A 72089-nucleotide genomic window follows, 5' to 3' on the forward strand; every position below is an offset into this window, starting at 1 on the left:
TTATTCAAGGCTTTAAGCAAATCAGTACTTGACATTGTTTTAAATTTTAATCTAACAGTTGCACCCTTGATCCTCATGTGAGCAATATTATCAGGTTGATCTGCAAATAAGCAAAATGCTGATCACAGGGTTCCCATGATAGATTTCCTCATAGATGCTATTGGTTCCAGCATCAATTACAAAAGTTTGGTTTTCAGATGACCTAGGATAAGAACAAATTAAGGCAAATTATAAGTCAGAAAAATTAACAACTGCACAATATAAGCCATTAAATATGAATTATTTTCTAGAAAGCATGTTTTTAAAAAATATTTTTAGTTGTAGATGGACACAATGCCTTTATTTATTTACCTTTATGTGATGCTGAGGATCAAACCCAGTGCCTGACACATGCTAGATGAGCACTCTCTCACCGAGCCACAACCCCAGTCCTAAGAGAAATTATTATAACCATGAAACTGTGCAGAAATTGCTTTTAAATCTCAGAGCAAGAAGCATTACATCTTTTGGAGACATAAGTGAAGGTGATATGGAAATATGTGCCTTGAGACTTGAAAGATAAAGAAAAGTCAAAAAGAAAGAGCACATTCTGGATAGCAGCAATAGGATATCTAATTATAGCAAGAGAAGTATGTGAATGTGTACTATTACAGTAAAAATAACACCCCTGAATCTGCTATGCATTGTCCAAGGCAGCGGGTAGTAGAGTAGTTGTTTTGCTAGAATTAGAGGTAGGACAGACTACAATTCATCATGAAAACAATACCGCTTCGATTAAGATTCTTGGATTTTGTTGTCATGGAAAATGTAAAGAACATTATAATAAAGGATAAGAAACATTTTTTATGGCATTTCAAATAGCCCTACAGGAGATCAAAGGATAGGTATAAAGTTGAAAAGACAGGAGACAAAGAGACAATGCAGGAAGAGGAAAAAAACAACAACAACAAAACCTCCTTGTGTGGGGTAATTGCAACTGAAATGCAAATCATTTATTATTATGCCATGTATAATAAAATGTAAATGGTTTTCTTTATTCATTATTCTCTAATAAGAGAGAGAACATAGGTAAGCGATGAAATTTTCATTAATATTTTCAATACATAATGTACATAAATACTGTCATACTAATATATAATGTTCTCTACATTTTCCATTTTCAACTCCTATCTTTCTGATTAACTTTCTTCATATTTTCATGATTCATTCCCCAAGTCTTATCAAGGAGGTCACCTTGGGGCATCTACTTACACAGTATTAGTGTGTCCTAAGGTATTTGGTTTCTTGCCATCAAATCTCCATAAAACCTATTAGAGTAAGGCAGATGTCTTTTTACTTGAAATTATTTCAAAATTTTAGCAAGTTAGAATGTGAAAAAAATTACATAGCTAAATGTCTATTGTAGAATAATAAAATGGGAAGAAGAAATGATAATACAAACATAGGATATATGAATAGAGGTCCTACTTCTGTAAGTATTTTTATATTTATCAATATTTGGTATGCAACATTATTTTTGGTATGCAACCTTTATAGATCATAAATATTAGCTAAGGTAAACAGGTTATCAATTTGAAATATAATTATTTAAAACTTTGATACTTATCATTTTGGGTCAATTATCTGCTTAACATTTCTAATGACCTCCTACATTCATTTTGCTCTATGAATCCATAATTTACAGTTGTTTTCAAGTTTTCTATTTATTATTACACTTTTTTTCCTTTTGACTGATATTGAGGAAGTTAACTCAGAAACCAACCCTTTCTTAAAATAAATTATTCAGTTAGTGTTTGCCCTTGGGGGATCACGTTTTTTAATGCATGGTAAGCGCAGCTTCCTATCTCCAACCTAACTCAGACAACTGCAACCTTGAGAAACTAACAGGGTCAGTCACTTTTTTTTTTCTCTAAGTATGGTTGGTTTGGTGGTTACCCTGGCTTTTCTTCTCTGAATAACACCATGTACAGCACCATGAATTGATCCCTTTTATCATTTAGGAGAAAAATGGAAGCGAAAATTATGTAGGAATATGACAATATGTGATATGATTTAGCTTTTTAATACCTACTTATCATTGTACTGGTACTAAGAAAAATTAAACTTCATTGATATCTACATTGATCTCACAGATCCTGCATGGAAAAAGAGGACATGGCAGGGCAGAATTTGGTAATTCCTATGTATCTGTCATACTAATATAATATCCAATTCACAATGAACATGTTAAACATATTTCTTCCTTAGCAAAGTGTTAATATTGAAATTTTAAAATCTGAACTATTTTAGAATCTGCCATGTATATTTGGTTTTAAAAGTGAATGCTGAGACAAATTAAAGATATCCAAGGGTTTACCCTTATAAGGAAATTTCTGTTATCAGAACCTTTAGAGACATCAATAGATTCTTTCCATAGTTCTGTACCATTAGGTCATCTTATCTAACCTTTGTGGCATCTAGGCAAAGTCTTATGTAATCACGTTAGCTTTTTCTTTGGTCATGTTTCAAATCATTGACCCCAGGAAAACAACACAACTCAATCTCTCTTAGCTCTAGACAGAGTCTTCTATTTCCTATGAAGGAGAGAATTTGCTCCATCATAAATCCAAGAGCAGAGCAAAGGCTACTTTAATGACTGGTTTACACACATAAGGAAAGAAAAATAAATATTTTCGGGACATACTAGAATATTGGCTCTTTTGAAAATTAAGGTCAAACAAACAAAACATAAATGTATTATTTTAACCTTTGTGAGGTACATATGTTATATATCTTAATGCCAACAATTCCAGAACATACTACTTTGCAAAATCAAGAAATTATATAAATTGGACACAATTCTCTGTTCTCCAGGCTCTGTTTGTCTACCATATTTCTACTTTCAGTTTCTCTGAATTTTAGTTATGTAGATACTGAATACACATGGTATGTTTTGTCTTTTTAATGGATTTTTTAACAGTATAATATATTTAAATTTTATCTGGGTTTAGACACAGTACCACTATTTCCTGAGATTCATAGGTAAGCAAAGTCCCAGGAACATAAGTTATAGAAGATATACGTATATGACAAACAGCCTATCTATAAATCCATATCGGATACTTAGTTTTTATCTAACACTTCACTACTGAGACTAAGGTCATATGTGTGCAAGTTTCTCTTCAAAACCTATGATCACCCACACTGGCTTCCCTAAAACCTCTTCCTTTCCATCACTACTTCTTCCTCTTGCTCTTTTTCTACCTTCATAGTTCTCCTCAGCTCCTTCACACCCTTTGATATGTTGCCTTTCAAGGTCATACTAGTTCTTTCACTCTGTGCCCCTGACCACATTTATAATTCCCTCTTCAGCTTCCAGGTTCTTCCAGTCACCATTCTTTTGGCTCAACTGAGAGCATTTAAGAGACTCAGGAGCCTCTAGAGGCAACTACTTGAGTTTGAGGAAAAAAAAAAATAGCCTAACTAGAAATAAAATAAATATGTTATCCACTAGAGGGCAAAAGATGTCTCTCTCCTCAGCCTAATATTCAGCCTCCATAAGATACAACCTTTATGCAAACAGAAAATAAATATTAAAAGTCTTTTTCAAAAATATTAGTTCAAAGTATTACTGCATATTGAGTAAGTCATTTCAACTTGTTACATTTTTTTTATCAAAAACACAGTTTGGATGAAATATTATGCGATTCAGAAGACCCTTAGTACTGTAGGCAATTTTATTCACTATTTAATCTCACTGATGCTCTGCTAAGTCCTCCTATATCCAGGTTGTGGAAAATATTTTCTTATTATTTAATTAATTTATTTATTTAATTTGTATATTATTTACATGATTGAGTGACAAATCTTTCTATTATAGATTAACCAATCTAATGACTAGACATCCTCATTCTGTAACTCTGTTGTAAAATTAAAAAGTTTATTATAAATATTGAAATATTATGAAAAAGGAAATTAGTTACTAGTAATCTATTGTTCAAAATTTAAATTGATTAAATGAATTTTTTAAGGGCTGGAGATATAGCTCAGTGTCTCAACATTTGCTTAATATGCATGAGGACCTGGGTTCCATCCTAGATAACAAATACATATAAATATGAGAGTTTTGTTCTGTTTTGTTTTCTACTCATACAACTAAGTGCATATATAAGGCACATATTTAGAGAACTCTAATCCTATTATGTATACTTTTTCATCCTCCAAGAATATAGTAACCTTACTTACTACTTACCCTCATTTTCCACATGTATTTGTGTAATGGCTGACAGTGGAGTTGAGTATTCTTTGATAAAATGACTGTAATAACATGAAAGAAGTATAAGCTTTAACATCACTCTTCCATATTATGTATGTAATTAACTTCCAGTGTTGGTCTTGTCGATAACTACTATAAATATTATGTACACCTTAATTATTTGTCTCTACATAATTTATCAATTTTATTGTAAAATAAATGGCAAAATGCACTTTAATTTTTTCTCATTTACTACAATTTTTGAAATTTTGATTTTCCCATAATACTTGTATAATTTCAGGGGATATATGTGATAGTACAATACATATATATAATGTGTAATGATAATGCCTGTATCACCTAAGGCATTTATCAATTCTTCATGATGAGAACTTTCCAAAACCTTACATCTAGCTATTTTAAAATATACAATAAATAAGATAATTTTTTTTTTCAGATTTTTGCTATATTTTCCAAATATCTAATCCTTGTAAATTACAGAAATTTATGGGAATCTAATAGTGAATGGCAAAGAAGCTCTTTGGAGCAATTAGAATTCAAATAGACCTGACAGTCACCAATGTGGATTTGAATCTTGTTTACAAAACCTCACTACCATAATAGCCTTTCTTATTGGTCATGGTTAGTCTGCTAATCATCTTTTTATTTTCTTCTTTTACCTGTTGTCTTAACTTTTCTATTGACACTGTCATTATCCCTTACTGTAAATGGAGAAATCATTTAGCCAAGGGTTGGACTTTGCAGAATATTCATTTCTCTGCTTGTGGAATGGAGAATTAGCATATTTGGTTTTAAACTTTGAATAAAATCAGATGTTCTGTTGCTACTAAGAAGAAAGTAACCAAAAAGTATTCTTTGAAAGATGAAGTAATGATGTGGTTGAAAATGCTTGCTTTCAAATTATGTTAAGAAGATGTGATATTCATTAATTCTTTGATTATTTAAAGAAATATAATTCTATATGCTTATAGATCTGTTTATAATTATAAACTCAGGGCAGCCTACAAATACAAGTGGTACAAATTAGTAGGTACTCATTAAAAACGTGCAATTTGTATTCCTTGATATGTGTGCAACATACATTTTTGTTCTATTCTTTCTGTCAGGCAGCTGTGGTATGAAGACACATGTCCTCTCAGGGAGTTTTCCTGAGAACACCTATATTAGTGGTGTAAACAGGAAACACTTCCTGCCTTTCCTTGTTATAACATTTCCCACACAATTTCTCTTTCTTGCTCACAATCTAACTTTCAATGCAGAATGAAAGGGTGTTTGGGATAGAGGTTGTGCTACATTGTTTTTCTGCATATTCAGCACTTTCCTGTGGTACATGCTAGTCCCTTCTCAATATTCTTTCAGAGAATGACTGGTATTTTCTTATGTGTTGAATAAAAAAGATCTTCATTTAATTGACCCTATCCTCAAAAGTCCCATCAAAAGTCCCTATTCTTCTGTAGACAAAAATAAAATTCACATACTTGTGATGGTATTGACATGCAAGAATTCCAACTTATAGGTATCTTTGCTCCATTTCAGGTAATTCTGTCACTGTGAGTGAGTCATTTGAGACAGAAAGAGAGAATCATACCTGATGAAGATGTAAGAAAGATAGAAACAACTAAATGGGAATAGGTTTACTTTGGGCAAAGTTTTGGCTGGTCTTCATTGGAGTCCTCCAATAAAACGAACATTTGGTAGGGTTGGGAAAGAAAACTCTGAATCCAGTAGGTGTGAATGAGCCAGATATGTGCTTTGGCCTCTGTCTCTGAAAATGTAGTGGGTCACTCTGAACAGGAAAAGGAATATTAAAGCAGTAGTCCTACAGCTATTGGGAAGTTGTCATGTAAATACACATATGCCTGGTGTCTGAAAGGACTTTCAATAATGAAGGCAAATCTCTTTAAAAGTTCATGTAGTTTAATAAACCTACTATGTGTGCATGGAAAATATATATGTAAGTCTATTTATTACATATACATTGCTTATATTTACATATATGTATTTTGTGTCATATATAAATATATATGTGACACTGTAAAGGTAAAATTTCTAAGCTGATTCTAAGCCGCAGAGCCAGAGTTAAAATGTAAAGGACCGGACATTGTGAAGTCTCTAACTGCAGGGCTTGGGTTAAAGAGTAAAAGATTAAGTATTGTTACAATTCTTTTGCTACCCCCGGAACCTGTAATCTTGGTAACTGTTAGGACAATACCCGAGCTGCCCAGTAAATATTCTCACTGACTCCTCTGGTTGTCTAATAACGTGGGGTTCTGTGAAGTGGCACGTAGGCACCTTGGGCCCCAGAACCAGAACCAATCAGTTTGAATGTGCACCCCACTTAGAAGTAACCAATCATCCCTGTCCAATCTGTTCCCGCCAGTAAATGTACTAACCAGGTCTCAGAGTTGTTGTTCAATTTTCCCGCGCCTCATGATGATTTGTTCTGATGTATGCAAACCCCCCCCCCCCCCCCCCCGCCCTCTCCAAAAAGTGTACTTAAGCTCTGCCTGGCCTCTGCTCGGGGCTCTGGCCTGCTCTATCTTCCTGAGTGAGCCTGGAGCCTCAGCATGCTGAATCAATAAAACCCCTTCTGCCAATTGCATGGAGCCGGTCTCTTGTGGTCTCTCCCTCTGACGTTTCGCTGGACCCTTACAACACAATGTGAGAAAATGTAGAGAACACACTATGTGTAATCATTTCTTTATTCCAAATCTTAAATATCATCATCATAAGCCAGCTGGTATAGGGGTAAACATGTATTTTTTTATCCTCTAAATCTGGAATGATAATAGACACAAATGTAAACAAATATTTGAGTTATAAATTCATTCAATATATGACACTAATGGAAAGAACTTTCTAGCATTCTTCCATCTCTTTTGTACAATTCAGAGGAACAACTCAGATCCTTGTTTCTGTAAGTGAACTGAAAGAAGTTTGAATATGATTTTTTGCTCTTTATATCTACTACTACTTTGGGTTCATGTTAGGAGCTTGCAAATATTTATTATATAAAAAATTTTAAAAGAAGATATGGAAGTATTTAGAATATATAATAGAAATACTTTCACTCACTTTTTTACTTGACAATTTAAGCACAAACTAATAATTTGCATTTCTATGCTTCAACATTATATGCCTTAAAGAGAATGAATTGCAAACCCTTTGTGAAGAAATATGGAAGTGCTAGAAACCACAATTAGAGGCATCCTAGTCTGGGATTAAAACATTGTCACCCAAAGAGAAGGAAATCATTAGGCAAAATGACAAAATTGTTTCTAAATTAAGAATCTAATTGAACTAAAAGGAAACAGTTTTCTCAGTGCTACATAGATAGTTGTACTAGAAATATGTGCGTAAGTCCTCAATCTTTGTGCTTATAATCATCAAGACATTTCCTGAGTTTAAAATTAGTTTTCAAAAATAAAGAACATGGACATTGCAGTAGTAAACTATACACAGTTGCCTAAGGAAGTCCTCAGAATTCCATGTGTTGGGTATATGTGTTCCTGCTGTGTCTTATACAAGTGATAGCTAAAGCTTTCTGACACTTCAATGTACAGTTTTCTTTGGTACTTTGAGTTTATTAAGTGATAGTTTTAAAAATAATTCTTCTCATTAAGGATTAGACACTTGAGAATGATGGGAACACAAAGTTGAGGGAATAATTCTCTAAAATGGGCTCACTGTGCTGATCCCCAACACGTTTTATTTTCCAAGAAGCAATTGACTTTCAGCCCTGCCTGGCCTAGGTGGACAGGATATGTCACATTCCTTAGCAAATAACCTGTTAACTGCAGGAAAAATGCAGACTCAAGATAATGTTAATGGGAGGAACCCAAGAGACAATTGTCTTAAGATCCTGAAAGTCTGGAAGAATACAATAGTTCTTCCTAAATGTAAAATCTATAAGAATGTGTAGTTAAGAATCCAATTAGAAGCTGAGCACAATGGTGCACACCTAAAATCCCAGGGACTCAGGAGGCAGAGGCAGGAGGATCATGAGTTCAAATCCAGGCTCCACAGCTTAGCAAGGCCCTAAGTAACTCAGTGAGACCCTGCCTGTAAATAAAATCAAAATAGGCCTAGGGATATGGGCTCAGTGGTCAAGTGCACTGAGTTGAGTACCAGGTTCTAAAACAACAACAAAATCCAATCAGAACTAGTCAGCATGGGCCAAGGTGACCTAGAGTTGCCATGACAGTCAGTACTTCAAAGTCTGATGTCATCCTGCTCCCAGTCAAAATCCCAAGGTGGACCTGGGCAGGACTTGCCAGAAACTTCTCTGGAATCCCCAATGAAACTGGAGTGCAAGAGAGACATGTTGTCCTTCTACTCTCTGAGAGGAACAATTCTCTCCTTTGAGAGTGTCCCCTTTCCCTTTTGCTATATCCCTTCAGTAAACTCATTCCTGTTACTCTTAGTGTCATGTCTGAAATTATTCTGAACTGATAAAAAGACTCAGGGTTTGAAGGGGGTCTTCACATTGCCTCAGTGTCTCAGAAGATCCCAGCTCTGTTAACATTATGACTTCATAATATTGTAAGGTTGTGGAAAGCTGTATATGAATTACAGGTTTGTTTGAGCCAACCTAAGGCTGGGAAGCTGCTTTTCTGGGAACTCCTGCATAAAACCTAAATCCCTGATCATGCTGGTTCTCTGCCTTAGCTGATTCAAACAACAGCTCCCCAGAAGTGGGCAGACTTGTCGTGACCTGCTAAGCATAAAACAACCTGTTTACCACAGGATCCCCTGCTACACTGAATATCTTATACCTACTGAACCCCTTTTGTCTGTACTGCTACATCTAAAGCAAGCTCAGGCTATTTCTTTGTTAGAGTTGTAAGGGTCCAGCGAAACGTCGGAGGGAGAGACCACAAGAGACTGGCTCCATGCAATTGGCAGAAGGGGTTTTATTGATTCAGCATGCTGAGGCTCCAGGCTCACTCAGGAAGATAGAGCAGCCCAGAGCCCCGAGCAGAGGTCAGGCAGAGCTTAAGTACACTTTTTAGAGAGGGCGGGGGCGGGCTTTGCATACATCAGAACAAATCATCATGAGGCGCGGGAAAATTGAACAACAACTCTGAGACCTGGTTAGTACATTTACTGGCGGGAACAGATTGCACGGGGGTGATTGGTTACTTTTAAGCGGGGTGAACATTTAAACTGATTGGTTCTGGGGCCCGAGGTGCCTACGTGCCACTTCACAGAACCCCAAGTTATTAGACAACCAGAGGAGTCAGTGAGAATATTTACTGGGCAGCTCGGGTATTGTCCTAACAGCTACCAAGATTACAGGTTCCGGGGGTAGCAGAGGAATTGTAACAATACTTAATCTTTTACTCTTTAACCCAAGCCCTGCAGTTAGAATCTTCACAATGTTCGGTCCTTTACACTTTAACTCTGGCTCTGTGGCTTAGAATCAGCTTAGAAATTTTACCTTTACATTCCCCACTCCTTTTTCTGACTACTTTTAATCTTAAAAGTACTGAATCATAATTATTGAAGGGTCTCATATTACATGAATTGTTTCGCGTTCCCTGGAATCATTTTTAGTATGGCCTCCATTTTAGATCCCACTTGATATTAGACCGAATTTAACTACACTGATTACCTAACTTTAAATCTGGCTTTGTTTCCCCCCCCTCTAATTTGGGAACTCCTTACTGCTGTAAGGAAGGGGGGGCGAAGATGATCTTTCTGGCTTTTTTTAGGCTGAAAAGGGATGGTGTGGGGCAAGGAGTTTGGAGTCCCCCTCTAAAAAAATCGGGTCTATCGAGTGGTCCATGATAAAAGTCCAATTGAGAAGTAACAGACTGGAGGGCCATTTGAATGATGGGTGGTCTATAAGAGAAACAAGAATTCATTAGTACTGGAACCAGATTGATGCAGCAATAAATCCCATAGCACAGGAATATGCCAATGAGTATGATGGCAAAGACAAAGACTAACAATGTTTTTCATCAGGCAGTTCCAAGAACCAGGAGCTAAGATATTGTTTCCATGACAAAGTTGCTGAATACATGGCTTCTGTCTGAGCATGTAAATCTTTAAGGATATTTGTCATACAACATTTAACTTTTAGGGTTACAGATGTCCTTTCCCTTAAGATATAGTCTGTCTAATAATTTTAATAATTTAATGTCATTTGGTCTTGTAAAATCCTTTTACTAGTATGACCTCTGTGCCTAATAGAGAAACCTTTAATTCTGTTACTAGGGCTGGATAACCATACTAGCAAACATTAAGCCTACCTGCGTTGGTTAAAGGCCTTGAACTAAAAAACTACTCTGGCAGTTTCTTTTGATGGTTATCAGGCATTTTTACCTAAGAATCTCTTTTGTAGCCTCTAGTTTATTTATTTATGGAAGTTACAGTTAACTATTACTATCATTTAAAATGCCCAGGAACAGCTATGCTTTGGCTTTAACTGTCTTTGCTAAGTGTTTAAGATGAAGCAAGTCAAACTGACCTTTGTTTCCATCTATTGTTAACAGTTAGCTGAGTTTCCCTGGGAGTCCTCGGGGAACTTACAGCAGCTTCCCAGTTATGCTAGTGCCATTTGCACTAGGATGGGTCCAGGCCTCGCTTGACCATATGGCTTCCCTTGGAAGCATCAGGGATGTCTCCCCTTTTCTGATGACCCTCCTCTTCACAGCAAATGCACCGATTGGCTTTCTGTCTTCCACTGGTCTCATTAATCTCCCTGTTCAGGAGGTTATGTGGCCTAGAGTTGCAGAGCCCTTTGGAGAAGTCCCCCTATTCCCTGATTTAGACTGACTCAGAGGGCAAGAGCCAAATTTTTAATTTTAAAACTTGATCTTAAACATCCAGCAAATAAGTTCTAACAGCCTTATATTAAAAGTACTGGGCTTTAATGTCTATCTCTCTATCCTGTAGGTGGTAACTCCTTATCTTAAGTCGAACCAGGTTGTAAGTTCTTAAAGCAGTATCTCCTTAAAACATTAACAGGCAATCCTTAGACCATCTAAGAGCAAACTACAAAACAAAACTAACTAGGGTAGAAACATATTTAGTTTATATATTAGCTACCTAGAATTTTGGCAGAGCTATACATTATAATCCCCTGTTTGAGATCCTGGCAGTCATGACAAAAACCAACTTCTGGACACAACTTTAAATGTACTGAAATCTGGCCTACTTTTTTTATACTAACTTTTACATGTAGCGAGATGGGACATAGAGCCTTATCTCAAGTAAGGCTGGGCTCTTTATAAATCTCAAGTACTATAGTTCTAAAGCTGATCTTTGCTTTTTAGACATCATTTTACAAAGTTTACATAAACTGCTGTTCAAGTTTACATGAACATTAGCTAACACAACATAATATCACACCTAAAGCATGAATTAAAGAAAGGCTGAAAGTTTCTAACCTTTTATGGAAAAGTAGCAAAGTATTTTTGTGTTTTGCAATAAAACCTTTACACAGATTAGGCCCGCATTAACTTAAAAATACACTTAAGTTGTATCTCAGTGTAAAAAGGTAACATAGAACTGTACATATCTCATTGATAACAAGCCCAGTTATAGAATACAAATGATATAAATAAATCTCTAACATGTCTCTTTTTTTAAGCCTAAAATTACCATACAACTTTAGGACACCAGTTTGATACAATGTTCTTTTGAAGCTTCTACCTTACAGACTTGTATACCTGGAAGATATGAACATATTAAAAATATCATAATTACATTGATGATTTTATATTAACCAAGTTTGGCTTTTAAAGAAATGTCATAGCACAATTTTTTAAAATAGCAGCACTTGTTTAACCAGCTGTTTAATTTTTTTTAAATTACTTGCTCAAAAACTTACACACATAACCAACTTACACAAACCTTTTTTATCACTTACTTAAACCCTCTTAATTACCTAATCACATGGACTTTCTTATCTAGAAACACATTTTTCCTCTATTAAATCCATATCTAGAACCTTCTAGTTTCTCTCTTTTTTATCTGTTAACCTCCTTCTGTTTACATTTTGAAACAATACTTGTAAATTTTTGAATTTAAGCAGATTATTTTATAGACATTAACATTTTATCTGTTTACCCAATTTAAATTGAACCGTTTGAATCACGGAAATTGAAGACATTTGGATCTAATTTTTTTTTTTTTTTTTTTTATGAGCGCTCCTCATCTGTCAATTGTCATATCACTGCAGGATATATGAACATATACACATACAGACATATAACACATAACTCAAGTTGTTTAAAAACTTCACAGTTGACCAAAAATAGAACTGATCAGGACAAAACAGTGTATAAGGTAGGAGCATAGTCCAATCTTTTATGCCGGTCTCCAAGCTTAATTTCGTTAAGGTCTCTTTGATGGTTCTATTTATCCTTTCTACCTGTCCTGAACTCTGGGGTCTATAGGCACAATGTAACTTCCAATTAATCCCCTGGGTCCTGGCCAGTCCCTGACTTACCTGGGCCACAAACGCCGGTCCGTTATCGGACTTCATTACCTTAGGCAGTCCAAATCTTGGAAAGATGTCCTCCAGAATCTTTTTGACCACCGTCTGGGTTATTTCTTTTTTTTGTGGAGAAGGCTTCGCAGAGTTCTGTATCTGTGTCCCCAGACGATAAGCTGCCTGAATGTTCCTGTGAAGCCAAGTCTCTGTCTTGGAGGAAGCTGCTCCCATCTGTAAACCATAGGACCTCAGGGTAGGGCAGTGGCTGATCCTTTAAGTCTCAGCGTACACTAATCTCTTCTGCCAGTATGTGTTGACAATCATGAGCGACAGGTCCTGATGATTCTTCCGGCAACAGTGTAGCCGGGTTAAGTGGAGCAGGGGGTCCCAGCGTTATTCTGTCTTTGTCAAGCAAAAGGCTCTGGTAATGGGTCATTCTGGAGTTTGATAGCCACCTGTCTGGAGGCTGACGGATGATGCTCTCCAGGGCATGGGGGGGCTATGATAGTTAGCTTTTGTCCCAACATTAATTTATCAGCATCCTTTATCAGAAGGGCTGCTGCTGCTATAGCCCTTAGGCAATGGGGCCACCCGCTAGCCACTGGATTCAGTTTCTTTGATAAATGTGCTACCAGCCTTTTCCAAGGTCCCAAAGTCTGAGTGAGCACTCCCCGTGCTATTCCTTTCTTTTTCCTCGATGTAGAGTGAAGGGTTTTTCTACATCTGGGAGTGCTAAGGCTGGGGCAGATAGCAGCGCCTTTTTGATATTATCAAAAGCCTGTTGGTGTTCAGGGGTCCATTGGAATTGGACATCCCCCTTTATCAGCCGGTATAAAGGGGCAGCCAGAGACGCAAACCCAGGAATCCATAACCTGCAAAAGCCAGCAGTCCCAAGAAACTCTCTGAGCTGTCTCTTATCAGATGGGGGCGGTATCTGCACAACAGTTCTTTTTCTGGGCTCTGTAAGCCATTGTTTGCCACCCCCAAGAGACTAACCCAAGTAGATTACTTTTTGTTGACAAATTGGGCCTTTTTGGCAGAAGCCCTGTATCCGAGCTGAGCAAGCTCGGATAATAGTGCTTGGGTCCCAGACTCACAGTTTTCCTTGGTGTTGGCTGCCAGCAGCAGATCATCCACATATTGAAGTAAGGTGACTTCGGGGTGTGCAGTTGTGAAGTCGTTGAGGTCCTTGTGGAGAGCTTCATCAAAAAGAGTGGGGGAGTTTTTGAACCCCTGTGGGAGTCTAGTCCAGGTTAGTTGGCCAGATGTTCCTATTTCTGGGTCTATCCATTCGAAAGCAAACAATAACTGACTGTCCTTATGTAGGGGCAAGCAGAAGAAAGCATCTTTTAAGTCCAGCACAGTGTACCATATCCGCTCTAGATTCAGAGTGCTAAGCAAATTATATGGATTAGGCACCGTGGGGTGAATGTCCTGCACTCTGTTGTTGATCTCTCTCAGGTCTTGAATAGGACGATAGTCCCCAGTTCCTGGCTTTCTTACTGGTAACAGGGCGGGTATTTCAGGCCGATTGACAGGGCCTTAGGACCCCAAGAGCCAGGTATTTCTGAATATGGGATCTTATCCTATCCCTAGCTTCTTTGTTTAGAGGATATTGTTTAACACTGATTGGAGAGGCAAAGGCTTTTAATTCTATTACTACTGGAGGTTGTTTTATGGCCAGACCTAACCCAGCAGTTTCTGCCCAGGCATCAGGATAATCTTTTAGTTAGCTTGTTTGATCAGTCCCTGGAGGCGTAAAGAGTTGATATCTATCTTTTACTGACATAGTCAAAGCCGTGACTATGGGAGTTTTTATTGAAGGATTTAGAAATTTCAAATGTTACTCTGAGCTCGGGGAGGGGATCTGAGCCCCGACTTTCCTAGTCATCTTTTGGAGTCAGCATGACAGGCTGGCTTAGCTGCTTCTTTCTGGGGCACTCTTTGGCTCAGTGTCCTTTTTCTTTACAGTAGGCACATTGGTCTGAGGCCAGGGGCAGCTTTTGGCATGGACCCAGATATCCCTTCCTGTCTCCCTGCTTTCTAACTTCTGGCCTATCTGTGGCTGTGACCAGGACCTTAGCCAATGCTTTAGTCTGCCTTTTGTTCCTTTTATCTTTCTTTTGTTTCCTCTCTTCCTCAGTTTCTCTAGCCAAATCTCTTAAGGTCATACCCTGGATAATCTCTCTTACCTTTGCTAAATTAGTTGGCCGCCTAGCGGCCATTTGGAGACCCGCTACAAGAGCCCGGCGATAAGTGGACAGATGCTCCCTACCTTCAAAGGTGTTAGGGTCCCAGTTGGGTCGGTTCAAGAGGAAGCCAGCTTCAATGATATTGGGAAGTTGAGTTGGCCTCCCATCTGGTCCAAGAATATTCTTTCTGGTTTCCAAGAGGATTTTCTCCTGTTCCTCTTTTGTGAAGACAGTCCCTAGAAGCTGTTGACAGTCATCCCAAGTGGGCTGGTGTGAGAACATCAGCGACTCGATTTCTCCCGTTCCTCTGTTGTGAAGACAGTCCCCAGAAGCTGTTGACAGTCATCCCAAGTGGGCTGGTGTGAGAACATCAGCGACTCGATTAAACCTGTAAGTTGGGTGGGGGGAGGGGTTGGAGCTGGAACAAGGAAGGGCTTCACCCATGTGGGAGGAAATTCGCAGAGATCCTGCCAGGATAAGATATATGGCTGTTGATCTGGATGGCCTTGCGGCCCCGGCTGAAAGACAATATCTCTGACTTGGCGGATCAGAGGGAGGTGGAAGGACCCTTCTGGGGGCCATTCAACTCCGAGGGTGGGCCATTCTGAAGCGCAGAGTGTCTGCCAGGTCTGGCGTTTCACTCTAAAGGAAAGATTCTGGGCCCTTGCGTGGACATCCGTCCAATGATCAAGGGTCAGGCACAGAGGCGTGGAATGGCTTTGTCCCATACTGGGAGTTACTTGAACCGAGACAGAGACAAGACAATACAAACAAGACACACTGAGACGCAATCACAGACACACAGTAAAACGTTTAACACAAGTTCAGAAGCAAAAATTAAAGACAGACAGTGAATTCAACCTGAGAACAACAAAAAGAATTGCCGGCAAAACCAGATGGATTGGCAGCAGAATACACCTGACGAGGGCTCCTCCCTCTACCTGATGGGGAGCACTTCCGTCCCCCCCCCCCCCCGAGTCCCCAAGGCATCCCTTGGAGGGTGGCCTGTGGCTCCAAAGACATGTCTGTCACCACAGCCAGGGAAAAGTTACGCTTTCCACTGGCAGCCACACGCTGCCAAACCCAAACCAAGGCTCTGAGAACTTACGCCCTCTGGGAGCTTACGCCCGCCATTGAGCCACCAGAAACCAAACCCCGAGCGATCACGAAAGAAAAGCAAGGAGAAGAAGAAGGAAAAGAGGCGCCTTACTTACTTACCCCCTAAAGCAGTCCATTGGGGTCTCCCTGTCCGGCGATGCACAGTTCCTGGCCAATGCACCAAATGTAAGGGTCCAGAGAAACGTCGGAGGGAGAGACCACAAGAGACCGGCTCCATGCAATTGGTAGAAGGGGTTTTATTGATTCAGCATGCTGAGGCTCCAGGCTCACTCAGGAAGATAGAGCAGCCCAGAGCCCCAAGCAGAGGTCAGGCAGAGCTTAAGTACACTTTTTGGAGAGGGCGGGGGGGGGGGGGCTTTGCATACATCAGAACAAATCATCATGAAGCGCGGGAAAATTGAACAACAACTCTGAGACCCTGGTTAGTACATTTACTGGCGGGAACAGATTGCACGGGGGTGATTGGTTACTTTTAAGCTGGGTGAACATTTAAACTGATTGGTTCTGGGGCCCGAGGTGCCTACGTGCCACTTCACAGAACCCCAAGTTATTAGACAACCAGAGGAGTCAGTGAGAATATTTACTGGGCAGCTCGGGTATTGTCCTAACAGCTACAGGGATTACAGGTTCCAGGGGTAGCAAAGGAATTGTAACAATACTTAATCTTTTACTCTTTAACCCAAGCCCTGCAGTTAGAATCTTCACAATGTCCGGTCCTTTACACTTTAACTCTGGCTCTGTGGCTTAGAATCAGCTTAGAAATTTTACCTTTACAGAGTCAGACCCTTCTGGTCTGTTCTATCAAAAATAAAACAATTGACATTTTATATATCCACCCAAAGAAGGAATGAAAATTAGGACATCTAGGTGAACATTTTTAAAGGGCTAAGAGCAAAAGTGAATAAGGTCACGAACAAAATATTTTCCAAATACTTCTATTTGATAAGAGAAAGAAGGTAGGCATCACTACATTTCTAAAGCCACTGACAAACTAATTTGTTTCCTGCACCTTTCAGGAAAGAAGAGATGCCAGGCCTGGAAAACCAATGGAAAGGCAAATCAGAACTCTAATTAGTAAACTCTATCTTCAAAGAGGTTAAAGCTACAAAACAGAATCATAAATGGCAATATAAATGCATATGGTTTAATTTTATTTTCTCAAATAAATTTTCCTTGAACTGAAATATTTATGTTTCTTACACAGGGAGTGAATTTCATGAAGATAAAATTTGACTTGACAAAGTGATTTGTGAAAAGTTGTTAGGATAGGTAGGAACCTGGGCATATAGCCTCCTCTAATGGGAGCAACAGGAGGAGCTAGGCCTAGATAAAATCACTCCCTTTTTTTTTTCTTTCCAGTTTTAAAAAACACCTGGCAACAAAACAGACAGCATTTAGTGATGATGAACATTACAGTTGCCACACAGGCCAGCAGAAACCCAATCACATCCAAAGAGTAGTACTGGAACCAGGAGAGGTCATGGGCAGCCACCCGGAGGTGTTTAGCTCCTTTATGGCGCATGACAAACTCAATCCAGAAGACAGCTCGGTCCAGAGGCTTCACTGGCTGATCATGCTGAATTCTTGATAACTTCATAGCATTCTCTTTATATCTAAAGGTGAAACATAAAAGGATCAACATTGAAAGTAAGTTAATCTGACTAAGCACATGAAGTCAATGAAAGTTTTTCACAAGTGCCATATAGATGATTTGAAATAATTGTCAGAGACTTGCCCTGCATATGGAATGTTTTTTTTTTTTTTGTCACCATATAATGTCTGGTTTTAGCTTATGGTCTGATGTATAAATGTTTCAAAAGTGCCCATGGAATTTCAAGAAGTTGAGTCAAATTCTTTCCATCAGAGGAAATAGTTATGAACCATTCTGAGTCCAATAAGTAAGAGAGAAGGCATATAATTTGTAAAAGATCACCTTGAAGCTTTTAAAGAGGAATCATATCATGGTGTGCAGTGCTTCCTAACTATTCTCTCTGTTTTTCCTCTTCCTTTTTACCCTCTACTGTATTTTTCACTCAGCAACCAGGATGGGATTATTAAAACATACACATCTGATTATGAAGCTATCCTGCTCAAAATTTTCATGTGACTTCTCATCATAAGTAGAATAAAATCCAAGTCTATTCTTGTACTTGTAGATTCTAATGGGTTAGACACTGGCCATGATTTCTGATATCATTTTTCCTCACTCATTCTGTCTAGGCATATGTATCTTTTTAATTTTATTTTTATTGAATTTTTAATTATATGTAACATTAGGGCACATTATAACATAATCACAAAAGCAAGGAATATAATTTGCTCTAACTCAGCCCCTAGCACTCCCCTCTTCTCATATTCTCCCTCCCCTTGCTTCACTCTCTCTACTCTACTGATCTTTCTGAAATTTATGTATACTTTTTTTAATTAGTGGGTTTTTTTTTTGCAAATAATTGATATTGGGATTCACTGTGATATATCCACAAATGTACACATGAACTTTAGCCAGATTTTTTTCCTGTCTTCTTCCCTTTTCCTGTTCCTTCTTATTCCTCCTCAATCTTCTTTGTTCACTCTATTGATCTTTCCTCTATTTTTATAAAATTTTCTCTTCTTTTTTTAATCCTTTCTCCCCACATGCACCCCATTATTTGGGATTAACTTGCACATATAAGAGAAAACTTTTGACTTTTGACTTTTTGAGCCTGTCTTATTTCACTTGGCATGATAGTCTCCAGTTCTATGTATACACATGCAAGTGTTATAATTTCATATTTTAGGACCAATATTCCATTATGTGTATACACTACAATTTCTTTATCCATTCATCTGTTGAAGGACACCTATATTGGTTTCATAGCTTGGCTAGAGTGAATTGTGCTACTATAATCATCAATGTAGTTGAATTCCTATAGTGTACTGATTTTAGATCTTATGAATATATACTGAGAAGTGGGATACATGAATTATATTGTAGATCCATTCCTAGTTTTTAGTGGTTTTGAGCACATATGTGTTCTCCCTATTCCCCAGTGTCACCAAATGTGTTTTCCCCTTGGCACCTTCATACTTTTAATCTCATCTGGCTTTTCCTTGAGCATCCTTTCATGCAACATCATAAGTCTTGCTTATGATGGCTAAGGTTTTGGATATCATGGCACTCCTCAGAGGTGCTTTTCTTGGTCTTATTAGCATAGTAGCCCTAGGAATTTCTCCTATTATTTTATGTTGTTTTAAATGTATTTCCTAATAATATAAAATACAATACATTTTCTATAATAAGCCCTAATAGTAACAAGAAAAACACCATATCCTAAGTGATCACCAGGAAATATCACAATTAACTAGCATGGATGATGAAGTAAGGACACCAATGTGCCCACTAATTGGATCATGATATAGGATTTGCAGGTTATATGTTCTGCCACTTAGAAGATCCTTAAGAATCCACTAGAAGACTTGAATCTGATAATGAAATACAAACTCAGAAAATAACTGTATACAAAAGGCCACAAAAAACAAAATAGCTTTTTAAATATACAAATAGCAAACTCAGTGAGAAAGAAATCAGAAAAACATTTTTAACAATACTTCAAAGAAAAATCACTAGGAATAAACATAATAAAGTAAGTGTAAGTTTTCTACAATGAAATTTATAGAATATTGAATATTAATACTGGAAAATGGAAAGTCAGGAATCAGCAGAAAGAATACTATTGAAATAGCCATCTGGCTGAAACCAATCTACAGATTTAATAAAATCCCTGTCAAAATACCAATGAAATTATTCACAGAAATAAAATAAAAATGATAAAATTCATATGGAAGCCCAAAAGACCTCAAATACCCAAAGCAATTCTGAACAAAAGAAGAAATACTGGAATTAACACAATTCCAATTTTAAAATAAACTACAGGGTCATAGGAACAAAAATAAGATAGTGTGGGATAAAAAGAGACACAGACCAATGAAATATAATAAAGGTCCAAGAAATAAACCTGTACAGCTATATCCATCTGATTCTTGAGAAAGTTGCCAAAAATACACATTGGAGAAAAGAGAGCCTTTTCTAAATATGGTGCTGAAAAAACTGGATAGCCATATGTAGAAGATTGCAGCTTGATCCCTAACTATGACCCTGTACAAGAATGAACACAAAATGGAATTAAACATTTCAGTTGTAAGTGAAATGAGTAAAAAATCAGAAATACAAAATATTGCATTTTTTCCCTCATATGTGGAATCTGGAAGGGTAAGTGATATAAAAGTAACAAGAAAACTATTAAACAAGAAGAAAGGGATCAGGGGAGAAGGAGGAGAGATTGTTAGAGTAATGAAAAGTCTTTTAGGACATAATGTAAAACTGATATATTCATATTTAAGTCTGATGTTTTAATCTGTATTTTGATTTATACATTATTTTATGTCTCTTTTTCCATTCTTTCTTTACTTCTCTCAGAGTATTTTTGTTATTTATTCTGCTACTATTTTTTTCTTGGAAATGTAGTTTTGAACTTGTGCTTTAAGTGATACCTTCCTTAAGCAATAATACTATCATTAGGAGAAATGAGAGTTGAATTGAAGACAGCCATTCTACCTAGAAACTATATACTCCATATAATTTCCTTTTGCAGTATGGAAAAGGTTAATTACTGAAGTTTTGTTTTATCAAATATCATGAAGAAAATTTTATTGTGCTTCTAAGTTTATCACAAAGTTAAAAAATCAACCATATGGAATGTTAGAAAGACATTTGCAAATCATATATCTGATGAAACTTATATCCATAAAAGATGGAGAAATATTAAAATCAATAATTAAAACATAAATAACCTCATTAAAAATGAGCAAAGGGTTGAGCTGACATTTCTCTCATGAAGGTAAGTGAATGACCAAAAAGCACATAAAATGATGCTCTTTACCTATCATGGAATGCAAGTCAAGACCACAGTGAGCTACAATCCTTTTCACTAGAATGACTACAATAAAAGAAAAGGTGATAATAAATGCTAAAAATGATATGGAATAATTGGAACTCTCTTATATTGTTGTATGCTGCAAAAAGTTTTGCAACTACTTTGGAAAATAGTTTGGCAGGTCTTAATATATATAAAATTATTATATGACCTAACAGTTCTATAACTAGAAATTATATAGAAATTCTATAACTAGAAATTAAATAGAAATTATAACCAGAAGACATGAATACTTATGTTCATACAAATTGTACACATTGTTCATAATAATCAAAATTGGAAACGGAAACCTTTATAAACTGATGAATTGACAAATTACTTTGAATATTTCCAATCACACAATGTTATTCAACAATAAAAAACAATAAAGGCTGATCCTTGGCAAAGCATGATGAAACTAACAACACTAGTGAAAGAAACCTTTGAAAAAGAAAATAATTTTTATTATCTTTTTAAGTAAAGTATTTAGAATAGGATGATCTATAGAGACAAAAAATAAGTGGAGTTTGCCTAGTCTAGAAGGCAATAAGAAATGACTTCAATGCATTGTCACATTTCTTTTGATGTGATAAAATTTCCAAAAATTATAGTATTTAAGAGTTTTATAACTATGAAAACATCAAATGTATTTGAATTTTAATTCACATTTTAAATATATAAATGGTATATTGTGTGTTATACATCATTAAAATCTGTGAAAATATTAATACTTATGAAATAATTTTTGAGTAAAATAATTTACGGTTGCAGAAATTTTAGGTATGGATTTAAGATACTGTCACATCTCTGTAAGTTTATCATTCTTTTCTTGTGTAGATCCTGTCATATTTAAAAATTAAATCCTCATTGCAAATGGTTCTGTATGGCTAACATTTTGTGTATGTGTAGAAATGGTGCAGTAATCATTTATTTATGTAATCTACAACATCAACCCAACTTTGAAATACTTATGATATTTGAAGTTATATATAACTGTGAAATAGTAATGGTTAAACTGGTTGAAAATAGATTTAATATGGGTTGAATCTTTAGATTCTTTCAAAATTACCCTCCTCCACAGTCACATCAATGTTTATAACAGCACAATTCCCAATAGCTAACTGTGGAACCAACCTAGATGCCCTTCAATAGATGAAAGGATAAAACAATGTGTCATATATACACAATGAAATATTACTCTGCAATAAAAGAGAATAAAATCATGACATTTTCAGGTAAATTGATGGAGTTAGAGAAGATAATGCTAAGGGAAGTTTGCCAATCCCCAAAAAACTAAATGCCAAATGTTTTCTTTGATATAAGGGGGCTGATTCATAGTGTGATAGGGAGAGGAAGCAGGGGAGGAATAGAGGAACTCTAGATAGGGCAGAGGTTGGAGGGAAAGGGAGGCGGCATGAGGTTATTCATGATGGTGGAATGTGATGATCATTATTATCCTAAGTACAGGTATGAAGACATGAATTGGTGTGAATACACTATGTATACAACCAGAGATATAAAAAGTTGTGCTCTATATGTGTAATAAGAATTGTAATGAATTCTGCTGTCATAAACAAATAAATTAATTAATTAAAAAATTACCCTCCTCAAAATGGGCTAAAATTTATACTCATTGATGAAAAGACAATTCTTCTATGAATACTACTCAATATCAAAGTTGTGGTACTCACAAAGGGTTGTTAATGACCATCCTCAAGGCCTTGAGAAGATCTGAACTTGAAAGTGTTCTGTATTCCAATCTAATAGCTGCTCCCTTGGCCTTCACATAAGCAATGTTATCAGGTTGATCCGCAAACAAAGGAATTCCCACCATAGGGACACCATGGTAAATCCCCTCATAGACACCATTGGTTCCACCATGAGTTATAAAAGCTTTTGTTTTTGGATGACCTAGGATTGATTTAATGTCAGAAAAATTATTAATTTAAATCTTAGAAAGAACATGAGAAATGTGTATTATAAGACATTGAAGGGATCAGTGTGTATTTTAGGTGAGAAATTATTATAAACAGGAGCCTGCATCAATTATTTTTTTAATATCTCAGAGGAACAAGCACCTTAGTCCACTAGAGGGCTAATCAAAAAGTATATGAAAGAGAAGGTACATAACTTGAGACTTGAATATTGAATACAACACAAATAGGTAGGAAAAATAGAATATTTTGTAGTAAAAGCATCGACATGCACTTATGGAAAATAAGGTCATGAAAGACAAGTTAGCATATTATCACATTAAAAAAAACTGGAGTTGCTAAGTTTACTATGTAGCATGTCCAAAGCAGCACGGAATAGGAGGTGATGGTACTGAATTCAGAGAAAAGAGAGACTACACTCATTATGAAATGTGTTTGAACTTCATAATGAAGATTGTGCATTAATTTCTAGAGAAAATAAAGAGTTACTGTTCATAAAAAAAAAAAAAAAATCCCGGCTGCCATTTTGAAAGGTGTTTGACATACACCTGCAGGAGAAGAAAGAATAAGAAAAAATATACAATAACACAGAGAGACAATCCAGTAACTGAGTGAAAAATTCTTGCAGAGGTAATTGCACCAGAAATAAAGACAACTTGGATTCTGTATATAATGACGGTGTATATTAAAATTGCACCTTTTTGCTTTTTTTTTTTTTCAAACCATCCAGGGCCTGGAAAACAATTAAAAAGAAGTTGAACATTGTGTTTGATTTTTTTTTAAGTAACAAGTATTGAATAAAATGTTTCCTATTGAATTGTAAGCATCCAGATTGATGGTACTCATACTTTTAGTACTTATCTCAGAGTCTTACCAAGAAGGTCATTCTGGGGGATCCAGTTGTATATTAAAGTGTTGGGTCCTAATTTATCTGGCTTTTTGCCTTGATATCTCCAGATGACCTGTTTGGTAAAGAATGTACTTTATTCTATGATTTAAAGATTAATGTTATAGCATGTTTGCATTCTAAAAATTTAAGAAATCATCTAGTTCAGCATTTAACACATAAGGAAACAAGTACAATTTTAAGTAAAGAGAATTATGAAAATACAAACTAAAACTCCATAATTATTTTGTTTTATGCATTTTATCCTAGATTTCATTTTCCAAATTAATATCATTATGTTTATTTCTTGTGAGTGACATAGATTAGACAGGACATGTATTGTATAAGATGCTTATTTCAGTTTGCATTGTTTTTTATACATAAAAGCAAACCAATGCAGTCAGCTACTGTTAGAAATAAACTAATACTAACTAGGAATTACATGTAACTTGGATTTGACTTCAGTTTATTAAATACTACCTATAAGAAACCTTCTACTTGTACTTATGGACCTTAACCCACACTTCTACCAATATTGGTGAATTTGGAAATTCTTTAAGTTTTAAAAGGAAGAGCCCATTTGCGACTTACAAATAATTACATGGATATTGAAATAAAGTTCAAAATTGTGAGGTTGCTAAATGTTTTAAAACTGTATGTTATCATTTAATGATGCAGTACAAATCTTGACAGTAGTCTCATATATACCCAAGATATTTTTATGTTTAGGAACAAAATAAGGAGCTGGCTCCTGAAATTAAAAGCAATCTTCATGAACTGGAGTATAATTTCTAAGTGCTTATCTTCTACATGCAATGGGAGCAGCAAAGTAAATTTAGGTCTACAGAAGAAAAAATAATTGGGCGATTAGGAGAAGCTGATATCAGATAAGAAACTGCAAAGCAGATGGAAAACACTCAAAGACCACAAGAGTGGTTATGTTAGAAATTGTGTATTAAAGCATTTTATGGAGGTGGGAATTTTGAATTTCAGCCCATGCCAGGCTTGCTTCTGCTTAATTCTTCCTTATATTCTCTCTTTTTTCTTTTTAAAAAGTATTAATCTGATGTTTTAGAAGCAAAGTCCTTTGAGGTACATTTATAATGCACAGGGTCCACTTCAAAGGCAGAACTAATCTCTGCACTTTCTCTAATTGTCAGACATTGTCAGGATCCTGTCCACTAGTGCAAACTGTTTTTTCTTTTTCTACAAATACATGTGACTGAGTGGGAATTTGGCCCAATGGTTTGGGTAGCCTTTCTTTTCAAAACTCCAGGAACAGTTTGTTAAATAAATTTATACTTTTTTTAAATGGGGAGGGGAAGTATTTTGGGCTTACAGTTTCAGAAGTTCAGTCCATATTTGGCAGACTCCATTGTTCTGGACCAAAGATGAGCTAAAATATCATGGCAAGAATTCTATTCTTAAATGAGGGTAAGCAAGGAATAAGGAATTGCATGGGGTATCTAAAATCATGATAAAATTCAGCCTTCTTCAATACCTGCTTAGCATTATTGTGGTGGTCCAGTTATGAGTTAACTTTTTATAGCTTTCTGATAACATTGGTAGTGTATACAGTGTCCTCAGGGATCCTGCAAGGAAAAGGAATAAGTAGCAGGGACAAAGGTGATATCTGTGTAAATAAATGTGTGTGATATTCTTACAATTAAATTTCACAATGGACCTGTAAAATATATTTTTTATGATCACAATGTTAATATTAACTTAAATTCAACACTGTCTACTGTTTAGAATTACCACACATTTTTGTTTAAAACATGATTTCTGAGATGAACTAGAGAGATCACAATAGGTTATGTTTCACAAACGATGCTTCAATAAGCAAAACTTTTATAAGGTTTAACAGACTTTTTACATATCTGGCCACTAAGAGGGCACTTTTTCTTACCTTTTGTGGAATCTGTGCAAGGGCAAATGCAATTATATTGGCTTTCTCTTCTGGCATGTTAGAAACCATCGACCCCAGAGAAAATACCACAATACCATTTTCTCCAGAACTCTGTACAAATTCTTCCATTTCCTGTGAATAAAACATTCATTTGCTCCATCAAAATAGATTAAGAGGGAGGGGATACAAGATGTCAGATTAGAGGAAGGCTGCCTTTCTAGTTGTTCCAAGGATCAAAATATAAGCAGTGAGAATACTGCTTCTTAGTGAGGTGGGTGAAAGAAGGATTTCACTAAAATTCAATACTGGACAGTCAGAGTGTCTCAGAGACTCAGAAGCTTGGGTTCATTAAACAAAGAAGATTACATTGAAACCAAACTGTTTGTGGAAGCAGCTAAAGCAGTAGTAATGGTGCTGTCTACCACAGAGAAATGAAAAATGAAGGGAGAAACACAGTGGACATATTTGGTATGAAAAAAACTGAGATCAGAGAAGCAACATGAACTTAGCTGATCCAGAGGCTCCACTGAGCCCTTGTGATTGAAAAGTGCTGTTTATTTACTGCCTGGGGAGAGATGAGGTGGACTCATCTTGAGGTGGCCTTGCTCCAGTCTCTGTTACCAGAACTGGGAAATCTGAGCAAACACTGTTGCAATGCCTACTGTGTGGCCTAGAGTGTACCTAGCTAAATGGGAGTGAAACAGGCATAGATAAGATTTTACCCCAGGGGATTCAAGTCAGAAAAGCAAAGGGGGAGCACAACTTGCATTTTCTTTGAGCTGATGGCTCTTGTGACCAGCTGAAGTGGGTGAGAATGAACAGGAACTTATGGAAACACTCAGGGACTCAGCCTAGGAAAGCTTTGCAGGTGCACAGCAGAATGTGTGGAAGATTAGCTCCCCTGTGAAATGAGTAGAATTCTTGGGAGGCTTTTGAGATTCAGACTCCCTACAGAGATAAGCAACTGCCAGGCCCTAGGTGTGTGTCCATCTAATTTCTTCAGAGTGTACATCAAACAAAGCCCCTGAGGTCTGATTAGACCTAAGTTTCCTGCATCAGAACTCATCTCATAGAACACTGCAGCAACCCCACCCCAGGAGTACATAGATCTGGTCTGTGCACACAAACCTCCAACTGACACTTCTTCCCATTCCAACCTACATCATACTGGTAAGAAGGGAAGCTGAGAATTATTTCAAACATCTTCAGTCTTAGGCCATTTCAAGTGGTAGCTCAGAGAGAAACACAAAAAGTGGAAAGGATAACAAAATTCAACCTTTGCTCTTAGTCTCAGGACATAGCTAAAGAAGAAATGAAATGAAAAACTGTTGAGTATAGTCAGTAACCATCCATTCTGACAATTTTGGCCACCTCAGTAGGTGATTCCTTCATTTATAATTAAGAATATTTTTACTTTTTCTTATTCTTTCTGTGTGTTTGTGTATTCTTCCATTACTGATTGGTTTATGGACATATATACATATACATTTCTTTCTTTTTTTTCAGCCTTAGCATTTTTTTAAATGTAGTTATTTTTTCTTGTGTTGTCTTTTGAGGGTCAGGGTTTTTTGGTCTGTATATATTTGTTTTGTTTTGTATTGTTTTTATTTGTTTCTTTCTTTAACTCTCTTTTATACTCCTGGTTATAACGAAAATTTATTCTCTTTTTCTCTCTCCATTTATTTGTTTCTCCTATTGTCTCCTCCATCCTTATAACTATCACCTGTTCTCTCTTCTTCATTCTCTCTCTTCACTTTTTAAAATTTCAAACTTTTTCCCCCTATCTTCTTATCCCACATTATTTCCTCTTACTGACTGTATTTTTCCATCTTTAAACTAATTGGTTTATAAAACTCTTGATCCCACCATTAATGTTGTTGCAATTATTACTTCTGTGGATGACATAGTTGACACCTGTTTCTTGTTTTAATGTAGATTTAGTTTATATTCATGCACTTCTTTGTTGTTGGCAATTGCTGACCTACTTTTTCTGTTTTTTTTTTTTTTTTTTTGTAGCAATTAACATTTTAGAAGTCATTGTAGAATCCAGGTATTTATTTTAATGCTGTATGTTATTGTATCATTTATTATTTATTTCCCCCTTTTCTGTGAGTAGCTGGAAATCTATAGTGACTCTACAGGTTCACAGAGTAGAAAAGTCCACTGCTGAAATAAGTTCATCCAAAAATAGTTCATCTTGCTAACATGAAAACTAGTGGCATTCAATCACTAACTATACTTTAATACATAGAACAGAAGAGATAAAACTCAAACTAATAATAAGGCCTCAAATAGAAACAGTTGGGGGTGGGGTCATGACTTCACCCTATGGAAATCCACTGCCACAGGAAAAATAGAAAGAATTAATTAAAAGACTGTGAATAGCATATTATAAGGAGTCTTAATCCAGATCATGCTAGAACACTTTGGAAAATAAATACTATGCCTTAAAAAAAGTGTAAGAGGGCTGGAATTGTGACTCAGTGGTAGAGTGCTTGTCTTGTACATGTGAGGAACTGGGTTTGATTTCCAGTGTTACATTAAAAAAACCTAAAATAAATAAGATAAAGGTATTGTGTTCATCTATAACTATTTTTTAAAAAAAAAACATGGATTAGAAATTCCTCCTAACAGATGCATAAAACCCAACACAAGACTGTAAAAATTATGTAAAAATAAGGTTACATAAAATCACTTAAAGTTCCTGATTTACCAACAACTGATGCCAAAAATTTAAATTATAAAAAATTGGCTAAACAACCAAAAAAGTAAACTATAAATTATTATAAAATATAATCAATGAAATGCTATTTTAAGATGATCAATAAATTATAAAAATGATCAATGAGTTCTAAGAGAACACAGAAAAACAATTGAATGAATTTGAAAAATTCAACAAGATAGAAATACTGAAAAAGAACCAAAAAAATCTTGAAAGTCAAAGACAAATTAAATCAAATAAAAGTTCAGTTGACAATAGTACAGTACAGTACTACAATAGACAATACTGAAATCAGAATATCAGATATGAAAGAGTGGCCAGCTTTGAATATTAAGACAGTACTAAAGTAAAGAAAATAATCAACTGCCTAACACAAAAACAAGGATAGAATTTTAAAAGCCTTTAGAGAAAATTGTCAGGTCACATTTAGAGGCAAGCTAATAAGAATCACTTCTCATTTCTTAGCACAAACTCTAAAAGCCTGGAGATAACTTGGAAAAATAAGTTCCAAGTCCTGAAAGAAATTAACGGTAAAGCAAGATTGCTATACCTAGAAAAGCTATCTTTCAAAATCAAGTATGAAATAGAATCCATCCAAGATAAGGAAAAACCAAAATAATTCATAACTAAACCAGAAATTATTTAATGAAAGAATCCATATAGAACAAATAAAAAACAAACTCTGAAATTTACAAATGAACAAATCTTATTGGAAGAATAGCTAAGCAAATGAAAAGTAGGACCAAATTAAACATAAATGAATCAAAATGACAGGAATTAATAAATGTCTCTTTGTAATGACATTGAATGTAAATCATATCAATTCTTCCTTTAAAACATATAGTCTGGAAGAATGTATTATAAAACAAGACACAATAATATGTTGTTCATAAAAAAACACACCTTACAGGTAAAGACAGTCATAGGCTAAAAGCAAAAAGATAAAAATTGATACATTATGCAAATGGAATCAGAAAATAATTGGGATTATCTACTCTTATATCTGACAAACAGACTTCAAACCAAAATTAATCAGAAGAGATAAAGCTGGTCACTTCATACTGGTAAAATTAATAAACCAACAAGAAGATATAACAATTATAAATATTTAAGTCATAAACATGGATCCAACTAATTACATAAGAGACACTAGTCAAATTGAAGCCTCAGATAGACCTGAATAAAATAATACTTGGTAACTTGGTAATTTCAACATAATTCTCTCATCTTTTGATAGGTCATCCAGACCTAGAACCAGTAAGGATTCTTTGGACCTGAAAAATATTATAAGCCAAATGAACTTATAGATATCTATAGAATATTTCATTCAACAGCATCTGAATACACTTTCTTTTCAGCATCTGAAGAAAATCTTCTCCAAAACAGACAATATTTAAGGCCACAGCAACTCTCATCAAATACAAAACAATTGTTATTACTCATTATATTTAACCAGATCATAATTGGATGGAATTAGAAATCAACATGACAGAACCATACAAAAACTATATGAACTTATGGAGATTGGACAATCTCTATTGCATAAAAATGGATTATAGAAGAAATTAAGGGAGAAATTTAAAAATTCTTAGACTCAAGTGAGAATAGTAATACAACCTCTGGGGCAGAATGAAGGAATTTCTAAGAGAAAAGTTTATAGCTGTGAGTGCCTGTATAATAAAATCATAAAGATCTCATATAAAAAAACCTAATTTCTCATTTCAAGGCCCTTCAAAAGAAGAACAAACCAATTCCAAAACCAGTAAAATAGTAACAAGGAAAGATAAATATATAAGAGACAGAAAAACAGGAAAGAAAGAAGTCAAATTATTAGTTTGTAGATGATATGATCCTATACATAGAAGAGCCAAGGCACTCCACCAAAAGACTGATAGTGCTAATAAACAAATTTGACAAAGTACCTGGTTACAAAATCAACATACAAAAATCAATTGCTTTCCCATATACCAACAATCAATCTACAGACAAAAAAATCAAGAGAATTATTTCATTTACAATAGCCTCAAAACAAACAAATAACAACAACAACAAAAATCTAGGAATAAATCTAACAAAAAAGTTAAAAGACCTCTAAAATTAAAGATTGAAATTAGATAAGACAGAAAATAAGATGGAAAGACCCCCTCATGTTCATGGATAGATAGAATTAATATTGTTAAAATCACCAACGATCCAAAGCAATATACAGATTCAATATAATCCTCATGAAAATATCAATGGCATTCTTCACAGAACTAGAAAAGATAATCCTAATATTCATCTGGAAGAATAAAAGACCCTAATAGTCAAAGCAATTCTAAACCCAAAAAGCAATGCTGGAGGCATTACAATATCTAATATTAAATTATACTACAGAGCTATAGTAACAAAAACTATGTGGTACTGACATGAATAAGACATAATGACCAGTAGTATGGAATAGAAAACACAGAGAAAACCACACACATGATGTTGGAGAAAAGATTGCCTTTTAAATAAATGATGCTGGGAATATTGCAGAAAAATGAAACTATACCCTTATCTCTTACCCTGCACAAAAATCAACTCAAAATGGATCCAAAAACTAGAAATTAGAAGCAATACTATATAACCCCTAGGAGAAACTGTAGGGTCAACACTCCAGCATATAGGCACAGGCAATGACTTTCTCAAATAGAACCCCTAAAAGGTCAGGAAATAATTCCAAGAGTAGATAAATAGGAAGGCATCAAATTAAAAAGCTTCTGAACTGCAAAGGAAACAATTAGAATTGTGAAGAGATAACTTATGAAATGAAAGAAAATCTTTGCAAAAACACCTATGCCAAATGATTAATATTTAGAATATATAAATTCCAAAAAATTACACCAAAAAAATTACAACCCAAATAATCAAAGAAAAAATAAATTAAAAATATGCTTCTCAGAAGAATAAATATAAATAGGCAACAAAAATATAGAAACAAAAAATATTCAACATCATTAGAAACAAGGGAAATGAAAACTACACTGAGATTGCATCTTTCACCAGTTAGAATAGTAGTCATTGAGAATACAGAGAATAATAAATGCTGGAGAGGATATGCAGAAAAAAAAATTAATACTATTTGAGAATTGTAAATGAGTACAACCACTATGGAAATCAGCATGGGTATTTTTCAAAGAGTACGCATGTAAATATCATATCACCCAGGTATACCATTTTCAGTATTTATCCTAAAGAATTAAAGTGATACATGCATATATAACAGTGACACATGCATACCCATTTTATAGCAGTACAACTCATAATACACAAACTATGGAACCATCCTAGGTGTCTGCCAGTGGATGACTGAATAAAGACAATGTGGTATATATACACAATGGAGTTTTATTCAGCCAAAATAATAAATAAAATTATGTCATTTTACAAAAATGAATGGAATTAGAGTCCATTACATTAAATAAGTCAAACTTAGAAAGTCATGGATTGTGTATTTTCTCTCATATTTGCAAGCTAGAGAGGAAAAGGGAAAAAATAATGGTGGATCTCATGGAAATCAAAGGGAGAACAGTGGAGAAAAGGACCAATGGGAGGGAGGTGGGAAGGGAAGGGAAATTTCTGGGAAGTTTTATTGGCCTTATTGTATTGTTATATTGTGTACATGTATGAATGCTGAGAGCCATAGCCAAGTAGGAATGACACACGGCAATTTCTTTGTCAGCCTACCCAATGTTGCTTAGAGGAAGGACTCTCCATTGTGAAAATGGGCTTGCCTTGGACCCAGGTCATTTGCAGTGACATTGCATGAATGTTTGAGAAAGGTGACCCTGCTCAAGGACCTGGGCGGATCCAGGTTTAGAGCAGTTCCAGGTTTAGGGTGTGGATCCTGCTGGGAATAGGGCGGTTCCAGGTTTAAGGTGGACCCTGCTGGGAATAGGGCTTATCCTGCTGCCTCAGGCGCCCGCCCGCTCCTTGAGTTCCCATTGAGTTCTCCCGGGATTCAGAGAGTATTTGGGATGCAGAGCCCAGTGGAGGTGTGGAATTTCCCCAGAACGTGCGTGTAGAGTGCCAATGACAGTTCGAGAATAAAGAGTTGCTGTTTGAATCTAGAAGACTATGCAGTGGCTAGGTTATTTTGTGCCCAGTCAGACTGCAGCATATGAATATGTAACATCAAATCTCATCATTATGTACAACTTAAACAAACCAATAAAAATGTAGGAAAAGCAAAGAAATTATTGATGTGTAAACTAAGAAGAGAAAAGCATTTATTATTAGAATTTGGGAGTTATGGATATTTTTAAATTGACCCAGTCACTCACTATCTTTGAAAAGAGATGTGTATTATGACATAGAATGCTCCATTAGGCTTACTTGTAGAAATATGTGTATGTGTGTGTTTGTGTGTGTAAGAAATGACATAGAGCCATTAAATAGATGATGGTAGATCAAGAGATGATATTATAAATTATTGTATGTAGACACTCAATTCATAATTTTATTTATTAATAACGTTAATTTTTTGTGTGTGTGAAACACTATAGCTAGTACTTGGTTATAATTCTTATTGTTATAGTACTTCACTTGAATTTATTCCAGGCAGGTTATCTGGATGTTGTTTTAGTTTGGAATTATTAGTACTTATTTCGGTCCTTGTGAGCCCAGAAGAAAAGTTACCTGTGCATGGGATTTTTGTACATTTTTATGTTTCCTGTCTCTATAGTATTCCATTACTTACTTTACAATTTGTGAGAGTTTCCCATGTTTTCCTCTAAAATAGTTCATAAAAACTGGAGATGTACAATCACTAGCATTCAGAAGATTAATATTATGGTTTGGACTACATAATTGTAAGGATCCTAACAATCCTTTACATGTCCAGAACTATACTGATCCATAATCAGCATTTTCACTGCATTGGAATGATACATATAGTTAAGTAATCATATCTTTGGGTTATTTATATGTCTCATATTTTGCTCTGAAATTTTTTAATGATATTGAAGTTGTATGCAAATGAACTGTGTATCAATGGCTGTAAAGAACCCTTATTTTTCACCACATTATGAACCATGGGAGCTCTTGCACCACAGTGGGATTTCCTCTGGCCCTTTTATAGAATAGGTCAACTTGTTGAGTAGCTCATTCACATATAGTGGACATTGCACTACTCCTAGGAACTTGTGACACATCCAGTTATTTTGTGATCCAAGTAATCCAGAGCAATGTGTAGAGTAATATATTCAATATATTTTCTCCCTGCTCAAAATGTTCTTCATCTTGTGTTGTACAAAGATTTTCTCACTACTACTGTTTTATAAATATATGCTTTTTTAAAACCAATTAATCCCTGACATAGACAGGTCCCAGTCTTTCTGCAACATTATTTTTAAAGGAAAAACAAATTAATCATACCAAAATTTGGAAGATCATCAAACAAATATGTAATGTTTAAGAAGATTGCCAAAATGATCTTTGGTTCATTTAGAGATACTGTTGGTTCAAAATTTGAATTGTTTCAGTGTGGTCTTTTTTCTGTTCATGTAAGTACATGAATAGATACATGCACATATATAATGTAAATGGAAGATTAAAATTCTTTTGTATATCTTTTCTTCTCACAAAAATAATGATATTAATATAGTCAGTATTTTGCCTTTTAGTCTCCAAATAAACTTGTGTTATGACTTAATGTAGTGAAGCATTAAATTGTAAAGTAATTGTACTGGGTAAGGTGGTATACACCTGAAATCCCAGCAGGTCAGGAGGTTGAGACAGGAGGGTCTCAAGTTTAAAGCCAGCCTCAGCTACAGCAAAGCACTAATCAACTCAGTGAGACCCTGTCTCTCAATAAAATGCAAACTAGGGCTGGGGATGTGTCTCAGTAGTTGAGTGCACATGAGTTCAATCCATAGTACAAAAAGAGAGATAAAAATAAATATAATAAGTAAATAAAGTGATTGTGATGGTGTGGTATGTACCAGAATAAGTTTTAAAATTATTACTTAATGTATGACATCACTTAATGTGTTAATTAATTAATGTAAGACACTTTTTCCAATATGTATTCTATAAGTAACTGTCATGAACACAGATTACATTCATTTGATTTTTTGTTTGTATAATTACAATTGGTATACTGTGAAACCCAAGGCTATTTGCATTATTAAGAGTATTGGTACATTTGGCTCTTTGTCATTTTGACAAATTTCTGTATTTAAACAATACAGAAATTGTCTGAGAATCTAATTATTAATGGAAAAGCAAGTAATTTGGGGGAGCATTACTTTATATAATAAAGATCAAGAAGACAGTATTTCTAATATTGGCCTGTATTCTAATCTTGTTTATTATATTAAATAACACCTGCTTCTATTATTCCTTATCATGATCACACTGCTATCTACCTTCTCCTCCTCCTCCTCCTCTCTCTGCTGTCTTTCCCTTTTATTGACAAGGTCTCTTTCTCCTACTGTGAATGGGGAAATCTCTCAAGATCAGAGGTTAATGGCTTAAAACTTACAATAACTCTGTCTCAGTTTTTAGTCATAACTTTCACTAACTTTTTGGTTTTCTGTTTGTATTGTATGGAACTTATCACAAATAACAAAATAATTCTATTAGATTAACATTAATCAGGAACGAGAGGTGGGAGGGAATGGGAGAGAGAAGGGAAATTGCATAGAAATGGAAGGAGACCCTCATGGTTATACAAAATTACATATAAGAGGATGTGAGGGGAAAGGAAAAAAAACAACAAGGGAGAGAAGTGAATTACAGTAGATGGGGTAGAGAGAGAAGATGGGAAGGGAGGGGAGAGGGGATAGTAGAGGATAGGAAAGGTAGCAGAATACAACAGTCACTAGTATGGCAATATGTAAAAACTAGTATGGTAATATGTAAAAACCCATGTGATTCTGCAATCTGTTTATGGGGTAAAACTGGGAGTTCATAACCCACTTGTATCAAATGTATGTATGAAATATGATATGTCAAGAGCTTTGTAATGTTTTGAACAACCTATAATTAAAAAAAAAAAAGAAAATGAGGCTTGAGTAAGATCTCAATGTGTTGGTGCCTTTAACAGGTAGGGAAAAACCACTCTTTAGAGATCACATAGCAATATGGAAAGTAATGTTTTCTTCTAAGCATGGTATTTATTTAAAATGGTTTAAACTCTTCTGTTTCCTCCTATGAAATATTATGCTATTTGCTAACAGAATTATTTTGTAATTATAAACTAAAGGGCTGTGATTGGAAATAAATGACAAGAAAACTTAGATTATCATTATGTGTGCAGTATATATTTCCTATGTTCATTCTGTCGGGAAGCTGTGATGTTGAGACCTGAGTTTTCCAAGGGAGTTTTCCTGAGGTGTCCTCTAAGATTGGCATATGGCAGAAAGCTCTCTCAAGCTAAACATCCTTATCATTGTTTAGGATGTAGTAGTCTGAGATCTCAGGTGAGGTTGTTCAAATGCTGGAGTGAAGACAAGTAAAGGCCACACATTTATATCACGGAGAAAAGCAATTCCTTTAAAGCTAAAAGGTTGTGAAGAGCTTGAACACTTAAAATATAATTTTAGCAATTCCACTTACTCATTTGATTGCCCAAACTCACGCATTTACCTTTAAGCAAATTGATGGAATATCTGTTCTCTAGGTCTTTGGCTGAAAATACAGTGTTGATTTTTCAGAAATCTCATTTCTGTTATATATGAAATTGTATCCACTGTGCCTGGAACACATTACCTAATTAATATTATTGGTAATAGAGCTATCATACCAGACCTGGGCTGTTGACATTTACAAGAGAACATCTATGGTAGTTTGTTTCAGCCATATTGTGAGTTTCTATCTCCCAATTTAAATATAATCTAAATTCATGTACACAGCAGTGTTTAGGGTATGCGAAAATGAATTAAATGTAAAAATATCCAAATATTACTATTTCCAAGTATTAATCCTACCTTTTGGTATAGTTAGGGTCTTTAAAAGTAGATAACAAAGTTCAGTTTTTCAGATGGAAAAATAGCTTTATAGAAACAAGAAAGGAATAATTACAATAGCGAATATTGCTGTGGATCCTATGTTTGTACCAAGGACATTGTGTATCAGTATTATCTACATTTTCCAGGTAACACAAATGAAATTTGACTCTTAATAGATAAATAAGCATAATCACATGTAAGAACAACCTCATCCATGTTTACATCATTTATTATCTGCAGTCTTGCAACAAATTCCTGAGTGGTTCCTCTGCATTGTCTTTCCCTCTAAAATCCAACTTGGTGACTGCATTTTGAGATTTTTCAAAACAGAAACTTTATTCACATTTCTCTTATGCTTAACTCCTTTCATTGGCTACCCAATGTGCTTCACAGATATTTTAAACTCCTACTAATTATCTGGCTTTCACTTACCTCTCTAGCATCATCTGCTCTTTGCTGAGCCTTCTCCTGCTGAACCACTCTTGAAGTTCTTGAGAGTTTCCCTTACTATTGTATGGGCTTTTCCTTTTGTGTCTCTCTCTCTCCATCAACCCCTTTTCCTATCCTGTGGATTCTTTAGAATTCACCTTAGTTATCAAGGATTTTAGGATTTATTTTATGATCTTCTCTGGAGGTTTCATTAGTATTGTATAATTTCCTTATGATAACACACACAAATTTATTACTTATTACAGTCTCTGTACCCAGCTTGAATGTAAGGTCTCAATGGTGCAGAAACTGTACCAACTTTATATCTCTCTATATCCAGCACTTATCTTTGGTATATGACAGTTACTTAATAAATATTCTTTCTGTTTATTAGAATAAATGATTGATTATTTATTATGTATTACATAATGAAGGCCTTAATTTTCCTGACTATTCTCAAAGGATACCCAATATCCTACTTTCTTCTGTGACAATATGAAATGCCATTACATGTGATGACATAGAATTGCCTGAGTCTATAATTGGCACAACTCTTTATCTTGTTTTTCATATCTCTGAGTTAAACACTCTGAGTTAAGAATGCAGAGTCATTTCTACCAAAAATGTTAATCAAATAGAACAAAACAAACAACAGAAGATTTACCTTAGGGAGGGGTTTGGCAGGTTTACAGTGGAGTCCTCCCACAAAGTCAAAATTTGGTAAGAGTGGACGAGGAAATTCTAAATCCCAATAGGTTCGAATGAGCCAAAAATCAGCTTTCCCCATTGTCTCATATATTGTAGTGGGTCTCCCTGAATGGAGAAAAGAGAAGAAAAGAAAATGTGAGACATGTATCTTGAATTCTTGATATATTTGTCTTGAAATGAGTTGGATTTGTATAGGCAAGATGTTCAAATGCACTTGTGTATGTATGTGTTGGTGTGTTTGCATACTACAATTGGTATGTTTTTTAGGGTACATTTTTGCATACTATATTTGATACATTTTACATATGTTAATATGTACATAAACTAGTTGTGTGAGTACTTTCTAGTGTTCCATTTGTATATTTACAATCACAAATAATTAAATTATTAACCTAAGCCTCCATGGAAGTAAACATGCATTTTATATTATTTTATCTCTAAAACTACAAAAGTAACCTAAATTTTTAGAATTTTATGAGATCCATTAATAATCAGTGCTCCCATAACTGTAGAGATATCTTTTCTAGGAGTAGTCAGTCTAATTCTTACAATTGAGCGAACCATTCCCTTGATCCTTGATTCTTCAAGTGAATTGTAATGATTTAGTGAGTATACCTGAATTCCTAATGACCTCTACTGCATTTGCCTCATATTAAGAGAGTAATAGTATTAACTTGGTAAATTATATATATATATATATTTAGTAAAAGCCAGAAGTTTATACAAACATTAAAATAGAGGTTGGTTCTCATGCTTAATTTAGTTCATATTGTCTTAAATGGTAAGTGCAGTTTAAAAAATATAGACTAATAAGGTGTGGTTTTACTCTACACCAAGGTTTTAGGCCTTAACACATGATTAGTTTGTTTTTTTGAAAGGAATATGAAATATAAAGTATCACAATAAGAGACACTGTTAACTGTGAAAGAATCTTCACAGCAATGCAAATAAATATATATTTTTTAATTTCTAACTGAGGAAACAAAGCTATTCAAAAGTAAACAATTTCCTCCTTGTACATATATATGGTTCTGCTAGTAATACATGTGTATGTTATCAATGTACATGCCTATCATCATTAAAACATTTAGTGAGATTAATAATGACTTAAAGATGAAAGAATAGTAAAATGCATATGTAATTGCTCAGAGAAATCTTCCGTGATTTAATTTGCAGGTTATTATTTCCTGAATCATTTTGAATAAGTAATTGCCACTGGTTTCTAACTGGCCCTATAATATAAGGGCCCTTATTTATTGGTGAGACTACTTGTTCATCTTATATTTTCATTCCATCCTTTTACTTACAGAAAAGAAAATTCTTCTGATTTTATATTCATGCAAGCTCAGCTTCAAAGTCACAAGAAATTTAGGGTTTCACAGTACTAATTAAAGAACCAGCTTACCTAGAACTTCACTGTAAAACTGATTCCATTTCTTCACATCAAATGTCTGGAACCAAAAATCAAAATAAAGCATATACATTATGTTTTTAATCCGATCCATGAATGTCATTTGAGCACTTAATTCAGACATAATAATGGGCACGTAGGAAGGAGGGAATGTAAGTCCACCACTGTATTTTTCATATGTATAGCCGGTAGTAAAGCGGAGAGTGTATACAAATGGTACTTTAAGTAGCTCAGCCAGCAGCTCACCACAGGGACCAACTGCATCTGCAAGAACGACGTCAAATTTTGATTCTTGTAGTTTCATCATAAGTTTCTTGTTTAAAACTACATTTCTGCAGAGTTGTTCAATTGTATCAGAATATTCCTTGGAAACTTTTTGCATTAATGAAAAATATTCCCAAAAGTCATCTTTTGGAATATCATAAATTAATTCATGGATCCATTTGGAGAAACGTTCTTCCAAATGTTTTTCACTTGAAGGTGCAGGGTAAACCTCAAAATTAATAGCAGATGTTGTGTTGGGGTTAATTAGAATGGAAGCTGTTGATGTCAGAACAGTCACCTCATGACCTCTCTGGAGAAGTTCATCCAGGATTGTCTTTATGTTGATCCAATGGCTGTATTCTGTGGGCCACACCAGCACTTTTCCACAGCTTCCAGAGCTAAAGTAACACATCAGTTGTATCAGCAGTAGAACCGTGTTCCTTTTCACAGACATATTGGTGCAATGTAATGCTTCTTTTAAATTAGCAGCTCTTCTTTTCTTTAATTTCTCATGCTTATATGTCTCAGGATTAATCAATTCAAAGTTAAAGTATAACTCCTGCACTTCAAAGTACAATTGTACAGGCTGATCATGTGGATGATAGGAGAACAAACGCAAGGTAGAGTATCTCAAGGTTATAAAAGTTTGCATGCCCTAGAGGGTTCATCTATCCTGTGGTGCCTCTCTCTCTTTTTCTCTCTCCCTCTTTCCTTCCAGATGCTGACATGAGCTGAGTGGCTTTTCTTTGCTGAGCCCTTCTCTCATGCTGTGCTACTTCATCTTAGGCTCAGAGCAATGGACTTAGCCATCAATGGACTGAGACCTTTGAATCCTTAAGCCCCAAATAAACTTTTGCTTCTCTAAGTTGTTCTTAGGTATTTTGGTCTCAGTGATGAAAAAGTTGACTAAAATAATCACTCCTCTCAATATTGTACAACCAAACCTCAACAGAAACATGGGTGGTGACAAGCGATGTTCAAACCAGAAGACTCCCCTACTGAAAATATGATTTCAGTGATGCAGATACTTGAATGAGTCAACCTCATTGTTTTTAAGAGTTTTGTTAATATTTTTAACAGTAGTGTAAAACATTCTAATCTAATCTAATGTTACTGTTTTTTTAATATGTTCTTGGAAGCAGACAATACATAGGAACTGGGGCTGGAGTTGTGGCTCAGTTGTAGAACACTTCCCTGACATGTGTGAGGCACTGGGTTTGATCTTCAGCACCATATAAAAATAAATAAATGAAATAAAGTCATCATGTCCATATACAACTAAAATTTTTTAAAAAATAAAATACCTAGGAACTTAACTCACCATTAGATATTTATCATTGTTGTTTTACTAAGCAATGTGTTGCATTCAAGTTATCTGAAGAATCATTTTAGTTTAGTTATTATGTTTTTCAATTTAATAGTACTAAAAGGAAGTTACAAATGAAAGTTTATTCAATTTCTCTCATCTCTGTATTGCTGTATAGCTTATCTTAAGATTTGTTGAACATTTCCAATCACCACTCCTTAAATCACTCCTTTAATAAGGTTAAGATTTTTACGATTATGGTGATATGATTTAGAATTTCAATGAAACTGTTCCAAGAGTCCTGTTTAGAATTTAGGAGTATACATGTATAGCTACATATTTAAATTATCATATTTCTTAGGTTATTATTTCTATATGGCATCCTTTGTCCTGATATCATTTGATACTATGGTAGAATGTGCTATATGCAACTGGGTATGAGTGGTCTTTCTTCTCACCTTTCTGTGTCCCACAGGGAGCACTTCTACCACAATCAAAGAGATTCACCAGCATTTCTCCAGTGTAGATATGGTCAACATTTTGATCAAATCACCTCACCTTTTAGAAAGCTCCTGGTAAAGGCATGTTTGGTTGGGATTCTTTGAAAATTGTTCTTATTTGAGATCATCAATACATACCAACTGCTAAATTATTATCTAAAATAACAGCAATCCCATATCATTCGATTTAATCTCTGTTGTGTTAGTCAACTTTGTATTGTTACTCTAATCAAATTCCTGAGATAATGAACTGAAAAGAAAGTAAATATTATTTTGGCTCACAATTCTGGACGTTTTGCAGTCTGTTGGCACCATTATGGGGGTACATTACTGTAGGAGAGTATGACATAGAAACGGGCTAGGAATTTAAAAAGAGACATAGAGAGAGGAAGAGAAGGGGCTTAGATCCCAGTATTCCTTTCAAGGGCATATGCCAAATGACCTAACTTTCTTCCACTGAGCCTGACAATCTAAAAATTCTACCACCTCCCAGTGGTGCCATGAGCCAGGGACCAATCCTTTGGGACACATTCAAGATTCAAACTATAAACACTTCTCCCCACAAAAGGAAGAAAAATGTGGAGGACAAAAGTTTCACTACTTGTGTTTTCAAAACTATATACTTGCTTTTCTTTTTTTCATTGCATTTTATATGCATGATTTGTTCTTTTCTCACTGTATAATAATGAGCAACTTTTGAACATAAAATATATATTTTCTAATATAGAGAACTTATATTTAAAAAAAATTAGAGAAAAGATAAACAAGCTAAATCTTTTCTAAATATTGGCCATGCAGACCGTACATTGTCCAGAGCGTTCTTCAAAAGTATATAATTATTTTCTGTAGGGAGACCATTGTGTTATTTCTGTGACTTGCATGGGGCATCAAGGTACTCTGTGTGATTCCAGTAAACTATAGTACCATTAACTTATGTTCAATCTTTGTCTCACAGGTTTGTGGTCCAAAGCTGTCAATGATATTACACAAAAAAGGTAGAGTAATACAACCTCTGTTGTAATTAACTAATTGCAAACATGGATTTATTCTCATTCTATGATACCCTGATGAAAATAGTATAAGCTCAATTTCAGAAAATTCAGAAAATTGTGAAAAAGTATAAAAAATGAAATAAAATTGACTTTCTACTTTTTCATCTAATCTATTATATTTCTTTTTTTCCTCAGTTTCCAGCTAAGCTCATAGTGAGGCTGACTTAGACAAACTATTCTTGAATAAAATCTGTTGTAATGATGCATTATGCAGATATAGGTTTTAAGTAATTCAGCAAGGTAAATCAATCACATTATATCCAGTGTTCATTTTATAGATAACTGCTAAAGATAGTATTCTGTACACCTTGATCATTTTTACTATGTTATTATTAATATCTTATTAAACCAATGACTATATTTATTTTTAAGATTCTTGATGAATTTTGACAAATGTCTCTTCTTTAATATATTCTGAAGTTATCTATGAATCTAACATAAAAATAAGATATGTGGGGGAATAATTTCTTTTTACAAAATTTAGAAGAAAAGCTCACAACTATTGATGCCAATTCAAATGTTTCTATGAATTAATAACAATAGATGGTAATACTAATTATTGATATTGCATTATTCTTGATCTTATTCCTTGTCTTCATTTTCTTCCTACTCTCTACCCACACCCCCCCACCACACACACACACACAAACTGCCACTGCCACTTTCTCTTAAAGTGAACAACAAAATCCTTCTACAATAGAACTAGAAGCCGGGCTCATTGGCCCATGCCTGGAGGGTCTCAAGTTCAAAGCCAGCATCAGTAACAGTGAGCCTAAGCAACTCAGTGAGAATTTGTCTCTAAATAAAATACAAAAAAAAAAAATAGGCCTGGGGATGTGTCTCAGTGGTTTAGTGCTCCTGATTTCAATCCCTGGTAACACCCCCCCCCCCGAAAAAAAAAAAAGAATAGAATTAGATTATACCGAACTTGCACAAGTCTTAGTTCAGGTCTTGTACCTAGTAAAAGGTGACACTTGTTTATTAGTTTCATTCCAGATAATATTGGGTTTATTCTTCAAACAATATCTCATTATTTATGTTGCTTTTATCAAGAATGGAGACAAAGATAATCTTCTGAATATTAAATAATAATACACATAGAACACTTGTTTTCTACATATGTCTTAATTTGTGATATTGAATTAATATACATTAGGATCATCTGTGTTCATTTATAAGGAATATCCTACTTTTTATTGACAGAATTACTTCATAATTATAAACTAAGAGTAATTTTTCAGGTACAGTTGGTAGGAATTAATAGATATTTATTAGATATGCCATGTACATTTTCTGAGAATTCATTTTGTTTTTGAGATTCATGTTCCTAAAGGAAGCTTTACTGCAATGGACTTGATACTTGGTGGAAGGCACTAAACAAATTCATTTTGATAAGATAAATAATACTTTTATGCTCAGAGACATAAAAGCCTGGAATCTGAAGTGAAAAATAGGTAAAATTCATGAATGAAAAGAAAATGAATGTTGAGTTTGGCTGCAATATTGTGGGGGAACAGATATTTAGTTAAAACATCTTCTTCTATAGAAGAAGCTAGTAAAGCAGACATTTTCCGTCCCCATATATCTTACATAATGCTTGGAAAGATATGTAAAAAACCTGAATACTTACCACAGTATTTTGACATTTCTATTTGTACATTTGACTGTGAACACATTCCTTTTTTTTTTAAACCAATCTCTAAAGTATCTGTTCTCTAGCACTGTATACAGGGTTTATCTATTGGAAAACCATTTCCTATTAAGGGAGGAGTTATATCTAATGTGGCTCATGTAAATTAGGCACTTAGTAGTATTAGTAATAACAAAAGTAGCACTAATGACAATGCTTAGTGTTACTTCTGGACTGCTAAGTACCATACATATTATATCAGCATTGTGTTCCTCCTTTATTATACCCATTTTGACACTCTTTTTATTACTTATTTACATGCCATCTTTCCAAGTATTATGCAAGATATATGGGCATGGAAAGTGTCTGCTTTGTTCCTCTGCATATCCAGAACTGACCTGTGCTGCATACTCTTCACTTTATCAATATTCTTTGATTGAATGATTGATACTTATGTGTTGCATAAGGAAGAACGTAATTTAACTGACCCTATTCTCAAAGTATCTCAGATATTGCTCTTTATTCTGTGTGGGAATGACATCTGGGATTTCTGCTCTGCTGGGTGGCAAAGGTCTCTGTGGGTGCTGATGCCAGTGATTCCTCTTGGGCACCTGGTAGTGATGAGTGGGCCAGTAGTTGGGAGACCTACACTGACACTGAGGCCTGGAGTCCTGCAGGGGCATGGTGGCCATGATTTCCTGCACAGGAGCAGGAATATTGCTCTCAGAGAAGCAGTATTCTCCCTACGTGAGTCCCAGGTCACAGAGCAACACAAAATATTTCCTCCTCTGGTCCACTCTCTTGGATCCCACCAAAATGAATTCTTCTGATGAAGATGGGCTGTCTTTCCTTTTTGTGTCTGTCTTGTTCAATTTCTTTTATCACTGTTTCTGAGTTTATAGCTTAGAATTGTATTACCTTTCATGTTAAATATTTTCCTAGCTAATTATTTTTTTTCATAACTATGGTAAATTTGATTGACTCTTGATTTTTCAGGTTGTTTTTTATTGGTGTTTAGTAATACTATTCAATTTACTATATTGACCTTATATACAGAAAAATTATCAAGAATACTTCATCTGATATATTTCATCCAAAAGGATTCTAATGGAATGAGTAAGGCTTTCTCTTAAAGATCATATGGATTCAAAACACTGGTAGTTTGATTTTTAGTTTCCAATTTGGATGAACTTTATTTCTTTCTTTAGGTAACTGTTTTGTGTTGGACTTCTAATAGTATATTAAGCATAGTGAAAGTGAACATGTTTCTCTGGTTCCCAAACTTAAAGGAAAAATTTTAACTTTATTCAATGTCATGCTATCTGTGTGTCTGTATATGCAGCTTTAATTGTGTTGCGGTGTGTTCTTCTACTTGTAACTTGCTGACAGGTTTTTAAAAAATTTATTGAATTTTATTGAATACCTTTAACTTACATTTGGGACTGTTGTCATCTTTTACATGTTATTAGCCATTTTCACTTGTGTGAATTGCCTATGCATTTGTATACATGGTTGTTTATATTTTTGTTTGATGACTCTAATATTTCTCACTCTTGGATGAAGACTAATCTTTTGTTCATACATATGTTGCATGCTAGTTGCATGAAAACTAGTTCAGATTTCATGATTTTACAATATTCTTAACAACTGACTGTATTAGTTCTATTTGTCTTTAATATGTAAAAATTATGTGAGATGTTTGAAGAATTTTTTTAAAATTCTCTTCATAATTCTTCTAACTTTTAAACATAAGTTTTCCAGGAAGGTAAAAGACCTCTACAATGAATACTAGACAATACTGAGGAAAGAAATTGACCTCAAATCATGGAAAAGTTCCCCTTTTCATGGATAGGCAGAATTAATATTGTTAAAATGGCCATATAACCAAAAACAATACACAAATTCAATGCAGTCACCATGAAAATAACCATGGCATTTTCCACAGAACTAGAAAAAAAACCTAAAATTTATTTGGAAAAATAAAAGAATCAGAATAGACAAAACAACTTAAACCCAGAAAGCAATGTCAGCAGCATCATCACAATGTCTGACTTCAAATTATACTACAGAGGAATAACAACAAAAACTGCATAGTATCAGCATAAAATAGGCACATATATTATTGGTAAAAAATAGAAGACACAGAAAACCCCACACATATACATTTGTCTGATCCATGCCAAAGCTGCCAAATATATACATTGCAGAAATGATTGATTTCCTTTTTTTACAAATGATGATGAGGGACTTGTTATCCATGTGTAGAAGAATGAAAGTAGTCCCCTATCTCTTACCTTATACAAATATCAACCCAAAATGGATCAAATACCTAGGAATTAGACCAGAAACTATACAAGTCCTTTAAGAAAATGAAGGTTCAACACTCTAGCACATAGGCAAAAGCAACAACTTTCTTAATAGAGCCTCTAAATGTCAGGAAATAATGCCAAGAGTTAATAAATGGGAACACACCATATTAATTGTATTCTGCACACACACACACACACACACACACACACACACACACAAATTAGAATTGTGAAGCAGGAACCTATAGAATGGGTGAAAATCTTTGCTAGTTATATTCTGACAGAAGATTGATTTCTAGAATATTTAAAGAAACAAAAAAAAAAACTTTATGCCAAATAACCAAACAAATTATTAAATTGGGAAATAAATTGAACAGATAATTCCCAAAAGAAGAAATACAAATGGCTAACAAAAATATGAAATATATATATATATATATATATATATATATATATATATATATATATATATATATTTATATATATATTTATATACATATATTCCACATCTTTAAACTTCATGGAAATTTAAATCAAAAGTACACTGAGATTTCATGTCACAATTGTCAGAATAGTAGTTGCCAAGAAAAAGAATAATAAATGCTAAAGAGAATGTGGGAAAAAATAAACAATTTTACACTCTTTGTGGTATTGTAAACTAGTACCACCAATACGGATATCCAATATGACAGTTCCTCAAAAAGCTAGATACAGAACCATCATATGACCCAGGTATAACTTAACACTACCCAGTATTAAGTTAAAGTCATCTTATTACAGAGAAATTGCATATCCATGTTTATAGCAGCACAATTCACAATAGCCAAACTAAGGTGTCTGCCAAGGGATGAATGTATAAAGTGAATGTGATGTACATATTTATATGAGTTTTATTCAGACACAAAGAAAAATAAACTTATGTCATTTGCACAAGAATGGGTGGAACTTAAGACCATTATGCTAAACACAATAGGTCAAAATCACAAGATCAAGGATTTCTAGCTAGAGGGGAAAAGGAAAGATGAAAGCAAATCTCATGAAAATCACTGGGTTACCAAAGTGTGGAAGATGGGGAGGGAGGTAAAAGTGCTAGGGAGTGTTATTGGCCAAATTATACTGTCATACTGTGTATTTGTGGGCATGTACAAATATGTCACATTAAATCCTATCATTTGTGCATTTATAATCCACCAGTAAAAAAGTAGGAAATATATAAAAAATATGTTTTCATATTTAAATTGAGTTAATAACTTAAGACAGAGAATGTTTCTTGTCAGGCTTGGATTGTGGTCTTCATACCAAAAAAGATAATTAACTGTTATTCTTTGGATGTGTCCTTTAAAGGCTCATGTGTGAGAAAATATGTGATGGTTCAGAGGGGAAATGATTAGGCTGTGAATGCCTTAAGCCAATCAGTAAACTAATGACCTAATGGGATTAATTGAGTGGTAAGTAGATGCAGGTAGATGTGGCTGTAGGATGCAGGTCATTGGGGACATGGCTTTGATGTATGTATTTTGTTTTCTGATAATCATGTGAGCTGTTTCTCTCTACCACTCTATCACTCTCCTGTGATAATGTTCTGCCTCACTTCCAGCCTCCAAGAATGGAGTTAAACTTCTATCAACTAAAACCTCTGAAACTGTGAGCCCTCAAGTAAATTTTTCTTCTTCTACAATATTCTAATTGATCTTTTATTCACAATGGTGAGAAAGCTTACTAAATACTAACTATTCCTCAATTTGAACGATTTCAATCATGAAAATTTTCTGTGATGTTGGACTACTTGAGGGTTGATTTACCAATTTTTCAACAATTTACATAATTTTTGTATTGCTTTCAGTGTTAAAGATTATTATAATAGACAACATGCTGAGTTCTGAAGGAAAAGTAAGATGATTTTTTTTTCAGTCATTCCAAATGATTTAGATCCCATACTAGTGTTATGGGTATGAGGAGACAATCCGCTACTGAAGAAAGAGAAAAATTAGACAAACTCTTCCTAATTACAGGTTATAGAACAGTAACATAATTGCAAACTGTCTACAAAAACTCATTACATTTCACAACACACCTGTAACAAATATAGGTAACGTTGTGTTCTGTTTGAGAAGAGAGCAAAATTCAGCATTTTTTCCTGTTCCTGTTCTATATTACCACAACATAAAATTGAGACCTAGTATCTACTTTTAAAGTATGATTATGAGAGTGGGCAACCAGGTGAATTCATTTGAAGGATTAAGAGGAAATAATAATGAGCTAATGACACCACATATTTAACTGTAGAAAGTCGACTGGATTCATTCTGTTCAAAACGCCAGAGACATTCTACTGTGAAGTGACTTAGCTGGAAGAAGGCAAACATCTTTCCAGGTGCTCAGGAGAGAAGTGATGCTGAGGCTGGATTTATATTAAAAGACAGCAGCAATATGGCCTCTCAGAACCAAAGGGAACTGTTAGAATTTTTACATGATTGTAATTATTGAGTGGTTTCTCCAAGAAAATTAAATGTACACAATTCTCCAAAATCAAGTTAAAGCAGGCTGTAAATTTGAGAAATCATATTGATATTATGAGGAATTCTATAATCTCAAGAGGAAAAAATGCTAAAAATGAATAAATAATCTGAATTTCCATTTTTCACGAAAGAGAAATGGGCAACAAGTATATGCAAAGATCCTGCCCATCACTAATCCTGAAGAAAATGCAAATGAAAACAACCACAAAAAATAATCAAATATACATAACAAAAAAACACAAAAAATGAAAAATGTTGGCAAGGGTGCAGAGTAAGAGGCACACTTACAGACCACTACCAAAATGTAAATTAGAACAACCACCCTGGAAAAGAAGTTTCTTGAGAAACTAAAAATACATCTCCCCTGAATCTCAACTTTTCCACTAAAGAATAAAAAGAATTAAAGAACATTAGTAACATATCAAAATGATACCTGTACCCCCATGTTATTGCAACTCCCCCAACATTAGCCAGGATATTAAATCAAGTAACATATTCATTTTTAGATAACAAAAGTGAAATATATATGCAGTGAATTATTATTCAGCCATAAAAATGGAATGAAATCCTATGTTTGCAGGAGGGAGAAAGGAACTGGTGAACATCATAATATAAACTAGAACATCATAATACAAACTGGTGAACATCATAATATAAATAATATAAACTAGACCACAAGAGAGAGTACTGTGTGTCTCCTTCATGTGTAAAATTAACAAAAGTTTTTAATTTTTAAAATTTAGCTTTTTCTACAATATTTATGCCCCTTCCTTTATTTACATTGTGTTATGTTTTCGTTCTCACTGCATTATTAATGTATTTATAAATCTGTTTTTTGTTTGTTTGTTTGTTTTGTTTTGTGATTTTTACTCTGGTTTGTTTTCTTCTTTCTGGCTGGAGCTTGGTCTCATTCCCAGCAAAATGAGGGCATTGGATTTAGTCCTTGCTGTGAAACTGCACACAGCCATATCTAGAAAAAGTTACCTTATTCTAGTCCTGCTGTAACACTGACAGGTAATTTCACTTATGAAACAGAGGACATAAAATGCCTCTAGTTCATGACCCAGACCCAAGTACCTGAGATTAATGAGGGCTCAACATGCACCTGGGACATTGCCACTATAGCATCTCAGAAGGAAATAAAAGAAGAAATAGGCTTCAATACAAGGGTAGTGGGTGCCTTCATAGCCTCACTTTCTTCAATAGATCAATAACCCCCACAAAAAAACAAATAACAATCTTCAGAATTAATTCACATTATTGAACAATTGAACTTCATATACAGCTATAGAGTTTTCCATCCACTAGCTATAGAATAAACAATCTTTGTTACAGATTATGAAAATTTCCCTAAACTGTTTGAATTAAGGTCATAAAGAATGCAAATTCGTCTACCACAATGCTTGCAACTCTTTGTTGTGTACTTGTGGCAGTTATGAGTTTAACATTTGCAGTTTCAATGACATGTTAGCAGACCCAAAGGTCAATGATATACAGAAAATTGTCTTTTTGCTGAGGTACAAAATGTGAGATACAAATGTTGTAAAAATGGTTTAAATAGTTACACAGCCTAACCCGGGTCCCAGCAGTCATCTCAAAGCTAACTTTTTTGTTGTTGTTGTCCTCTACTAATTATACCTGGCCTGTGGTCTGAAAAAAAAAAAAGAATGCGAATTATTCAATAAATTGTTCAATAATTTGAAAATTTTTCTGATTTATCAGACCTTAGTGGAATCAAAGTAAAAATCAAGAGCAAGGAAAAATGAAAAAAAAATGAGAAAATACATGGAGATTGCACAACACAGTATTGTATAACTGTGGATCATTAAGAAATCAAGGGGATATTTTAAAAATTATCAATTTAAATGGAAAGAGAAACACAATATAACAGAAATTGCAAAAAAGAGCAAAAGCTATTTAATCAAGTTAGTTCTGAAAAAACCTAATTAGATGTATTTTAAGATCTTAGAAATATGAAAACAAGCCATACAAGTACAAGTGGGAAAAATGAATAAAAAAGATGAGAGATGAATTATCTGATAAGGAGATCAAAGAAAGAGAAAGACTCACATGAACAAAATCAAATGCTAAAGGGTAGATATTGTACCCCAAACCACTGAAAATCAGATGATCATTAGGGAATGATTTGAAAAACTATATCCCAATCAATTATAAATTGTAAAATAAATGGACATATTGAAACACATATGACCTAGCATTTCTGAGACAAAGCCTTACAAATCCTGTGCAGTCAACAGTGAGCAGTGAGACTAAAGTAGCCACCATGGTTGCCAACAAAGAAATCCCTAAAAATAAACAGATTTGTTACTAATGTTTCCAGATTTGAAAATGTCATTCCACATAATAAATAGGGAAGGAATCCTTAACTCATTCTGCAAGTTCTGTATTTTGCTGCTATCAAAGTTGATGAAGATACAGAGAAAACTATAAACCAAAATCTTCCCTGAATATAGATGTAAGATCCTCAATAAAATGCTCACCAATCCAGTTCTCTAATAACATAGTAAAATATCATGTATCATGATCAAGTTGGCTTCATTTCATATCAAGGTATGAGAGAGTGCTTCAATAAATGCAAGTCAAAAAAAGTAACACAGTACATGAGTACAACCAAGAACACAAATCAAGTGATCATCTTAATACAAAAAGAACCTTCATAGTTTGATATCTCTTCCTAAAACAATCATGTAGGAAGTTGGTATGGAATGCTTATTTCTCAACATAACTCAAGCTAGCTGTGTTAAATCCATAGGCAGCAAGATACTGAATCAGGAAAAACTGAAAGTATTTTCTATAAATTAGGAACACACCATGGCTGTCCATTGTCACCATTCTTATTCAGAATAGTACTTTAATATTGAGGCATGTCACTCAGGCTCTTGGGAATAGGAGAGGGTATACAAATAGGAAAAGTACAAGTGCAATTATTTCTCCTTAACATCATTTGATTCTATACTTAGAAGACACTTCTCATTTCAATAAGACTCTTAGAAATAAGAAACTTAAAAGTGTATGTGGATATAAAATGAACATACAAAACTAGTAGATTTTAAATACACCTGTGTTGAACTCATTAAGAAATCAGAGCAGTCATATTCACAAGAACTTCAAAATAAAATGAATCTGGGAATTAACCTAACAAAATCTGCAAAAGGCCTCTGAAATAAAAGCTGTAAAACAAAGAAACAGAGAAATTGAAGAAGTTGGCAGAGATTGGAAAGACTGCCCATGTTCCTTAACTGGGAGAACCAATATTGGTAAAATGGCCATATAACCAAAAGACACCCAAAGATTCAATGAAATCTCCATCAACATGCCAATGATATTCTTCACAGAAGTAGATAAGCATAAGAAAGACTGTATGGCCAAAGAAATCCTGAGACAAAGAGAAAAAGCTGAATTTATCAAAAATGTACTAGAGAGCCATATTAACAAAATAGCATAATATTGGTATAAAACAGACTGTAGTCAATGGAATATAATTGTAAAAGCTGAAATAAACTTGCACATCTAAAATCAACAGATTCCTGGCAAAGTTTCCAAAAATATACATTAGAACAAAGACAGATTCAAAAATTGGGAAACTGGGAAAACTGAATATCTACCTGTAGACAATTAATTGTAGATTTCGTTTTCTTACCCTATAGAAAATGATCAAATAGTTGATCAAATGATTTCATGTTTGACATGAAAATTTGGAGCTTAGAGAAGAACAATGTGGAAACTTTCATAATATAGGAATACAGGCAACAATTTTCTGAATAAAACTACAAAACTTGGGAAGTAAGTATAAAAAATGGTAAATTGGATTACATCAAATTTAAAAGCATCTGCACAACAACTGAAGCAATTGAAAGCAAAGGAGCAACCTGTAAGTAGTACACAATCTTTTTTAGCTTTCATCTGATGAAGAATTAATATACAGAATATATAAACAAGTCAAAAAATGTTCAACAAAAGAACAGGTCATAGAAAAAACAAATGTGCAAAAGATCTGAACAGATACTTCTAAAAAGAAATTCAAATCACCAACAAATGGCCCGAACATATTTTGCCATAAGGACATGCAAATCAATAGTACATTGAGATTCTATATCACCCTGTCAGAATGGCAGCTAGCAAGATAACAAGAACAACAAAAAAACAAAAAAGCCGAAAAGAGTGTGAAGAAGAAAAATCCCTCATGTGCTATTGGTGGAATGAAATGTTCAATAGCCTCTATGGAAAACTGGATGGAGTTTCATTCAAAAACTAAAACTAGAACTGTCATATTATCCAGGTATTCCACTTCTAGGCATGCGTCCAAAAGATTTGAAGTCAGTATACAAAAGAGATTCCCGAATGACTGTTGTTATTATAGAAGCTATGGAATCAGCATAAATTCCCATTCACATATGCATAATTAAGGTTAAATATATATGTATACATATGTATACATATATATTTATATACATATATATTATGTATAAAACAATATAATATGTATATTTATATATAATGTATAAATATATACATATATATTTATACACACACACATATATATACACACATATATGTATATATTTTGGATAAATGGTTGCAAATATTTTCTCTAATTCCATATGTTTTCTCTTAACTCTCTGGATTCTTTCCTTTCTGATCCAATTTTCAATTTTCTCTTTTAGTTTTGGGTTAGAGTCAATAACCATTTGCCCAAACCAAAGTTTTGAAACTTTTCTTCCAGTAGTTTTATTCCTAGGGTGCTTACATTTATATTTTTATTCTATTTTTTAATTGATGAACTATTTGGTAAAGGGAAGAGGTAGAGTTTTACTCTTCATCATAGGGAAATTCAAACTTCCTATCACTCTTTATGGAAGAAACTATTCATTCTTTAACATATCTTCTTGGTCCCCTGTAAAAATATAAAATAAAAGGGGACAGAAACAAAGAGCAGAGGCATAAGCAAAAGCTGCTCACCTGAGCTGCTAGCATTATTTATATCAATAGGTTACTTTAGATCATAGGCATCATAAGTACATATTGTTCATTCTATTAGTAGGCAGGTTACACACTTAGCAACATAATACAGTTTATTCCTCAGTTACATGCTTAGTTGTAATGTTCAATGTTAGGAGCTTTGTATTGCTCTCAAGAAAGTTCATTGTATAGTTATTGTTATGTGGACAGGGTCAGTCTCAGTGAAACATTGTGGTTTTCTAACAAGAGAGTTCCTTTAATCCCAGGAGCTGTGTGCCTGAGATCAAGGTCAAGGCTGATAAAAATTTTCCCAGCAGCCAGGAATTCTGGGTCTTCGCACAGAAACTTCATAGTCACCAAGCATGCCAGAGTCATAAAGCTATCAAGACCCTAATCCCAAACACAGAACCCCTACAGTCCCTAATTGAAAGTCAGTTGAGTTTAAATTGGTGGATTGATTTTTGGGTTCTGTATTTTGTTACATTGGTCCATGTATCAGATTTTATGCTAATCCTTTGCTGTTTCAGTTTTATAACTTTGTAATATACTTAGAGACAAAGTATTGTAATATCTTTCTCTGTGTTGTTTTAGTTCAGAACTAGTGTATCCTTGTGACTTTCATGGCTCTTGGTAGGTTTTATTATGTTTATATTTTATAAAATATTTCTGTAAAGTTTCCTCAGTATTTTGTTAAAATTTGCTTTGTGATTGCAGATTGAGAGAGAGAGAGAGAGAGAGAGAGAGAGAGAGAGAGAGAGAGAGAGAGAGGAGAGAGAGAGAGAGAGAGAATTTTTTTAATATTTATTTTTTAGTTTTTTGGTGGATACAACATCTTTATTTTATTTTTATGTGGTGCTGAGGATCGAACCTAGCGCCCCGTGCATGCCAAGTGAGCACGTTACCACTTGAGCCACATCCCTAGCCCCAACATGCTGAGTTTTGAAGAAACAAAAAATGATGATTTTACTTTCAGTCATTCCAAAAGATTTAGATCTCTTACTAGTGTATGGATGGTATGGAGACAATAAGCTACTGAGGAAAAAGAAAAATTATAGAAGCTCTTCATAATTACAAATTATAGAACAGTAAACACAATTGCAAACTGTCTACAAAAATTCATTACAATTCACTGTATAACTGAAACAAATATAGGTAACATTGTGTCCTATTTGAGGAGAGAGCCAAATTCAGCAAGTCTCTTTCCTGTTTCTGTTCCACAGTACCAAACCTAAAATTGAAAACTAGTATCTATTTCCAAAGTATGATTATGAGAGTGGGCAACCAGGACATTTTATTTGAAGGATTAAGATTAAATAATAATGAGCTCATGAAACTGAATATTTTCTTCAATAGCTCAATTGTACTGCAGAAAGCAGATAGGAATCATTATGTTTTTAATTTTGGGGAAGTAATTTAAGTGGAAGGAGAGGAATGATTTTATGCATGTTTCAGAAAGAATTGATGGTGAGACTGAATTATAATAAAAGACAGCAGCAATACTGATCTTGCAAGCCCAAAGGGAAGAGTAGACTTTTTATACAATTGTAATTATTGAGTGCTTTCTTCAAGAAAGTTAAATGTATAAAATTCTGCACCAAAATGAAGCTTAAGCAGGTTGAGAATTTGAGAAACCATATTGATACTGTGAGTAATTCCTTACTGTTTTTGTCTCAATGCATAATCATAATTAAGCTAAACAAGATTTTTGGTATTATTAATAAATCAAAATATTAAAATTCTACATAGGTTCATATAATTTAATCTTCAACAATGTTTTATTTTTCTTTAAACTAAACGTTTATAATCCCTTTTCTAGAATTAAACCTGTGGAAAACAAACTTTAATATTCAATTAGGTTTTGAAAATTTCCCTTCTCACCGACAATAGGGAATCTAGTATTGTATCTAGTATTGTATGAATGCCAGAGAAAACTGGAAGAAGCCCATATGTCCAGACTCCCAGGTTCAGACCTCATAAACTACTCCCCTTTTTTCTTCTTTCCTGTTTTAGCAATCCTCTGGCAACAAAACAGACAGCATTTAGTGATGATGAACATCACAGTTGTCACACAGGTCAGCAGGAACCCAACCAAATCCAAAGAATTGTACTGGAACCAGTAGAGGTCATGGGCAGCAACCCAGAGGTGTTTAGCTCCTTTGTGGAGCATGACAAACTGAATCCAGAAAACAGCATGATCCAGAGGCTTCACTGACTGATCATGGTGAATTTTTGATAGGCTCATAGCATTCTCTTTATATCTAAAGGACAATCATAAGACATCTACATTTAAAGCACATTAATTGGCCTACCTTTCCAAGTCTTTGAAGGTTCCTTGGAAGTTTAACAACAATTAGGTCAAATAAGTGCCATAGAACTATCCATTTGTTTTGTTTTGTTTTGTTCTTAATTCTGTTGTCTTGGAAATTTGGCTTCCAAGTTGGAGAGTTATTTATTTATTTACTTCCATTTCCCAGTTAAAATGTAATGAAAACAAAAATGTGCTTGGAAAGAATGGTTTTAGAGTAATTCAAGCTCCTTGAATTGGAGATTTCTGGTGAATAAATAAATATTTCCCAAAGTGAAAACAGAAGGTCAAGTGGGAAAGTTAATCTTTTGTAGTAGACCAAGTGGTAATAAGGTTCTCAGTGTGATAAGTGATAAAGTTAAATGCTAATTAAAAATGATCTTGATGTTTTTGATGAGGCTTTGTGTCATGGTGGGTGAAATAAACAATACTATTTCTGCTCTTCTGTTGTACCTTTTGCTGTGTATTTCCAATCAGTAGTCAGAAAGATTTTCTTTGATTAAACACATGTCATCTTCTGATACTAGTGTATCAAAATTTCCATATGGCTTCTCATGTATTTATATTAATATCCAGATGTGGTTATTTATTAAATATTTTTACATTTATTTCCTCACTTAATGTCTGTACAATATATTCTTTATGTTTTCAACCTTTTCAAATTTACTAAATAGGATATGTGGCATAATATCCATTCATGATTTCGGTTACATTTATTAGGTTCTACAAATCTTTATATATATATATATATATATATATATATATATATATTTCCTGAGGTATTACAAAAGTGTTCAAAATCTTTTTATTATGATAGTAGATTTTATGTATACTTTCTTTTGTTAATTTAAACTTTTTACTTTGAAGATTATTTAGTAGATTCATGAAACTGAGAATAATATTATTTAGAATGACTTCCATCTAACAATATTAGGAAAATACTAGCATTTATTTTTAGTAGCTATTTCTAATATTATGTTAATATTTGTAGAGGTAAAATGGCTTATATTGATTATGGCTTCACTAGAACTTTTCTTATCATTTCACTTTTAGCTTTCTTGCATACTTAACTTCAATATGTCTTATAAGTAAGGTAGATGGTTTTAAAAATATGGTCTGACAGTCTCTGAAAATAATTCTGGTTTTTATAATTAATGTAAGTTTTAATACCTTCACAGTTGAATCCACTATTTAATTTTAGATTCCTCTTCTGTTTTTCTGACCTGAATTTTATTCCTAATAGTTTAAAAGTATATTTCCACACTGAATTTTATTACTATTTTGGGTTTTTTTTTTTTTTTTTTTTTTTTTTTTTTTGTGTGTGTGTGTGTGTGCATTGTTAAGTATTACTTTAGGTCATCACTTCCTTATACAGTAATATTGCCAAAAGTTGTGATAAATGTTGAATTGATTATATAAATATATATATATACTAGACATTATGCACTTTATATTATCACTTCCACTAGATTTGGAGAAATTGTGATAATTAAAGAATCATTTAACCACCAAAACTCAACACTTTTATGCTTCAAAGTGCACTATGATGAAATTGATAGATTCATCTGTATCGGATGGATCTTCCATTCTGGAATGGAAGAAAACATTTGCTTATCAAAGATCTCATACTGGATTATCTCCATAATACATAGAGAATCCTTGAAATGTAAATATTAGAAAACAGATAAGCCATTTAAAAATGAGGTTAAGTGTTAAAGTAGACATTTCTTCAAAGAATAATTACTCATACCACATAAAACAAGAAAATATGCTCATCATTTTAACCTTATATAAATGAAAATTAAGATCACAAGGAATAATATTTCATAACCATTAGGATGACTATAATCACAGAGATAGATGATAGGAAGCTTGAACAATAATTAGAGAAATGGGAACTCCCATATAATGCATTGAGAATGTAAAATGCAGCCATTAGCTTGAGATGCTGATTGGAATTAACCGTCTTGACATGAAGTTCACATGTAATTACACTTCTAAGGCAGTAATTACACTTCTAAGCATATTAGAGAAGAAATGAAAATGTATGTTCACATTATATATTATAAAATATACAAATAGAATATGTAAGAATATCTTGAATATATAATCATATTCATAATAGTTAAAATTGAAAACAATCTAATGTCTGTGATGCAATTAATGGATAATTAAATTGTAGTATATCCACTCAAAGAATATTATTCAGCAATTAACAGAAATCAAGTATCTATATATGATTATGGGGACAAAAAAAAGTGTGCTAAGTAAAATAACCCAATAGCAGTCGACTAAACATTGTATGACATATTTGCAATAATTGTACATAAAAGATTTAACTATAGAGACTGGAACTAGATTAATGCCTGTGGAGAGGTAAGGTTTAGAAGCATTTATTTAATCTCCTAAGTATAATTTTTCTATTTAGTGAAAATTTTTCTTAAATTTTTTTATCCTTCGTTTTATTTGTTTATTTTTATGTGGTGCCGGAGATCGAAACCAGTGACTCATGCATGCTAGGCAGGTGCTCTACCACTGAGACACAATCCAGCCCTTAAATTATCTCTTGATGAGACATTTACATTATGTAAAACTACTGAAATGACTTGATTTTAACAATTTAAACACACAAAATTTATGATATGAAAGTTATGTCTCAATCTGTTATAGATATTATTTATCATTTGATTGTTACATTTGTAATCACATATTGTAATAGTTCATCATATCATTTATTATAGTCATAATGATATGATAAAAACACATTTTTAAAAAATTTTATATTCAGCACAGTTAAAAGAGTTGAAGAAATCAACATAGACAATGGTTTTCCTGGGTAAGTGTTGAACAGGACAATTAAGAAAAGCAAAAATAGACAAATGATTACATCAAATTAAGAAGATTTTGCACAGGAATTTAAAAATAAACAGGGTAAAGATAAAATTTTGAGAATTTAAAGAAAATACTTGTAAGCTTTTCATCTACAAAATATTAATACTCAGAACATATGAGGAATTCTATAATCTCTATAGGATGATAATCATTACTTAAAAATACATAAATAATTTAATATCCATTTTTCAACATACAGAAATGGGCAAAAATGTGAGAAAAGATCCTTCCCATCAAAAATATTGAAGGAAATGAAAATGAAAGCAACCTCAAGAGATAATGTAACCCACATAAGAAGGGCTGTAGTCAAAAGGAAATAAATGACAAATGGTGAGTGTGCAGAGTAAGAGACACTCTGACAGACCACAGCCAGATGAAAAGTTGCACAACCATTGTGGAAAAAATCATGAAGGTTCCTTGAAAAACTAAAAATAAAACTCTCCAGGGTCTCAACTTTCCCAATAAGGGGCATAAATTGAAAGAAAAAGGTATCAGTATATCAAAGTGATGCCTGCACTCTCTTGTGTAGTACAGTATCCTCAGCATTACCCAAGATATGAAGACATGTGTCATATTCTTTTTTTTAATAACAGGTAACAAAAGTGAAATAAATATCCAGTGAACTATTATTCAGCCATAAAAACAGAATGAAATCCTGTCTTTTCAGGAGTGAGGATGCAACTGGTGAACATTACATTAAATAATACATATAAGCCCCAATAGAAAAGTATTGCACATTCTCCTTCACATATAGAATGTACAAAAGTTGATTTCATGAAAGTAAGTTCATAGTTGTGCTAACCAGAAGCTAGGCAGGGTAGGAGGGTGAGGGAACTGAGATGTCGGTCAACAGGTACCAAACTGCAGTTAGATAAAAGGAATAAGTACAAATGTTCTAGAAGTGCTCAGTTAAATGACTATAGGTTACAACTCTTCATGTATATATTACAAAGAAGTAGAAAAAAGAAGTTTAAAGTTTCATTGAAATAGAAATTATGAGTATTTAAAGGATAGAAATAAAAATTAACTGGATTGGCTATTACATATATTATCTATGTATCAGATTATTCAACTTTGCATAATAACATGTACAATATATAAAAAGATTACTAATTTCAAAAATTGAGGTTTTGAAATATTATCTAAAATTCCTTTAAATTCATTTAGCTTTTCTCGTGTATTTGTTTTATTATTAAAAACTTATTTACATTTAGCTACACTGGAAATATTTTTTAAGCATCACATGGATTTTATAATTAGATGTACAGTCAATGCTATCAGTTTAATTTTCAGTTTTAAAAGAACTGATTTAATAAAAGCACATATCACATTGTCTAAATTATTTTGATTTTTGAAAATTAGACTAAAACTGAGAAAATTTTTTTTTTCACTTTTAAGAGAGTCTATCTATACATACACCTAAATGAAAAAAAATTGCTATATTCACAAAGGGTCTTTGATGACTGTATTCAATGTTTCAAACAAATCAGTACTTGTAATTGTGTGAAAATCCAATCTAACAGCTGCTCCTTTGATCCTCATATGATAAATATTATCAGGTTGATCCCAGAACAATGGAATACAACCATAGGGATCCCATGATAGATGGCCTCATAGATGCCATTAGTTTCACCATGAGTTATAAAAGCTTCGGTTTTTGGATGACATAGGATTATAATATGTTAAGGCAAAGTATATCAATTGTAAGTCAGAAATAAGATGAGATATAAACCATGGAAAATGAATTACTTTTTAGATATCAGAGTATTATAACCATGAAAACTGCACTAAAATTGCTTTTCAATCTCAGAGCAAAAAGCACCTAAGTCAATTGATGAGACATGTGAAGTCTACATGGAAGTGTGTGACTTGAGACTTGAAAGATGAAGAAAGGCTGCCATGTGGAGAAAAAGAAAGAGCACATTCTGATAGTAATGACTACATGTAGTCATTGGCACTGAGGGATGTGAATGTGTGCTATTAAGGGAATAGTGACAACTTTGAGTCTGGTATGCATTGTCCAAGGCAGCAGGAGCAGGGTAGTTGTGGTGCTGAAATCAGAGGTAGGACTGACTACACTTCATCATGAAATGAACTACAGTTCAGGATTAAGAATGAGTTGTCTTTTATGTTATGGAAAATGCAGAGAACATATTAGTAAAGGAACAGGATCTTATTTTTATGTCATCTCAACTATTCCTGTGGTAGTTCAAAGGATAGCTCTAAAATTGGACAAATTGGAGACAGAGACAATGCAGGACTTTACTAAAAAACTCTCTATGAGAGGTAATTACAACTGAAATAGAGATGATTTATTATGCCACATATAATAAAATGCAAACAGTTGTTCAGTATCCGTTTTTCCCTGACAAGATAGTGAATACATAAGACTTACATAATTAATAAATTTTTCATTAATATTTCTAGTACATATAAATACACTCAACTATTATGTTTCAGATTGACTTTTCTTCATATTTTCATAATTCAGTCTCCAGTTGAGTATTGGGTCCTAAGGTATCTGGTTTCTTGCCAACAAATCTCCATAAAACCTTTTAGGGAAAAGCAGACCTCTCATTCCTTGAGACAATTTTAAATATAGCATAATAATGTTGGGAAGAGATTAAGAAATTCTATAGCTGAATGCTTCTCATATGACAGATAATGAAATGAGATAAGAAAATAAGAAATCATAATGTCAACAACTGAAATAGTAATTAAATAGAGGAGAGTGTTTTCAGGTAAGAATATTCACATTTAGCAATTTTTGGTATGCAATCTACATAGTCCATAAATAGTTGCTATGTTTAATTGTTATATAAATGTGAAATATATATATTGAAATATTGATAGTATTATAAATTAGGATAATAAGCTACAAAAACATTTCTAATGACCGCCCATATTTATTATTCTTTATAAATCTTTGTTTTACAGTTGTCAAATTTTTAATTGAATATTTCACATTTTTCTTTTTGAGTAATATTTGAGAAAGTTTACTCAGACATCTTTTCTTAAAATAAATTATTGTATTGTTTTTCCCTTGTTCCATCACACTTTTCTAAGCCAGAGAGTCTATGGTAAGGACCGCTTTCTCCGACCTAACTCAGTCATCTTCAGTCTTCAGAAACTAGCAGGGCCAGTCACCAGGGCAGAATGATTCTTCTTTTTCTCAAAATCTAGTTGGTTTGGTAGTTACCTGGCCTTTCCTTCTTTGAATAGCAAATAGACAATACCAGGAGTAGCTCTTTTTCATCATTTAGGAAACGAATGGAGGCAAAGAGTAAGTAGAAAGATGATCATATGTGATGTGAATTGGCTGTTTAATACTTACTTGTCAACACTGTTCTAGAGCTTATTAAAATTTAACTTCACTCATGTATACTACTCAGGTATCCTGCATGGTATAAGAGGACATGGCAGGGAAGAATTTGGTAATTTCTGTGTATATGTCATACCAATATAATATCAATTTCACACTGAACCTGTTAAATATATTTCTTCCTTAGCACAGCATTAATGCCAAATTTTTAAAATCACAAATATATTCATTATTTTAGCAGCTGTCATGTTTAACTGATTGTGAAACTAAATGCTGAGACAAATTAAAGATATCACAAGAGTTTATCTTTAGCAAAGAAACTTCTGTTATCAGAAACTATAGACAGTTCAATAGACTCTTTTCATAGTTCTATACCATTTGGTCACCTTATCTAACTTTTTTCGGAATCTGGGCAAGGGCTGATGCAATCAGGTTGGCTCTTTTGTCAGTAAATTTACCAATCATTGACCACAGAGAAAACACCACAATACCATTCTCTCCTGAGCTCTGGACAAAATCTTCTATTTCCTGTAAAAGAAAGAATCTGTTCCATCACAAATCCAACAGCAGAGCAAAGACAACATTAATGATGGTTTCAAACACATCAGAAGAGAAAAATATTTTCAGGACATACTAGAGTAATGGCTCTTTTAAAAATTAAGCATAAATACACAATTTTAACTTTTTCTAAGGTTCATAGTTCAGTGGTGTTATACATATTTACATCCTAAGGCAATCATTACCAGAGTACTTTTACTTTGCAAAACCAAGAAAGTATATAAATTGGACACAATTCTGTTTTCCCTTGGCTCTGTGCCTTGACTACCATACCTCTACTTTCTGTTTCTCTGAATTTGAGAAGTCAAGATACCTAATATACAAGGAAGTTTTTTGTCTTTTTACTGGATTTTTTTAACAGTATAATTAAGATTAAATTGACACGGTGCCATTATTCCTAAATTGGATAGGGTAACTAGTTTCCCAGGAATATGAGTTATATAAGATGTGTATATATGACAAACAGCTTATCTATTAATCTTTCATGGATACTGACTTTGCTTCCAAGACTTCACATTTGGGAATAGTACTGCTGTGGTCAAGCGTGTGGAAGTTCCTCTTCAAAACTTACCATCACTCAAACTAGTTTCCCTAAAACCTCTTCTTTTTTTCATCACTCCCTCTTCTTGCTGTTTTAACACCTTCATAGTTGCCTCAGTTCCTTTACACCCTTTGATACGACCCCTTTCAAGGTCCTATTAGTTGTTGCATTCTCTGCCCCACAGCCAACCATTTCAATTTCCTTTTCAGTCTCCAGTTTCCTCCAGTCACTTCTTCTTTTGACCCCACAGAGAGCTCTCAAGAGACTCAGAATCCCACAAAGGCAAATACTGGAGGTATAATGGAAAAAAAATCTTATTGGAAATTAAATGTACATCCACTCAGATGTACTTAGAAGATATCCAGAGCACCACAAGATATCTGTCTCCTCAACCTATATAGCCTCCGTTTGTTAGGCTCTCCATAGGAAAAGAAATTGTTAAAAAGACTTCTTCATAAGCATTAGTTCAAAGAAAACTTTATTCCATATTGTGTATCACTTCAAATTTTTGCATTTTTATCAAAAACAGGATGAGATATTACTTGGGGTTGAAACAATTAGTTTTGTATTATGGTGTTGCCTGATTCCTGGTTAGCACTTTAGAATGAAGGTTATCATATTTGTGAATGGATCTGTTTATAGGTATGCAATACATTTATTTTTGAATATGTGTAATGTTTACATGATATTTCCTAAGTTCAAGATGATATTTTTCATGAAATTTATAAAATTCCTGAGAATATTGCTATCCCCCTTGATTAAAGTTAAATTAGCACATGTAGAAATTAGATCTAACCAAACATCTAGACATATATAGAAAAAAATAAATCAAAACTTTCATCATGTTGACATGATTTGAATAAATCTTTGGTAAGAAAGATTAGTTTGACATTGATTTAATACAGAAGATGTGTTTCTGAACAATCAGCATTAAATGTATTATGAGTTTATAATTTTATTCTCTATGTATTATCTAGTCACATAATTTTAACAAGGAAATACCTTGGGATGATGTCTAGTTTTGCTGATGTCATGGTATATATTCCCAAAAGCGGATCTTAAAAATCTCTCTCTTAATATGATAATTTGATATACAGTGTTATGTTTTCTATATTAATTAGATATGTAGCCAATTTCAAGCTGAAAGTAACCATTGAAGCACTAATTAAAGAATGAAAATATGAATTTATGTAATTTTGATATGGGGCTTTAATTGATATATTTGGTTTTGTTAATAAACATATGCATGTGTGAAGGACTGGGTTTGATCCTCAGCACCACCTAAAGATGTTGTGTCCACCTATAACCAAAAAATAAAGATTTAAAAAATAAAATACACATATGAAATTGTTAGATGACAATATAGTCATGAGTTATAGAATTCCCTTTTGTCTGCATTGATACACAAGATATTTATCATCAGGTCCAGGATCCTTAAATTATATTTGGGACTGCAAGAAGAGAGAAAATTACCCAAATCTAAAGTGTTCAAGGTGAAGTCTGATGCCTGACTGGATTTCCCAGCCTTGAGTGGAGATCAGAATTCTCAACTGACAATCCTAGTAAAAATGTGCTACATAGTCCATTTCCATTCTTCATGTACTGATGTAAATAATCCTATGTATCCATTGGGTGAGACATATTTTATCAAGAATAACTTAGTTTATCACTGTTTAGAGATTGTAGGTAAATTTTGTTACAAAAGAATGTTAGAACATATCCCTTTGTGTTATTTTAATATGTAAATTGGATTGGTTCTTGTGTCTATCCTCAATGAATTTTTAATTCTAGTTCCCTTCAATATGTGGCTACATCTCACCAAACAAAACTACCCATATTTGCTCTTATCCTCCTGATTTAGTCCATGGAGAACAATATCATGCCTTCTCAGATACTTCAGTGGCTCTCTAAAGAATCCCCACATACAAAAACTATTCTCTGTGAGAAATAACTATGGTTGTGATGTTGATGTCTATGCCATCACTAAAGACTCACAATTGTGAAAGCCAAATGTACCTGCATAATCATTGCAGATCATCTGTCAAATAGATTCCTTTAGAAAGTGGAGTGTCGCCCTTATGTGAGGCTTTTTAAGAAACTGTCCTTATATAACTTAAAATGATTTATTACTAAACTTTCTGGTATGAGATTCTGATGCACAGAATAATTTCAATACACAGCAATGCACTGGTGAATATTTGGTTAAACATTGTGTGTTCATTGCTCTTTTATTTCACTGTAACTATGAAGATAAATTTAGATATAATTGAGGAAAACCCTTACTTACCTTTATCTTTGCTCTAAAATTCTTTATAACTTAAATTTAATAGAATATTGCAAATTCTTCTTCTAAATCATTCTTAATTATTAAGATTTTAAGAATCACTGGAATTCAGGTGTCTGATATTGGGTTAGAATTTCTATGAAATAATTGTTAATATTCATATTAACTTATAATAGTATATATGTTTAGCTCCATGTTTGATGGACATATTCTGTACATATTAAATATTACATAAAATTACATTGTAAAATTGACTTCCTAGTAGAATGTGCTGTGTATAACCGGCTGTAACAGATTTTTGTTATCATTTCACTGTGTCTGACTGGAAAAACTTTTCATAGCATTGGGAGAGTTTCACCAGACTTTTCTCCACTACAGATTTTGTCAAGCTATTGAGTAAGTCACTTCTGTCTTTAGACTGTTTCTGAAGGAAAAAAATATTACTAAATTGTATTAGGGTTATCCTAAGAGTTGGTTTCTGATCATTTGCATTATGTATTACATACAAGAATAATTCTACATTGTTCAATAAAGTTCCTCACCCAAAAATGAAATGAAAATAAAAAACTTATTTGAAATCTTTTCAAAATTATTTCCTCACTTTTCTTATTGTTTCTGTTTTCACTTTTCATCTCTGACATAAAGTCCATAGTCTCCCCAACAACTACTATATTTCACTTGCTAGCCATTGGTTAAGGTTTGTTTGAAAAAAAAAGAAGGAGGAGGAGAAGGAGGAGGAGAAGGAGAAGGAGAAGGAGAAGGAGAAAAGAAAGAAGAAGAAGGAGGAGGAGGAGGAGGAGAAATTTTAAAGAACAAGATGAAATAACTCCATACTTGACTTACAGGTTTCCTATTGTCTACAGCATTGTTCAAAATTATTGTTTTATCTTGATGACCTCTACTTCTTAATGAATTCATTTTTCCTGTGACTCACATGGTACATCTAGATATTTTATGTATTCAGATGACTTATAGTGCTGTAGGCAATTTTATTTTCTACTTAATCTCACTGTTTCTCGGGTTATATCCTTCTTCATCCATGTTGTGGGAAACACTTCTTTTTTTCTTTATTTTTTCCTTATTATTATTATTTTTTTAATTTTAATTTATTTTTAAAAAATAAATCACAGCAGAATGCATTACAATTCTTATTCCACATATACAGCACACTTTTTCATATCTCTGGTTATACATAAAGTATATTCCCACCAATTCGTGTCTTCATACATGTACTTTGGATAATGATATCTATCGCATTCCACCATCCTTGCTAACTCACTCACACCTCCTTTCTGCTCCCACCCCTCTACCTTATCTAGAGTTCATCTATTCCTCCCATGCTCCCCACTCCCTGCCCCACTAAGAATCAGCCTCCTTATATCAGAGAAAACATTCAGAACTTGTTTTGGGGGGATTGGCTACCTTCACTTAGCATTATCTTCTCCAATGCCACCCATTTGCTTGCAAATTTCATGATTTTGTTCTCCTTTATTGCTGAGTAATATTCCATTGTGTATATAAGCCACATTTTTTATTCATTCATCTATTGGTTGGTTCCACATTTTAGCTATTGTGAATTGTGCCACTATAAACATTGATATGGCTGTTGAAAAAATAAAAAATAGAGAGCCACATCTTTTTTTTTTCATTTCTTTATTTTTTATTTTGTGCATACTCATATCATTAACTGACGTATCCTCATATTACAGATTAACTACTGAGAGACTGGTCCTTCTCATTTGGTAACATCCTTTAAAATTAAATTTTAAAGGTTCATTATAAAATTTGAAATAGTATACAAAAGGAAATTATCTTACTAATAATCTCCTTCTTGTTTAAAATTTAAATTGATTTAAGTTTTGTGTGTTAAGTGCTGGAGATATAGTTCAGTGTCCCAGCATATGCTCAGTATGTATGAGGGCATGGATGCTATTTCTAGATGGCAAATACATATAAATATGTATGTTTTTATTCTGTGTTATTTTCTATTCATACAACTAAGTGCATATATATGTCACCTATTTAGATAACTCTTATCCTATTATATGTGCTTTTTCATGTGCAAAGAAAATAAAAATCTTATATATCAAATGCACTTCATTTTCCAAATATATTTTCATAATGGCTGACAATTGAGTTTAGTATTTCTTAATAAAATCATTACAATAGTATAACAAGAACAAAGTATAAGTTTTACATCATTCTTCCATGCTATACATAGAAATAATTTCAAATTGTTCTTTTATGAATAAGTACTATAAATTTTATATACAGCCTAACATTTTTGATCTGTATAATTTCCAATGGTGAAGCAGGTAAAACTCAGCATTTTATTTTCTTTTTTATCATCCTTTGAGGAAATTTTTGTTTTACCCTTATTTCTGTACGTTTTGGAAAATTGTGTGATACTTCAACACATGCATATAATGTTTTATGATCACATCATGGCAATTAGCACTTCAGTCTACTTAGCATTTATCAATTCTTCATGCTGGGAACATTCCAAACACTTCCCCTAGCATTTTTAAAATATTCAATAAATTTAAAAATGTGCATTTTTTCAGATTTTTCCTGTATTTTCCAAATATTTGATACTTCAAAATATATAGAAATTTTTGAGACTCTTATGATGAATGGCAAGGAAGCACTTTGGAGCCACACAAATTCATATAGATCTGACAATCACAAATATGGATATAAATCTTGTTTATTAAACTTCATTACCACTACAACTTTCTTGAATTTTTATGATCAGTCTGCTAATCATCCTTTTTCTTTTCCTCTTTTTCCTCTTCTCTTAACATTTCTATTGACACTGTCTTTATCCCTTATTATCAACAGAGAAATATTGTACATAAGAGTACAAGATTTCTGGACTGCCCAGAATGTTCATTTCACTGCTTCTGGATGGAAAGTTACTGTATTGTATTTTAAGTTTTGAATAAGAACAGATTTTATGTTGATACTAAAGATGTAGCCAAAGAAGATCTATTAAAAGATCAAGTAATGATGTAGTAAAAAATGCTTGCTTCCCAATTGTGTCATAAATGTGTGATATTCACTAAAAATACATTAATTCTTTGGTTTGTAGTGGTACCTCACACCAAAAATTATAATTAAACTTCTCCACAAACCCTGATATTAGGCTTCAGCAAAAGAATCTCTGCAAAACAAAAAATGATATATAAGAGTTTGTAAAGGTTGTTAAATGGGAAATGTGTTTACAAATGCAAAGTGTGGTAAGAAAGTTTCTTTTAACGAAGTCTCTGGCCTTGGGACAGCAAGCTTCCCTGGGATATTTACTTTTCAGTGATAAGAGGAGAGGTCACTATTTGGGTTCCATGAAAACAGCTGGGTGGGGGGTGGTGAGAGAAGCTCTCCCTTTCTCAGAAGCTGATTCTTACAAAAACTGTCTTTTAGGGGTTATCATTGAGAGGTTAATTTACCAGAACAGTAAAACAAAAACCTGTTGTCATGGGAACTTCTGTAGATTGTGAACCTCTGAGTCCCTCCCCCTCTACACTGGGTACAAAGTTCTAAACTTCCTGAACTCAGGTTCAGGGGGACTGATTGATTACAGCAAAAGCTTTTCCTTCTGAACCAATAAATAAATAAAACTGCTTACAGTTTTCCATTTCAGTGATATGTCTTGTCTGTTCCTAAAACAGGTTAACTTTAAGAAATATAATTTTATGTGCTTATTGATCATTTCATAATTATGAACTCAGGGAAACCTACACATACAAGTGATATGAATCAATAGCTCCTCATCAGAACTAAACAATTTGTACTCCTTGTTATATGTTACATACATTTTTTTCTATTACCTTTCTGTCAGGCAGCTTGGTATGAAGACCATTATCCCCCAGGGAATTTTCATGAGGTCTCCTATAACCTTGGGATAGCCAAGAAACACCTGTGTTTTCCTTATTATAACATTTCCCATAAAATATCTTTCATGCTCACAGTCTACCTTGTAAGCAGAATTAAAGGTGTGTGTGCTACTGTGTTTCTCCACATATTCAGCGATTTTCTGTGGTACATGATAGTCATTTCTCAATATTTTTTCAGAGAATGACTGGCATTTGCTTATGTGTTGAACAATGAAGATCTTCATTTAACTCACTCTATCCTCAAAAGTCCCTTTTCTTCTGTAATACAAATGAGATTCACACATTTCTTGTGGTAAAACACAAACTAATTTCAATTTATAGGTCTTTTTGCCCAATTTCCTATAATTCTGTCACTGTGAGTGAGCTATTCTGAGTGAAAAAGAGAATAATTCCTGGTAAAAATTGCAAGGATGACAGAAACAAATAAATGAAAGAAGGTTTACCTTAGGCGGAGGTTTGGCTGGTCTTCAGTGGAGTCCTCCAGCAAAAACCACATTTGGTAGGGTTAGGCGAGGAAATTCCAAGTCCCAGTAAGTGCAAATGAGCCAGATATCTACTTTTTGCCATTGTCCCTGACAATGTAGTGGGTTGTCCTGAACAGGAAAAAGAAGATAAAAGTTATAAGGAATTGGAAAGTTGTCATATAAATATGCATATACCTAGTGTCTGAACAAACTTTCATTATGAAGACAAATATGTTTAAAATTATGTGTAATTTGATAAAGCTACTATGTGTACTTCGAAAATATATATACATTTGTCTGTATTTATATGTATATAGGATTCTATATATATATATATATATATATATATATATATATATATATATATATATGGAATTTTGGAGCATACAATAGTGTAAACTATTCATCATTTACAAACTTAAATATCATCAAAGTAAGGTAGTGATTTTATAGAGGTAAATATGTATTTTTTTATCTAAAGTTATAAAGGTAACAAACACAAATATAAACAAATATTTGACTTACATAATCCATTAACTGTACCACATTAAGAAAAAGAAATTTCCAGCATTCTTTTATCTATTTATACAATTTGGAGGAAGAAATATGATTGTTATTTCTGCAGATGAACTGAAAGGAAATTGAGTATGTTTCTGTTTGTTTTATCTACTAATGCTTGGAGTTCATGTTAGGAGCTTGCAAATATTTACTATATATAAATATTTAGAAAAAAAATTGGAAATAATTAAGAATATACATAGAATTCTTTTTATACATTTTTTGTTTTCTTTAAATGACAGATAGTTTAAAACACAAGACTAATAAATTACATTTCTATGCTTCAAAATTATAGACCTTAAAGAGAATGAATTGCAAAGCTTTAGTAAAAAAATAATTACAAATGCTAGAAACCATAATGAAAGGCCTCCTGGTCTGCTGAGAGCCACAGCCGAGTCGGAATGACACATGGAATTTTTGCCAGAATTCCTATCTTCATCCCAATGCCAGTGAAGACAAAGATAAAACCAAACTACAGCTTCTGTGATAGCTATCAAAACAAACTGTGTAAACTGATGCATCAATGAATAATGTAACTCAACAAGTGATGCTCAATCAAGGAGTCGATTTACTTTGGGAGGAAATGAACATATTAATAGATTCCTCTGCTTTGAGCTGCTTGCAGAACTTGCCTGGACTATGTATCACTTGAATGCATTTTGAACTATCTGTTGGTGCAGCAAATTGTGGTAGTGCTGGAGTATCTTTGCTGATGGTGTCATTGGTGGTACAATTTTTCCAAAGGAGCCGTCAATTGGCTTGGTGTCATGGCATTTCTGTATCTTCCTCCCTTCTGCTTGTGATGGTGATTCAGCTAAAATTTGGGGGCCAACAGAGGTGAGGAAAAGAACCCCACCCCACTGGCATCAAGGCCAAATTTGGGGGCCAACAGAGGTGAGGCAAAGAACCTCACCCCCCCACACTGGTGCAAAGGCCAAATGTGGGGGCCAACAGAGGTGAGGTAAAGAACCTCACCCCCCCACACATTGGTGCAAAGGCCTATCCACAAGTATGGTTGTATGCTGAACCAGTAGTCAATGACGGGTATGATCCAATTGCAATGGTACCAACCTAAGACAGGAGGCTGATGCCTTGAGGTCAGCTCATCTGATGACGGGTAAGGACGATATGTAGAATTGGACAACCTAAGACAGGCACAGTCCCTAAACCACATGCTTGGTGTTTAAATAAACAGAAGGGGGCAGATGCTGAGAGCCACAGCCAAGACGGAATGATGCATGGCATTTTTGCCAGAACTCAGTGGTTGAGAGGTGACACCAGGGAGCCCTTGAGATGATGATGGTTATGTTAAGCTGTGTATTCAATTGTATATTAGACCCCTGCTGTCCACCTCAGCCCACTATTTTGGAGTTCTCCTTCTACTTTGGACTTCTCATGGGGATTCCTGGAGAGTTCACGTTGGTTGGGGAAGTGCCAGAGGAGGGATTTCTGGTTGGTGGTTCCTGGAAGGGCCATGTGGGTGGTGTTCACGGGAGTCGGGCAATAAAGGAGTTCCTGTTTTGAACCTACAAGTGCCTAGTGGTGGCTTGGTTATTTTGTGTCCAGCCAGACTGTGGCACTGGTCTGGGATGAAAACACAGTCACCCAAGTGAGAAGGAATTTCTAAGGTTAAATGACAAAGTAGTTTCTAAATGAAGAATCTAATGAACTAAAGAGAAAAAAAATTCAGTGCTACATAGATAGTTGTACTTTAAATACACATGTAACCCCTGAATCTCTGTGTCTATTTTTATCAAAATATTTATATAAAGTTTAA

The 72089-nt window shown here is 33.9% G+C and overlaps 1 protein-coding gene and 1 pseudogene across 4 annotated transcripts; both read right to left on the minus strand.

The window, feature by feature from the left end:
* Window positions 1-12231: 12231 nt before the first annotated feature.
* On the minus strand, window positions 12232-39654 carry LOC143406469 (UDP-glucuronosyltransferase 2B31-like). 4 transcript variants are annotated; one of them, XM_077110177.1, is made up of 7 exons: window positions 38931-39654; window positions 37482-37630; window positions 25691-25822; window positions 23770-23857; window positions 22653-22872; window positions 17347-17622; window positions 12232-12235 (listed from the first exon to the last, which is right to left on the minus strand). In XM_077110177.1, exons 1-7 carry the CDS (start codon window positions 39652-39654, stop codon window positions 12232-12234), a joined length of 1593 nt encoding a protein of 530 aa, XP_076966292.1. The 4 variants fall into 4 exon arrangements, with proteins under 4 accessions (XP_076966292.1, XP_076721326.1, XP_076721325.1 ...); XM_076865211.2 differs by lacking the exon at window positions 12232-12235 and having other exon boundaries at window positions 17343-17622; window positions 39183-39654; XM_076865210.2 differs by lacking the exon at window positions 12232-12235 and having other exon boundaries at window positions 17343-17622.
* Window positions 39655-55473: 15819 nt separating this feature from the next.
* LOC143406471 (UDP-glucuronosyltransferase 2B31-like) overlaps window positions 55474-72089 on the minus strand; it is a 17650-nt pseudogene continuing 1034 nt past the window's right edge.

Source organism: Callospermophilus lateralis, chromosome 8, assembly GCF_048772815.1.
Source record: "Callospermophilus lateralis isolate mCalLat2 chromosome 8, mCalLat2.hap1, whole genome shotgun sequence".
Taxonomy (NCBI): domain Eukaryota; kingdom Metazoa; phylum Chordata; class Mammalia; order Rodentia; family Sciuridae; genus Callospermophilus; species Callospermophilus lateralis.

Coding starts and splice junctions, on each gene's coding strand:
- LOC143406469 (XM_077110177.1), bottom strand. CDS start 39,654: ATGTCTGTGAAAAGGAACACGGTTCTACTGCTGATACAACTGATGTGT. Junction 37,631..38,930: donor GTTTTACAGTGAAGTTCTAG/GTAAGCTGGTTC, acceptor TTCTCCATTCAG/GGAGACCCACTACAATATAT. Junction 22,873..23,769: donor CCCCCAGAATGACCTTCTTG/GTAAGACTCTGA, acceptor AATCAATCCTAG/GTCATCCAAAAACAAAAGCT.